The 72,089-nt window shown below is 38.3% G+C and overlaps 1 protein-coding gene across 2 annotated transcripts; it reads right to left on the bottom strand.

Annotated features, from left to right (window-relative positions):
- Window positions 1-20,704: 20,704 nt before the first annotated feature.
- LOC104429087 (protein RESTRICTED TEV MOVEMENT 3-like) lies at window positions 20,705-46,053 on the bottom strand. Of its 2 annotated transcripts, XM_010041990.3 has the most exons (5): window positions 24,511-24,974; window positions 24,301-24,403; window positions 22,939-23,057; window positions 22,651-22,808; window positions 20,705-21,766 (listed from the first exon to the last, which is right to left on the bottom strand). In XM_010041990.3, the coding sequence occupies exons 3-5, from the start codon at window positions 23,049-23,051 to the stop codon at window positions 20,898-20,900; spliced, it is 1,140 nt and encodes a 379-aa protein (XP_010040292.2). In that variant the 5' UTR covers window positions 23,052-23,057; window positions 24,301-24,403; window positions 24,511-24,974; the 3' UTR covers window positions 20,705-20,897. The 2 variants fall into 2 exon arrangements, with proteins under 2 accessions (XP_010040292.2, XP_039161494.1); XM_039305560.1 differs by lacking the exons at window positions 22,651-22,808; window positions 22,939-23,057; window positions 24,301-24,403; window positions 24,511-24,974 and adding exons at window positions 44,882-45,039; window positions 45,171-45,289; window positions 45,576-46,053.
- Between the last annotated feature and the right edge of the window lie 26,036 nt (window positions 46,054-72,089).

Here is a 72,089-nt window from a genome sequence, read left to right as displayed (position 1 = left end):
TTATCATTTTTATTATTATTTCAATCAAATTAATTTGAATCAAATTCATAAATAATTAATTAAAAAAGCCTAGAATGAATTTACACTAAAAATATTAATCCACCATTTATTAATATCATTTATTGTTTCAACGTGACAAATTCAACTCTATTTCAATACCCTTCCAACACCCTTCCAACATGGAAGGGGAGGTGAGGGGTTCAAATCCCCACCTTCTCGGGGGATGGGGTGGGGACGCGTAAATTTCAGGAGTGGGTTTCGACTCTTACGCCCCGCAAGAGGCGGGCAAAAAGTCCGAGAGTGAGCGTAGAGTAGGAATAGAATAGGACTAACAAAAAAAAACTCTATTTCAATACTTCATAATATTTGGAGAAAAAAAACAAGCAAGCTATATTCTGGACTCGCATGTTAGATATGTTGGAAGAGGAGAAAAAAAAAAACTTAAGGAGTAAATTGTGTATCACAGGAAATGGGAGTAAGAAGAGAAGAGAAGACTAGGTTTTTCTTCTTTCTCCATTTATTATTTTTATTATTATGTTTTATTTTTTTACACACACACATATACATACATACATACATATATATATATATATATATATATATATATATATATATATATATATATAGACCTCTCATTTATTGAATTTTTAAAATTAATGTCGATATCGGAATCACGTGTCAGAAACTCGTATATCAGAATTCCGACTCAAGTGTCGGAAAAATTAACTAGGTGTCGGATTTTCCGACACGTGTTGACCAAGAGTATCCAAGAGTGTCGGACAAGTGTCGAAGTGTCCGACACGACATGAAGGCTCTTGGAGAGTGTTGGTGTTTCATAGGCTACATCATAGTAATTAGACAAAGTCGGTCTTGATCATGGGTGGAAGCATGCATTGAGGAAGCAGAACGCATCAGTGTCAAAAGCAGTTAGCTTCATCCCAGCCAAAACCTGATCAACCCAATCAAAATCCCAAGAAATCACCGGATAAAGCTCAATTCAGAAGGCCACCCACCTCAAAAAACAAGAAAAACGCCAAACCCTTCAATTACAAGAAGAAGAAGAAGAAACTCGAATTCTACTAATCACAGGGCGAAGACCGGCATCAAAGAATTAGCAACCGTGAAAAGAAGCGGTAGAAACAAGAGCGACCATCAACGTGTAAATTAGTGACTAATGTTAGCACACAGAGAGAGAAAGAGAGAGAGAGAGAAAGGGAAAAGAGGCAGTGATTATATCCCAAGGTGGAGGATTCATCATAGCCATAAATGCAAATATTCGCCAATGTTATATCTATATAATATGGTTCCTCATTTTTGGACCCATGTTTTAAGGTAGCGATTATTCCACATGTAAATTTTCCATGCTTCGTACCTCTTCATGACAACCGTCCATTTGATAACCACCTTAATGGGAGACAGCATATAAAATGAACGATCGTTAATTTCTTAAGGGTAATCACAAAGTCTAACATAAACCCTTTTATTTGGAATACACCATTAGTACGTGAGAGGATTGCGTTATTAGAGTGTGCCCGATATTTCACTGAATCTCTGTGAATTTTAGACGAACGCAATTTTGAACAATGACTTGAGGTTTGTTTAGATTTGATCCTGTTGTGCTCATATGTTTTTATGTTTAACATTTGGTATCAAAGCGTGTTTAGTGCCTCTACTTTGTTTTGTCGAATCTTTGGTTTATTTTTAGGCCTTTTAAACATGAACAATAATTCTAAATTCTAAGGTCAAGAGAAAAACTCGTTGATTCCAAGCAAATTCCGGTGACCCACTACTCGACTTTAGACTGGTATGGTCGCATTGCCATGAGGAAGAATAGACGTAAGTTCTTTTGGCATATTGGTGTTTGCTAGAGGCTAATCGGGCGGCAGAAGTCATGATGGTTAAGGGTTTGCATTTTGGGAAATTTTTGTTTGATTCGAGGCCAATTACTTGGCCATTTATGCCGAAACTTGGACTTATGTGGTCGTGCCGGTGTGGTTGTCAAAACCCATAATTTATTTTGGTCTGAGATGGGTTGACGGAATGGCGAAAAATAGCGAGAGAAGGCCTTTTGTTCATGCGGAGGAGGATGCGAGTGGGGCCACGTGTGCGGAACCACATGCACATGGCACACATGCGCGCAGAATTGCCCTGCACATGCTGTCACGACCTGAACCCCGGGCACATACACATCCCTCAATGGTCGATTTTAAATTTGCAACATCCTAGGAACTGTTACCGACCAATTCATTATTTTGCACATGCAGAAACATAAAACAATCTCCATATAATAAAGCAATGGGATAGAAACGTAGTATAATATTTTTACAAGCCACACCTATAATACCGTAGTATTTATGTATATAGACCAGTTTAACACCCCAAGGTCTGATACAAAAAGGTGAAGCTATTCGATAACCCACGGGCTAAGCTTCTATTTACAAGACTGGGGTTCACTATACACTACCCTATTTCTCGATCTATTTGGGGTGAGCCGTCACCCTACATCTAGTCTTGACGGAAGACCCGTCATCACTTGGAAGGAGATAACGAGAGTGCTATTCTTCATTTACTGTAACCAACTGTACACGACCTGGCCTTTCTCCATCTAGGACTTGAAAATTTTTAGCCCAAAACGGGTGAGATCACATCTTAGTGAGTTAATTCCCTAAATCTCGAGTAGGAGAAGGGTACATCCTGCATGCAATCTAGTCACGTTTCTTACCACTCTTTTAATGCAAACAAGTTCCTGCATATTAGTATCAATCAAAACATACTTAACAGTATCGAATTCACGCATTACATGAATACTTTAACGTGAGTATATGTAAGGACGTGAATATCAATATAAGCATACATGCCACGATTAATGCAATAGATAACAGTCTTCCGGTATAACCGGGTATCACCTCGTACCGTCGAGTGCAGTAACGTCTACACTTAGATGGCATTCCGATTAGGAGCATCGGTCCAGCATCCACTGTGACTGGCATCTGTTGACTTGCGGCATTTCCGAAGGAGTATCGTCCGACCTCAAGGGCTCGTGATGGATTTTCATGTCGTGTATGCGTTCATTAAATACCACAGTTCAACACTCAATTGCACAATTCATTCACAACATCAATTAAACAATTTTACAACAAGAAACATCTCAAAACAGTTATAACTTCCACTAATCAGAATTAACAGAAACTGTCCACTTGCGCATTTTCGGATTCAAGACCAGAAATCAACTCATATGAGTTCGAAAAATTCTAAAACTTGAACACGTGCTAAAGGACATGTAAACAAAAAATTTTCATGAAGACACCAAAGCCTAGATCCCTCTAGATTCGGCCCAGTAATTCACGCAACCCAGCACAAAAATCGGGTCCGTTTCCAGCGGTTCTGTTTTCCAAAATCAGGTTGGTTCGGGGTCCGAAACAGGTTCGTTTGATTTGAAATTCAAGTATGTTAAATTAAAAGACATGAAAAACAACTTTTGTGAAGACATCGTTTGAAGATTCGAACTCTAAATGTTGGTAAAGCCCCGTAGAATCCTTACCGGTCAAAATTTTCAGTGCAGTCTAACTTTCTGTTTAAAGCAAACGATGCTAGAATCTTCTTTTTAATTTTTAAAAATCTTGAAAAAATTATATGTTATACTTGAATATTTTTAAAACATTTCTTCAGAAAGAAATTTCTTCAAAATCGTAACACACATCAATCTACAAAAATAGCAAATCGCGCACGTCCAGAAAACAGTTTTAAGAAACAACCCGTCTTTGGTCGAATTATCATCTACGGTTCTTATCTTGTCCTTTAAATCACAACTAAGCCTCACTAGGGCTAATTTAACATTTCTAACTAACACCTATCCATAAGTAATATCATCTACACCTTTTTTACTTGTATGAATTCCTAAAAAGAGGTACACAAGCCCTAATCCGGTTTTAGAAGACAACTCACCTATTTGGAACTAATGGCGGCTCTCACTTGTGGTTTGACGGCAACACCTAGACAAGCCTTGAATCTCTTGATGGTGAGTTGAAGCCGGAACAGCAGCTAGGGTTGCCGTTGGGCGACCACAACAGTAGCACAGAGAGTCACGATTTTTTTTTTTTTTTTTTTTGTAGTGGGAGGAAAACATGAAGCTTGACTGGCTGGACGTTCCTTTTAGTTGCTGATTTGTTGTCCAAGAGGGGGCAGGAACGGGAGTTGCACGTTCAAAGAAGCAGAAAACAACAGCTTGCACGGTTGAAAAAGAAAAGAGAAAAAGAATAAAATAAAAGAAAGAAAGGAAAAAGGTAGAAGTAGTCGACGTGTTGTGAAATCCAACGGACGTCCACACGCAGGTAAAGAATGGGGAAAGAGGGAGGAAAATGCTTAGAAGCTCCCATTGAAATTTCTACCAGCTTTTGTGCCTATTTTTCCATGGAATTTTGCTCACCCATCACCATCATATGTCCCACAACTTTTCTCAAAGTTATCTCTACCAAATGACATGGAAATTTAGGTGAAATTCTTGGCCAAAGGCCTTCCTACGAATTTCCTTACTTGAAGAGACTTATCCTCATTTCCTTTTTACCAATTTACCACTTGAGTTAATAGGATCAAGTCCCCTATTAGTCACTTATAAATCTTCTCTAATTGTTCCATACTAAAGGTCCTAAAATCCTATTTAAAAAGTGGCATTTCCATTACTCTTTTAAATTTGCTGCATTTGTATTTTTCTTAAATAATTCCCATCGTCCATAAATTTTGAAATGATGCAACAACATTCCTAGGGATTAATTGTGACACGTGAAAGTTCCCAATTTCTGAAATTAGAATAAATTTCACAGTTAAATTCAATCAAACGCGGTCTAAACTATTGGGTAGTTTTTGGATTTTTTTTTGGTGCAATAGGTTCGTGGTCGATTATTTCTGAGCCACAATGTACATCTTCGACTCATTGGCGACTCTCGATTTTCGTGAAAAATCTCGAGATTTCAATTATGAACACAGAGTACCAAAACAATACAAAAATCGGTTTAGTGTCGATTGATGAGGATTTTGTAATTAGATGGAATCACCCATGCCTAATTATATATCTCATTCGAATTGATCTATTTCCGGTCTTTGATAGATTTTCGACTGTGTCGAAATGATCCTTGTAGACTAAGGGCGCGTTTGGTAACGATTATGTTCCCGGGAGCTGATTCTGACTAGAAATGATTATTTTTGATTCTGTTCCCGGGAACTGATTCTGAGTAAAAAAGCGCGTTTGATAACTGTTCAAAATTTTTGATTATGGAATAGAATTGCGTTTGATACCGTGTTAATTGATTATGTTCCAAATTAATTTATTTTAATTTTTAAATAATTTTTAAATAATTTTTTACTTTTTTTCTTTTCTTTTTTTTTTTTTTTTTTTTTCCCTTTTTTCCTATTCTTCTTCTTCTTCTTCATCGGCGGTCCCCGGACCGGCGATCGGCCGACGAGGGCTGGCGACGCTCACCGGAGCGTCGCCGGCCCTCGGCGAGGTCGGCCTTCGTCGGCCGAGCCTCGGCCCGGTAGCCGGGCGAGGCTCGCCCAGCCCCCCGGTGGCCGGGCCGGCCTCGCCCGGCCTCGGTGAGGCCGGCTTGGCCACCGGCGGGGCCGGGCGAGCCTCGCCGGTGGCCGAGCAAGCTTCACCGACAAAGTGGGCGAGGCTCGACCTTGCCCGATCGGGGCGAGGTCGGTGGCTCGACCTCACCCGATCTAGCGAGGCCAAGCCTCGCCCGGCTGCTCGGCAAGGCTCGCCCAGCCACCCTGCCGGTGGCTAGGCCGGTCTCGCCGGGGGCTAGGCGAGGCCGGCCCGGCCATCGGCGAGGTTGGGCCTCGCTAGATCCGGCGAGGCCGAGCCTCGCCGGTGGCCGGGCTTGCCTCCGGCGAGCTTGCCGGACCTTGCCTTGGCTTGGCGAGCCTCCGGCGACCGGCGGCGAACGGCAGCGGTGGCGGGCAGCGGCGGTGGGTGGCGGCGGGCGGCGGGTGACGGCAGGCAGCAGTGGACGGTGGCGGACGGCAACCGAGATGACGAAAGGGAAGAGCAAGGTTTTCACCATTTTGATTCTTTTTCTGATTCTCAAACGGAGAATCAATTTTTTTTTTTTATTCTCAAATCTTGTCAAAAATTGTTCCCTGGAACAAATTTATTCCCGAGAACAAAAATTTTACCAAACGCGATTCTCGTCCCAAAGCGATTCTCGGGAACAAAAAATAAGAATCTGACACTGTTTGGCACGTTGCCAAACATGCCCTAACATGGTCGAGTAATTGATTTTTAGTCAAATTCTCAAGCTGGTTGCACTAAAATCCCTTAATTATTTCTCCAACTAGTCTAGTTATTTCATGAGTGATCAGTTTAGAGAATAACACTATAGACACGTTGATGAAAATCTCGATTTATTCCATTGAGAACAGAAGCGGAAAATCAGACTGTCACACACGCCCTTCTTAACCGCGCGGGCATGTGGCTGAGGTGCGTGCACGACAGGCTCCAGCCCCCTTTTTTCTTTACTTCTATTTTTCCATTATTACGATTCTACCCCTAGGCATTTATAATTGACGGTTCTGTCCTTGGCCGAATGTATTTTACTGTTCTGCCCCTTGGTGCATTTTTTTTAATACTATTTTGCCTTTTCATGCTTTTTTATGAATATTTTATGCATGCAATTAGCTGTCCAATGATCCATATATTTAATTAATTAGAGAGTAACCACAATATCCTTAATTAATTAAATTATATATTAAGAGCTTGCGAATCATATTTGGAAATGAACATTAATTGTACTTAATTATATTAATATGATGAATTTTGTCCCACATAAATTTTCATTACATTAATATGATTAATTAGGATGAAATATCACATTATTTTTCTTAATTTACCCATAGTGAGTAAGAAAATGTATATAATATGGTAGTTTCTTCATGATGTAATTATGAATATATTTAAATTAAAAACTTTGCCCACAAGCAGTTTTTATGTTATGTGATTCATATTTGTTATATGTTTACAGTGGGAAAACATGATTTATATATATTTTGCCTCATATTTTGTGACATAAGCATGATTGTTTGATATGTAGTTTTGCAACCTGTAAATTTCTCTAAATTTAAGTGTGATGTTCCTATACCGAATGGTGAAAACATTGACTATGCTATAAGAAAAGACAAACCATATGTTCTTACTAATTCAAGCACTGTAGCTTAAATAGCTCTTTATGATCAATGGAAGCAGTCCAACTACCTTAGTGTGATGTTCATAAGAACTAAAATATCTCATAATATCTGTGGTTCGGTTGCTCAGCATAGCAATGCTAAGGGTCTATTAGAGGCCATTGATGCATAATTTGAGACTTTTGAAAAGGCACATGCTATGACTTTAATTATGAAGTTTTCATCATTGAAGCTCACTAATGTTAGAAGTGTGTGTGAGCATATAATGAAGATTAGGGATCTTCTAGCTCAACTTAAGAACATTGAGGTCGAGATATCTGAATCCTTTCTTGTATACTATATTCTAAACACTCTCCCGCAACAATATGCACCTTTCAGGATCCCTTACAACACACATACGAATAAATGGTCAATTAATGAACCCATGACCATGTGTATTTAAGAGGAAGAAATGCTGATTATGGAATTGGGAGAAAGTGCTCATTTGGCAACATAAGGAAATGATAAAAGTCATGGCAAGCAAAAAGAAAAAGGTAAAATACCTCCCCAAACTGACATTAAGAAAGAATCCAAATGTTTCTTTTGTAAAAAGAAGGGACATATAAAGAAGAATTGCATAAGATTTAATGCCTAACTTGAGAATAAAGGTAATCCAATCTCTTGTGTTTGTTACGAATCTAATATGGCTGATGTGAGTTACAACACTTGGTGGATTGATTCATTTGGAATTTCTTGCAGGGTTTTCAAAACCATAAGAAAGCCAATGGGAAATGAACAAAACATCTATTCAGGAAATAAGATGCGTTCATATGTGGAAGCTATTTGGACATGTAGACTAGTTCTCAATAGTGGCTCTGTTTTGAATTTGGATAGGATCTTTTATGTTCCTAGTTTCTCTAGAAACTTAATTTCAGTTTCAAGACTTGTACCTTTGAGTTACTCTTTTCACTTTTCAGATTCAAATTTTGTTTATCATTTAGATATGAAATTATTGGGAGTAGTACTTTGTTTAATGGTTTTTTCCCAATTAATTTACAAAACAATGCCTATTATAATGCGATGCATGTTTATAATAACACCGGTATAAAAAGATATGTTGTGAATAAAGATTCATCTATGTTGTGGCTTCATAAATATAATTAAGCGATTGGTGAATGATGGAATACTCAGTATTTTAGATTTTACCAATTATGATACTTGTTTGGATAGTATAAAGGGAAAATAGACCAATAAGACAAAGAAATGTGCCAAGATGAGTACATAAATATTAGAAATTATAGATTTTGGGCTGACTGGCTAAGCGTCTTGTTATTAGGTCGTTTCTGGTTGTTGGTTTGCTTTTCGCTTTTTTGGCCGTTCTTGGTTGTCTCGAGTTTTTCCATTGGCTTCCTTCCACTCATAATGGGCATGTCCATTTTGAGTGTAAGTTTTTGAAGTCAATTGGTTGTATAGTTTGACCTTCCCGAATATATCTTACTTTCAACAAAAAAAAAAAATTAGAAATTATGCATACAGATATTTGTAGTCCAAATATGGACTTGTATGGCCAGAAATACTTTATCTCTTTCATAGATAATTACTCACGTTACATGTATCTCTACTTGTTTTATAATAAGTATGAAGCATTAGATGCTTTTAAAGTATTTAAGGCGGAAGTAGAGAAATAATGCGGCAAGTAAATTAAAATCGTGAGATCAGATAAATGTGGGGAATTCTATGATAGATACATTGAAGATGGATAAACACCTAGTCCATTTGCCAAGTTTTTTCAAGAGTCTAGGATAGTTGTCCAATATACTATGCATGGTTCTCCGAACCAAAATGGTATAGTGGAAAGAAGAAGCTGAACTTTATTGGACATGGTATGGAGTATGCTTAGTGGCTCCAAACTTCCTAAATCCTTGTGGACCGAAGCACTTAAAATGACAGTGTACATATTAAACCGAGTTTTGACCAAAGCTATCCTAGAGACACCTTTTGAGTTATTTAAATATTGAAAACCGAGTTTGCGACATGAACGGGTTTGGGGATGCCTGTCTAAAGTGAGAGTCTACAACCTACAAGAAAAGAAGTTGGACCTAAGGACCATAAGTGGGTATTTCATTGGATATGCCAAAAGGTCCGAGGGATATAGGTTTTATTTTTCTATCTCACACCACTAGAATTGTGGAATCAAGAAATACTAAGTTTCTTGAAAATGACTTGATTAGTAGGAGTAATCAATCGAATGATCTTGTTCCTAAGAAAGATCATTTAGATACTTAACTTTCCACATCAAGTATAATGTTGGTTGTTGTTCATAATACCCCTTCAATTCAACTGGCTATTGAACAACCAATCATTGAAGTTCAACAATCTGTTGATATTGATCTAGTATATCCAGTTATTCAACAATTACCTGAAACTATTGAACAACCGGTTTGAGCAACACGTTCCTCAAGAGAATGTTGATATAACATTAAGAAGATCTACTAGTATAAGGAAATCGACAATTCCTAGTGATTATATTGTGTCTTTACAATAATTTAACTGTAATATTGGAGCTAAGAATGATTCTGAAATGTTTTCACAAGTAATGGACAATGATAAATCCAATTTATGGTACAATGCCATGAAGGAAAAGATGAGTTTTATGGCATTTAACGAAGTCTAGGATATGGTTGAGTTGCCTGATGGTGTGAAGGCCATTGGCTGTAAATGGGTCTTCAATGGGTCTTCAAAACTAATAAGGATTCATTGTGAAACATGAAGATATTTTGTCCTGCTTCTAAGAAAGACTCTCTTCGTTTTATTTTGGCATTAGTTGCCTATTTTGATATGAAATTATATCAAATGGATGTGAAAATGAGATTCCTCAATGGGAAATTAGAGAAAAAGGTTTACATGAAATAATTTGAAGGATTCTTTTATAATAAAAGTGAACATTTGGTATGCAAACTTAAAAATTCTATATGACTTGAAACAAGCATTCTATTAATGGTACTTAAGACTTCATGAGGTCATCTTTTCATTTGGTTTTGTAGAAAATATCATGGATCAATGTATATACTAGAAAGTCAGCAGGAGCAAAATTTATTTTCTTGTACTATATGTGGATGGTATTATATTTGCAACCAATGATAAATGGATGCTACATGAGGTGAAACAATTTTTCTCTAAGAATTTAGATATAAAGGATATGGGTGAAGTATCTTATGTCATTGGAATTAAGATTCATAGAGATAGATCTCGATAAATTTTAGGATTATCTCAATAAACCTATATAAATAAGGTTCTAAAGGGATTTCGGATGAAAGATTGTTCATCAAGTATAACATCTATTTTGAAGGGTGATGGGTTCAATTTAAACTAGTGCTAGAAGAATGATCTATAAAGGGAATAAATGAATAACATTCTATATGCTTATGTTGTTGGAAGTTTGATGTATCCTCAAATTTGCACTCGATCTGACATCACCTTTACTGTGGGAATGTTAGGAAGATATCAGAATAATCCAAGTATGGACCACTAGAAAGCTGCAATGAAAGTGACGAGATACCTTCAAGATACCAAATGCTACATGCTTATGTATAGACGGATTGACAACCTGTAAGTCATTGGTTATTCAGATGTGGACTTCGTGGGTTGCGTTCATTCTCGAAAATCAATATCTGGATACATTTTTATGTTAGCTGATGGAGCTGTGTCATGGAGCTGTGTGAAGTAGACTTTCACTGCTACTTCCACTATGGAGGTTGAGTTTGTTTTTTATTTTAAGGCTACCTCACATGGTGTATGGTTGAAGAGTTTCATTTCTGAGCTTAGAATTGTTGATTTTATTTCTAGGCTATTAAGAATATATTGTGATAATTCAACTACAGTCTTTATGGCTAAAAATGCCCAAAGTGACAGTTGAAATAAGCATATCGACATTAAGTATTTAGCCATAAAGAAATGTGTTAAGGAGTATAAATTGGTCATATAACATGTTAGCACTAAATTGATAAATAAATGATTCTTTAACTAAAGGCATGCCACTAACGAAGTATAAGGATAAAAAGAAAAATGAAATATAAGAATCATGTAACTAGCATAGGAATATGTCTCATTATGTGATTTGTTGTCATATGGATGATTTTGTTGAATGAAACTCTTATTCGATTGTAATGTTAATTCTTAATTTGGGTGTACATAATCGGTTGTTTATGAGAATAACATTTATCCTTAGTTCTGGAATTAACATAGGGTTTATTCATTAAGATGTGTTGTCACATATACACTGACATTAAAGAAATAAGACGCATTATGATATATGGAAGATATTACTCACTCTTAAATGACATGTCGTCATGATCCATGTTTTTTGTTTTTTTTAAGCATAAAATTTATGGTGGCTTTGGATGAATAATCTGTATGATGAAAATGTTGGGATTAAGTGGGAGAATGTTATATATATATGATCCCTCTTGCAGACGCATGTTTTCTCTTTAAAGTAGCGGTTATTCCACATGTAGTTTTTCCTCGCTTTGTACCTCTTTGTGATAATTGCCCGTTTGGTAACCGCGTTGATAGAAGATGGTATATAAAATGAATGATCGTTAATTTCTTAAGGGTAATCACAAGGTCTAATGCAAACCCTCTCGTTTGGAATACATCATCAGTACGCAAGGAAATTGGGCTAGTAGAGTGCGCTCGATTTTTTGTTGAATCTCTGAGAATCTCAAAAGAACGCAATTTTGAGCAATGGCTGGAGGTTTGTTTAGATTTCACCCTGTTTTTCAAATACGTTTTTTTATGTCTAATAGCCAATTCATGATCATCCACTGGAAAAGCAACTTACAGAGAGAGAAAATGAAAAGGAGGAGGAATCATGGAAGAACATGGGAGAGTTGGGAGGGAAAGTGAGTGTTTATAAACGTCACCTTATGAGACAATAAGAATTTTTTTTAAAAAAAGTTGTTATCTTTTAACTTACCATAATAAAGAATAGGAGAGAGAGAGAGAGAGAGAGAGAGAGAGAGAGAGAGAGAGAGAGAGAGAGTATAAACGTCACCTTACGAGACAATAAGAATTTTTTTTTTTTTTTAAATTGTTATCTTTTAACTTACCATAATAAAGAATAGAAGAGAGAGAGAGAGAGAGAGAGAGAGAGAGTCTAATCACAAGGGTATCAGCGATTTGGGTTTTCTTTTGAACTGAACTAAACTGAACCAAGTCTAACCGTGCCCCAAAGACTCGATTCGGCTCTATTCGGATTGGATTGTATCCATTTTTCAATTTTCTTTTCTAAATTATAAAAAATAGATCTAGTGAAAAAGGAGGGAAGTTGTGTAAATTGCAATATTAAGAAGAGTGATGATTTTCAATTTGGCGAAACTATCCGAATCATAATAGATAAATAGTTACTTTTTCATTATCCGAATTGAAACCCAAACTGAACACAAAATGCACAAAAAATTGATTCGATTTGGATCGGTATCAATTTTGATTCGGTCCTGACTCCTTTAGGCTCAGTTGAGGCACCACCACCTATGCATTGATGAGGCTCTAACGCCCCTCACTAAATTCAGGCCAAGTTGACATAGATGACACTTCACCTTTGTGTTATATGAGAGAATCGTGAGCACAATTTTGTCACAATCGAACCAAGTGAGGTCTGACCTAGCCAATTGTTGGTGAAGTTTGCTATGACCCATAGCCACTTGTTAGTGATGACCACCCTAGGGGTAAGGCTCACAGTCCTCCCACAGATTTGGGCAAAAGCGACCCTCGATCATACTTATAGAGTGTTACCTCACTAAATTAGACGAAAGTTGTGGACCTCCACTAGATATTTCTTGAAGTGATGAGCCCCCCCCAACCCAAAAAAAGGCGCAGCCATTGGTGACAGTCATTGAACCCTTAGACCCTTGAATAGTGACTAGGAAAAAGAAATGGAAATAATCGTCAAGTCAATAGAACATGATGTTGTGGTGCTAACATGGAGTTCATGTATTGATGTGGCACTGATGTATGTCACATTAACATTTCTATCCATAAATTTGACGAAGGGTCCAACTTGAAGAGCAAGTTACACATTTTAGGGACAAATTATACAAAAGAAAGCTAAGGAAACTTATTAAATATTTTTGCAGCTGTAAAAGTCAAAAAGTTGTATAGTAAAAAAAAAAAAAAAGAGAAGAAAAAGGTGGATATCCAAAAGGCAAAGGAATACAATAGAGAGAGATAGAACGGTGAACAGAAAGGTAAAGAAAAGGAAAAGAAAGAGAGAGAAAGAAAGAAAAAGGGAAGAGGTGCACATCATAGGGGCCTCACTAAGCTGAATTTACTTCGTTTCACAATACCTAATAAGGATGTAAATCACGTTTGTTTGTTCGGAGTAGTTTTCGAAATTATTGTATAAATTTGACATTGTCTAAAATTTGAATGAAGTCTCATTTTTGAAATGTTAAACTGAGGAATATCATGGATATGATAGATTAAGGCATTGCGGAGCCGTGGATTTGACAAAAAATTCATTTGGAGTAATAGTTTAGTTGGAGCGAAATTTTAAAGTTTCGCCATCGAGCACCGCATTGTAGATAGTTTTAAATATCTGCTTTGGATGAGAGTTTTGTTAGCATGTATGAGTTGTTTTATTAGCAAGTAAGCTTGGTTTAGCCGATTTCTAGTTGATGTAGTGTTTTTACTCAATTTTTGATGTTATTTCTTTGTTCATTTGATATAATTGCGAGTTTGATGGTTTAAATAACCTTATTGTTTAGTTTTAGGCATTCCCAATCGAGTGTTGATACTTCTTTAAATTTATAAACTCATATTTTGAAAATGAAATGATTAGACATATAATGTGGGGAAAATTACCAAAAAAATTCCCAAACTTATGTGTCAATTTAGTCTTAATTTTTTTTTTTTTTTTTGGCCTCATAAACCTTTTACAATTGTGTCCATTCAGTCCTTTTGGCCAAATTTGACCGGTTGTGATTACGTGGACGCTAACCTAAGCACCGACGGATAATATTTTAATATTATTTTATTTTATTCGAATTTTTATTAATTTTTAATCTTTTCTTTTTTCCTTTTTTTCTCTTTTTTTTTTTTTTTTTTTGTTGCTCTCCTTCCTCCTTCCGACTACTAGGCAAAGGGGAGGGTTGGTCGTCAAATTGAGGCAAGCTAAGCCTAATTAAGGGTGAGCTTGCCCCGCCATCGCTAGGTGAGGGCCGCCTAGCCATTGGAGAGGTGAGCCCTTGCCCATATCCGACAAGGGCTCGCCTTGCCATCATTGGGCAAGAGCCACCTAGCCACTGGGGGCCCTCGCCAGATTTGACAGGGGCTCGCCAAATCTGGGTGAGGGTGATCCAACGAGGGCTTGCCTCGTTGGTGGCTGGGCGGCCCTCACTCGGCAACGGCAAGGCAAGCTCGCCCTCAGTTGGGTTTAGCCGGCCACCTTAGTCCAACGATTAGTCCTCCTCTCTGGTTGGTCGCAAGAAGAAGGAGGGAGCAGGAAAAAAAAACGAAAAGGGAGTAAAAAAGGGAAAAAAAAAAAGAATAAAAATTAACAAAAAAATCGAAAAAAATATTAAAAACTTTGTCCCCTAGAGCTGGCTGACATCCACGTTCGCCCTGGCTGGCCAAATTTGGCTGAAAAGACTAAATTGGCATAATTGTAAAAGGTTTATGACTCAATTGGTTAAAAAAAAAAATAGGATTGAATCGAGACAATTGCAATATGTTTATGATTTTTTTGGTAATTTTTCCTATAATGTACAAAGTGTAATTGGTTAAAAGGCAAAAGTGATGTTGAATGATTTAAGAAGTGCTCATGAAATGAAATGTGAAAGGTTATTCATATAGATTTGCGGATTTGATTTATGAAATAAGTTCTAAAATGATTTGAGAGATGTTTTACAAAAAAGTATTTTTGGTGATTGAGCTGAGTTGTGAAAGGGTTGTGAAATGTATTTTGGTTTATGAGATGGATTCTAGATTGGATTTTTAGTTTTGGAGGGTGATGTTTGGTGCTCATTATCATTATGAACCCAATTAGGGGTTTCTAGGTATGCATACTAATTTTAGAATATTTCTAGGCCAAGCCACTAATTGATAATAAGTGGAAACCTTGCTAAAGCAAATCTTGGTTGCCTTACCACTAGGAATTGTGTCATGACCATAATTGGATATTAAGTAATATATTGGTTAGTGGAACAAATCATTTACACGTGACTTGATAGAGAATGATCAGGGGACTTGGCATTGATGGTTGAATTATAATGATAGATTAAATGAGTATTTCTAATTTGTATAAAACTTTATCAAAATGAAACAACTCATATTTGATTTGATATGTCTATTATATATTGGATTTGGAGCAAGAGTTTGTGGTATTGCTTTATATATACATAGTCATTACTCAATATGCTTAGAAGAGATGTACAATTCACTAGGTTGTAGTTGCTCATACAATTCATCTTAAATGTTTTTCACATTTCTCGGTTAGTGACAAATAGAACATGAGTGTCTGCATTATCACAAGGGCATTTTTGATGGATTATACAAACATTGATATTGCAACCAATTTGTTGGTTGTGTTTGACATTGGGTTTTACGAGTGGAAGGATGGTCGTGCCATCCCCATTCTTCTTAGTTTTGGGATATGACAATAGTATTTTAGGGACCTCTAGTCCTTTTATGATTGATAATCCTCACGATACGAAAACATGGCTGAATTCATTGAAAAAACTATAGATTTGACACGACAAATTTTAAATAAAACAGTTTGTGATTATGTTGAAACAACTTAGAAGTGTCATAATAATCAACACAAATCCGATGAAATAATGAGACACGTATACCTTAATGTTAGATTTAGTTAAGTTGTTCTCGCACAATATTTTGTAGGTGATTTGAGAATTTGAGAGAATTTATATCCAACAATTGGTCTATGTCCATCGATAAAGCAATATAAACAAATTACTGGGGATGATTACAGCAGGAGTGTCTTAACTTTCATACGGCGTTCACTTGAGTATTATATTTTTTCCTTTTCGCTCATTCAAATGTCACATACGATCATTTGAGTGCCTGTTTTGGCAACATTTTTTTTTTTGAATTATTTTTTTGAATTATTTTTTATGTTCCTTTTTTTTTTTTTTTTCTTTTTTTTGTGCACCTGTTGCAAAGGCCTCACCCTCAACTAGTAGTTGCCAATGGGGCCGTAAAGGCCTCGGGCGAGGCCGGTGGTGGATTTTCTATCAAGGTAAATTGTCGATAGCATTTAAGTGCTTGATTTTTCAAATTTGTGATGCTTAAGTAAGAAAAAGTTTACAAAAATTGTTCACATCGGTGCCAATAATGCCACTTAGGACAATCGACATCCTAGATTTTCCTATGAAATAAGTCACCAATGACACCTGAGTGATTGATTTTTCAAATTTGTGGTACCTAAGTGAGCGAAAAAAGAGAGTTATGGATATCAAATTACCTTTTCCCTTTTGATTGCATGGGCACATAAGCATAGTGCCTTGTATCCATAGTTTTTGGCTAACTACTAATGAGATTTGATTGGGAAAATTACCTAGAAGTCCTAAACCAAGTGTACTTAAGTCAATTTAATTCTAAGCTCTTTAAATTTATCAATTTAGCCTTAAAATTTTGTGCGAATTCTACTATAGCCCTTTTGGTCAATTTTCGCCAAAAATCATTGACATGAAAATCTAGTCATCATTGGTTATCCTACGTAACAAACCGGCATGTCAGAGATTTTTGACAAATAGTGGCTGAAAGAACTATATTGAAATTTTACGCAAAAGCTGTAGAACTAAATTGACAAAATTGAATAGTTTTCACAAATGATTTGTCTAGGGCTAGCTAACTAAGCCTAGCTGAAGAGGTAAAAATTTATCATGTGAAGTTGGATTATACAAAGTGGTCCTAAGTTAATGAGTGCTATGGGGCACTAACTAAGTATACTTAATCTGAAAAGAAGTTAAATTTTCAAAGCATTGATGGCGCATAAAATGGAGATACTGGTGGCATTAAAGCCACAAAGTCTTTTTCAATTAATTACTTGAAATGTGCCTTTACAATACTCGCTAACAAAATCATACACAAGTTATGCAAACCCCTTTTCCTCACCTAAATGCACATTGCCTGTTAAGCTTAATTTTCAATTTCTACCTGATTTCTACCCGATATCACGTACTAGTCATTAGCCTTCGTCTTTGTGGTGAATATGCCGGTAAAGACACAAAATAGGAAAATCCCTAGATGATAATGGAGAATAATTGTTGGGGAACGGGACAATTGCAGATCATATTCTATCATTTTTTACAATAATATGTTTAGGTTTTAAAATTTTCATTTTGTACATTTAAGTCTAAAACTTGCGATTTTTCATACATTTGAATCTTTTTATTAACTTTGTCAATTTTTTCTTTTTATCTATCCTACTCTAACTCTCAACTTACTTTTAAACTTAGCCTATTTGTAAAGCGTAGGATTTGAACCCCGCACCCATTTTGACGATAAGAGTCATGTGTCTTTTCTTTATTTATTTATTTTTTTCACTCCTACGTGGTCATTAATCAGAAATTAATCTGTGAAGATTTTCTATTCACTAAAATCTAATGGAGTGAATGAAAAAGCTAAAGTGGATAATCTAAAAAGACTTTATGATGTAAATATAAGAAATCAAAGTTTTAGGATTTAAGTGTATTATTGTTAGATTCTCACTTTGGGAACCCTCTAGCAGAGAATTGAGAACGAAGCCAGTGGAATGTGACTTGAATTGGGTAGATACGAGTTCGCAATGGACTTTATGTATCGGGACCTTGCAAATGATGAGAGGAGTCCAATCGTCCCAACATAATGAATCTGCTAAGCTCAACTATTCGAGCCAATCCATATTAACTCCCTTATAGGGATGTTAGAACCGAACCGAAAAACCAAATCAAAACTAGAACCGATTCGAATTTTCATGCAATTTTCATTTGGTTCGAGTTTCGATTCGGATAATGAAAAAAATGATAGTTTTTTACTTTAGTTCAGATAATTTTAGTTTGGTTCAGTTAAGTGAACTGAATTGAAAATTGCCCATCTTCTTAATATTACAATTTATATAATCTCTATCATTTTTTGTAGAGCTCTTCTTAATATTTCAAAAAGGAAAACCGAAAAACTAAGCCAAAACGAACTGAGTATTTGATTCAGGGCATGGTTCGGTTCAAAGCTAATGCATACTCAAACAGTTTGGTTCGATTTGGGTTTCCTAACTAATTTATACCTAGATGGCTCGGCTTAGTTCTGGTTTTCTGAAAAATCAAATCGAGCCATTAACACCCGTAGTCTCTTATAACTTTGATTCGCTAGACATGGCCCTTGAGTCACGACTCCTTCATTCAAGTGGAAGCAGTTCAGATTCCCTCCGTGGTCACGCTTCTACGATGAGCTTCGGTTGAGATGTACTCCTTTGTAGCCTCCTATGCTAAAGGAGCAGGAAGCTGGTCCGTAAGCCAATCTGCCGAATGGAGGCTAAATTTAACGAAAAATCGGGTAGTAAGTTTGAAATATCGTTGCTAAGTGAAAAATGATTGACAGCATATAAGTTCGGTCATCTATTACTAAGTTACCCATGAAGCAGTTACTTACTATCCTTAAAATTGTACAAGTCGATGCTTTTTTTTCTACTAGTAAGCTATGAGTTGCTTAGATAATTTACCAGTGGTGGTTAGTGATTGTACCTTACGAAAAAAAAAAAAAAAAACTATTTTACTTCTAGAAATTCTTAGTGGATTGTTGACATTGTTTATGATTTTAGAGTATCAACAATTATTTGTTGACAACATACTGATGAAATAATAAACTTACCGTATTGAATTACGCACTTAAATTACAAGCACGCATGCGTGTTTTACGAGGGGATGCACTTTCTCGACAGTAGATTAATTGCTTATATACTTTACCAATAGCATTGGTTAACCGTTTTTCACTTATCGACAAAATAACAATTTAACAACTGCAAATTCCTAGTGGAAAACTAATATTAAAACTTAAGGGTCCCAATATCAATATATCTATAAAAAGGGGTGGGAAGGGCAATCAGTGTTGACAATCTCTAGGTGTTACCATCATGAATCCTTGAAGGTGGGCCTACGTCGGCAACTAATTAATTTCATCCCTAACTTACTATTTGCACTGCTAAGATATACTTTTGATGAGTAAATTTGCAAGAAGATTATTGAGTTACTATTACTTTGACGTCGCTGGTAATAAGTTAACTACTCTGGTGATAACTTCCTATTACCACCTTAAAAGTGAGCTATGTTGTTACATTTTTAATTTCACTTCCGTGGGGATTTTAACATTTTGGAAAGCGCAATTATCCTAGTGAGTTATTATTTCAGTGGTAATCTAGTATTTGTACCGCTAAGATTAAGTAAATACGTAAGTTACTAACTTTAGTAAGATTTTATTACCAATAGCAAATTTCTAAACAACTGGATAACTTATTGGGAATTAGTAATTTACTCTTGGGAAGCAACGTACCAACCAAGTGAGGAAATTACTAATGAAAATTGCTGAACAATTTGATAACTTACTATTGACTTGAAAAATCGGTAATTTGCCAGGTACCTTACTAATTTAAATGGGAAGGTTCTATTTCCAATGATTTTTTTTAAATGTTAAAATAATATACTATTGAATTTGGCATTCATGAATTCCTCAAATTGCTCGTAATTTGCTATTGAAAAATGAGCGAACTCTAGTATGTAACTTATTTGATTTGTTGATACCAAGTTCAATATTATTTCGAAATAGCAAGTTTCTTACTTTGTTGGTAAATTAACCTGTAAATGATCTTATATTGGTAAATAAATAATTTTGCTGTAAGTAACTCATTGCACCTGTAATTTTTTGTTTTCAATGGTTATTTTCTATAAAATTAAATAAGTTCAATGTTACATAAACTTTGTACCTTTTCAACTCTTTTTATAACTTACTAACTGGTAAGCGGACCTATTAGTAAGATCTTAATTTCACCAGTAAATTAGTCTTCTCACCACTAAACTTTTGTTAGGAGCAGTAATTTTATTTCATGTGATGTTTGGAAGTTATTAACATTGTTAGTAAATAAGCATCGACGTATCTGTCGAATAGGTTGCCGGTCACGCAATTTGACTGTTAAAATTTCAAATTTACTAATAATGTTACAGAATTACCATCCACGAAATTTGTTCCCTTCTGCCCTTAACGGATCATTGTTCGCTGAATCAAAGTGATATCAGTGAATTGCATGGTAAGAGAGCATGTCAATGTCCAAAATCATCCTGTTGAAATCTTTCTGCAGTACATGCACTGGGATAAAAGAACAATCCTGGGTCTCGGCTTCAAAGTGAAAGAGAATTACAACTTCTTCAGTCACAATGAAGACACGGGTTAGCATTTGTGGGAGATTAAGCGGACCGACCTGAAGCATCATCAGGCTTACAAGCAGGAATGATTCTATCTTCAAACCTCCGATATAATGACCGAAACAAAAACACAGAGAATGTGAAATTCGAACGTATAAGAGCACAGCAGATGTGGCAACTCTGTACAAAAATTATCAGAAGTTGACTGTATCTCAAAGGCACTTTTCACCACTCGAAAGTACTTACTAGCAAGAGAATCCACACAGTTCTATTCACACTCGCGATCCATTTGTACAGTATCCTCATAGCCATTTCTGATCCAAGCCAAAGATTTCAACCAAATAACATCTTCAGATTTGACCAGGCAACGGTTGATCTAGACATTCTTTCCTCGGCTATTCTCTTCTTCTCCTCAGCCTCTGCCACCTTCTTCTCTTGACCCTTGTGCCCAGATTTCGCTTCCTCTGACTCGACCATCAAAATCTCCCAGTCCGAAATGAGCTTTTCTCTTCTGGACTTCACTTCCTCAAGTTTTTTGTTGAGCTCTTCCTCCTCTTTGGTCAGGTCACCAAGCAACTGCTTATACGAGATGTGAGTCTCGTGATTCTTTTTCATTGTTGCAAACATTTGATCCTTCAGCAATTTCTGCAGCTCGAATTCAGCATTGTCCTGCTCAAAGGTCAAAAAGTCAGAAGTGAACTCATCGAAGTTGGCCCAAAAGGCCTTGACTGATTTTTGCTGGTCCAGTGATAACCCGCTTTTGGCTATGCTTAATGTCGACATTGCTTCAGCCAATCTGTCTTTTACATTTAGCTTGAAGATATCAGAAAGGCACTCCTTCAAAGACAGTTTAGCCTTCTCTACTTCATCCAAGGTTGGAGCCCCAGAAGTCAAAAGAGCACCCCTTTGATTGTTCGTGTTTGACCCTCCTCTGGCGGGAGAACTCTGAGCAGCGTTAATAATTTCCTCAAGATTTGTAAAATACCTGTCGAACGTATCTATTGGTGTTGCCTGAGGTACATTTGCTGGAGGTTCAGCCACCTGAGTATTTTCAGCCGGGCGTTGGGGGCCCAAAATCTCAGCTACAACTGTCAAAGTGTTGTTAACTAAATACCCATTACGGCTGTCATGAAGTTCACTCAATGGAATGAAGGATGTGAAGCCCCAGTCACTCTCTCTTGCAGTGAAATCATGTTCCGTCTCTGCATTTTGTTTAGACAGGACTTCAGTAAAAAGGAGTAACGGGTTAAAGATACCTCGTTTCACTGGCTTAGGTGCAATAAATGAACATATTACTTCGCTTTGGATCAGAAACATGGGACACCAGAACCACAAGAACAAAGTCAAAGCATATTTTGAGAAAGCATTGCAACAACAAGGCCTAAACATGCTTTCTCAGTTTGCTTCAGCAGAAACCCAGTCCAGTTTGCTGAAATGACAAAAAATCCAAATTACGACAACACTTCTATGTTCATGATATGGTACCTAAAATCCTGCAATTTGTCCCACAAACAGTATTGACATGGTGAATCTCCATTCCTTCGAATACTCCTAAATGTCCAAATGTTCACGCATTCCTTCTAAACTTTCTGTTGCCAAGTATTCATATCGTCACCTCAGATGCTTTAAAGTGCAAATAAGTGCACGAGCAGTTGGAATAACTTAGTGGTTCAACGAGAGAGGTCAAATAATCCTTCAATACTCTTTTTGAAAGAGACTTATTGATAGAATTGACGAAAGTACTGCATTGCTAACCCAACTATGGTCTTTGACAATGTACACCACAAAGACAATGGCTTCACATATGATGAATGATGGTGGATATATTTCACCTAAATCACAATAAGCATAAGCAAAATTTCCCAGGTTATAAATCACATTAGCCATTTCCAAATTTGTGAGCGCAGACTTTATTAGCACGGATACATTGGTTGTGAGGACTAGATGCACCTAAATTCATCCTAGACATGTTAGAGGACTGCAGTAGCAAAAAAGAAAGAAGGTTTCTCATTCCACCATATCTCAAAATCAGATTCCAACAGCAGACTGAAAAAACCAGCCATAGTCAGAGTCGCAATCAACGTACCCTTAATCCTAGAATAGTCATTATTGTTCTGATCGACCAGAATCAATCTGAAATGGGCGCTTCTGCTCCACCCATATGGTAGCCTCGCGGAATCAGCGACGTCTAAGTACATCGACAAGCATTCTACATCGTTCCCCTTTGGGAAAATGAGTATTCGCCTGATCAAATCGACCGTACCATACAAGAGAATGGATAAGTCTTAGGGAAATCAACAGGTAAAGGAAGCAAAAAGACAAACAAGGCATAATTCGATCATCACGCTTGCTGAAAATCGAATTCAACAATTACCAGGCATTGCCGCCGAGCGTGAACACCTCGGAGTAGTGCTTCTCTCGAGTCAACCTAGTGAAGTTGGTTATTCTCCATGTGTATTTCCATGAAGTGGGATTTTGATCACCCATCGCCTGCTGCTTGCCCACGATCCAATTAATCGAGACAAAAAGGAAAAAGAAAAAGGATCATCAGTCTTTAGAGTCGAGCGCGCAGTGATTCCCAAAATATTTGTTCGAGATATGCTCGCCATTCTAGAACGATTGAATGAATCCATCTAGAATTGATTCTGTATATTCTTCCTTTATTCTTTCCTCTTATTGACCATACATTGTATTATAAATTGAGTCTTGTAGATGTAAAGTAAATAGTTGATGTAATTCGAAATATAAACTTCCCCAATTTCTTCTTTTTCTTCATCATGGTATTAGAGCTTTTCGTTTCTTGCCTAGCTTCCCCAAAATTTTTCTTGATTGCCTCCCATTTCCATCATTCTATCCTTGTTGTTGCAGAGAAATACTAATCTGCGAGAGGTTCGAGTTGTTTAACATGCAATTATTTTTTATATGACACGTGAATTGATTGAACTGACATGCAAACTAATCTTAATTTAATTAACTGGCTTAACATACTATCACCAAATGACGTGCATCTATGACATGCATTGAACTATATGAATGAAGTGCATATGCTATGAGCATTAGTGCCATGACCTAAACTATATATGACATGGCATATGTCATGACACGGCATAATGATGCAACTAGACTATACGATATGGCATGTTGGGATTTTTATTAAAATTCATAAATCTAAATCAATTAAAATAAAAAAAATATATTATATAATTTAATTTAGGAAATAGATTACCCTAAATCACATCTCAACTTAGAAGTTTATCTTAACATGCAATTAATTTTTAAAAAAATGCTATCGAGCCTAGATATTATCCAAACATGTATTCAAATTAAAATAGGAAAACCTAATCTAATCCTATCATGCAATTTTATCCCTAGAGTCAAATCTAAATGATTTGATATACAATGCAATCTTTTAATTTTTTTTTTTGAATTTATTGGTAAAGATGACCCTACATAATCCACAAAGCAATCCACAAAGATTTCCATATATATATTATGATAATCTAACGGGTTAGATTAAAGATTATCGCAATCTTAGCACAACAAATATCCAATTTTAAGTTGAAACAATTTGAAAAAATCTGATATCTTTACGGATCAAATTTGTAATTAAATCAACTTATCATCTCTAATTTGGATAATGCCTAAGATTCAATTCAATTAAAGTCAATCAAATAGATAATGATCTATCTAAACTTAGCAATTATTGCAATTCGAATCAATTGGGATAGGAAGTTACCCAATTTGAATGCACGCGCAATCTTGGAGAATCGAATTGCTAGCTTGCGGATGAGGCTCAGATGGCGGTGGCGGTGCTCTCGGTGGGATGTTCCTTGGACAACCTACGAAACAGAAAAGTGTTACGACTCGGCTAGGTGGTGGCGCCTTCAGGTGCCGATGGGAGGATCACAGCAGGGTCGGGAAAGCAGTGGTGTCGTCAGGAATTTACTACTCAGCTCGCCGACAGGAGGGGGATGGCAGCGGCTTCGGACAGGTGACGTTGAGGAACAACAGCAACTCTTTGTCGTCAGGGGCCGCGACACGACACAGCAAGAGAGGATCGGACAGCGCGCAATGTTGATCTTTGTGGGAACTCGTCGGGAAGCAATAGGCGTCTTGGAGGAAGGCTGCTGGCGTCAAAGGACTTGGCTCGTCTCAAGGGACAACAGGCTTCGTCGTCGGGGCTTGGATCAGATTGGACTTCGCCGAGGGGGCTCCAAGAGGAACGTCCTGCTCGTCGCGTTGTTGATGTCGTGGGAGTTCGTTGGAGGACTGGAAACTGGACGGGCGACGAGGAGCGTCGAGTGGCAGTGTTCCACTACGTGGGAAGAAGCGACCTTGGAACAAGCGTGCGGCAGCAACTCAGGCACAGCGCCAATCGGGGAGCGAGATGGCGCAGGGGCAGGGGCAGGGGCAGGGGCAATCGTGGCCGAACTCTCCAATCTCGAGCCTTCTCTCTCACCGCTTTCGTGTCACACTTCTCTTTTCTTTCTATTTGTGGAGTCCGTGGGGGTCTTTCTTTCGTCTTTATGCGGACGGAGACCAGAGGGTTAGAGAAGGAAATAAGAATACCATGGATAAAGAGAGGCTTCCCTTTTCGTCTTTTCCTTGGCAATTCTCTCTTCCTCCTCTTTTTCTATTACGAAGCCCTCTCTATTTTTTTTCCTCTTTTCAATGCATGGCCCTCTCCTCTAGGGCCAAGTTCTCTATTTATAGAGATGGCTGCCCCTTGATAAGATAATGAATTTCAAGAATTTTGAAGAGATGGTGTATGTGTGATGACATTTGAGAGACTGATGCGCGGCCCCTTCTTTCAAACTACCACTGTGGCTATTATCCACTATCTTATATTGGATTTCTGCTTCAAATTTTCTTGCTGATCGAATTGATTACCTTGACCTTGTGAAAATCTCTCGCCAGCCGTGCACTTTATCCAGCAACAAGAGTTCAAATATCACCAATTCAGAGTTCGATTTTTCAATAGTTTCGACTTCTCATTAAAGATCAAACACTGATTTGAAGCGATTTGACAGTGGATAGGATTATTAGCTATGAATTATTAACTTCATCAGCAAGGAGTTGGGCGCAATCCCCACGCTGACTACATGTCTAAGAAGTCCCTTCAATCATGTGTACCATGGTAACATCGCGCTTGAGCTGTATGATTTTTGTGTGATGCAAATATGAATTACGTTAATGATATTCTTCTTTAGTGGTGGGACCAACATGTAATTTTCACCCACTTGTGGGCAGCGCGGTTGGTTGAGATCTCTCCTCCAGTGAATGAGGTCAAGAGTTCGAAACCTTGCATTGTTAGCGATTAAGACGGGGGCTCCGGCGGTGGGTTGTTGGGCCAGTTTCCCTCGAGATATAATTGATGTCGGGCCTCCATTGCGGAGGCCCATGAGATCCCAAATCAGCGTAAGCTGACAAGGGCAGGCTCCAGCGGATCCTCGTTCACCAAAAAAAAAAAAAAAAAACACCTAATTTTCTTATGTGATATGATAGCTAAAATTTAAGTGTCAACATCTGCAAAACAAAGTTAGTACTCTATAGTAGGAATTAGTATTTAAACAATTCAGCAAAGAAATCATTTTTTCTTACTGATATTATGCCAGAAAATCAGTCATCAACGTTTGAGAAGAACCATTCTCTAGAAGGATCGACCCCAAAGGAAGTACCTCTTTCACCTTCGCAACAAGAACCTGCCTTGGATTAGCCCGATGAAGCCATGCCAAGTCACGAGCGACTCGTTCAGCCCAATCCAATCAACGGTCCATTGTCCAGACTGAGCCCATTCAATGGCATCTTGTTCAATCCCAGCCCTTAGGCTAGGATTGATCCTTCTAGGTTAGGTACCTAAATCAGGTACATCGTGTTTGGAAACGAATACCCACTAGGGTTCATACCTTACTCAATTTCTGGCGCCAATGGTTGCCCGGATCTTGGTGATCCACTGTACAACTCTACAGTCAACTGGTCGGAGCTGCGACTCATCACTTAGCTACTGTCCGATCTTGATAATTACTTAACATGGTCCCAAGAATTTTGGCGAGCCCTAGTCACAAAGGATAGGTATGGTTTCTTTGACGGGATTGTCCCAATTCTGATTGATAAGAGTCTGGCATAGCATTAGAAGAAATGCAATCAACTTGTCTGAACATGGATCGCAGATTTCATAACCCTATAGGTCATGGTTGGACTTCCCTCGACAGATGACTCAAGGATTATGTGAGAAAATATCAGAGATATGTATGGGAAACTTGACTGTGCCAAACTTTTCTCTCTTAACCCGACACTATTGGAGTTAAAGCAAGGGAACATGTCCATTGTGGCTTGCTCTAACAATCTCTTGGCTCTCTCTAATGAAATAGAGGTGGCTGAAGAAAAACTTGAAGTACCATAATTGATACTACAACAGTATAGGGCTATGAAGGAAAGAGAAATGTGACATGTTTCCTTTTGATTTTGAATGATACTTACTTACCTTTTTGGTCTCAAATCTTGGTTATATGGATTCGGTGTTGCCACTTGACCTTTATCAACTCGCTGTCCAAGAAGAGAGCCAATAAAGGAATCCATGGCTACAATTGAGGTGCTGCCGCCCATGCACTTCTGAGGTTCTGACGTCTTTTGCTAATTTCAGGCCAAACCGATACAAATAACACCCTCACCTTTGTGTTATGTAGGAAAATCATGAGCACGTGTATGTCGTGATTGAACCAGGCGAGGTTGGGGCTACTGGTAGCCTGCAAGGTCTGCCACCAATTGTTAGTGATAACCACTCTAGGGGTAAGGGTTACAGCCCTCCCACAAATTTGGGCAAAAGGAGCCCTCGTTCATATTTGTAGTGAGCGTGTTAGTTGACTCAAATCAAACGAAAGTTGCGGCCCTCAATTAAAAATGTTTTGGAGTGATGAGGGCCGCGATCCCCCAAGTGTAGCCATCAATGAGGGTTGTTGGATCCTTGAATAGTGGCTAGGGAAAAGAAATGAGGATGATTTTCAAGTTAGAAGAATATGATTTTTGTAGTGCTAACATGGATGTTCATTTACTGATGTGGCTTTGACGTTTGTCACCTTAATATTTCTATCTATAAATTTGATGGACGGTCCAACTTGAAGAACAAAGTTTAGCAAAAGAAAGTTAAGGACGCCTAAAAAATATTTTTGCAGTAGTAATATTTGTGCTTTTCGACCTTTTTGCTAGTCAAAAAGTCAAAAAGCTGTTTAATTAAAAAGAGAAAAGAAAAAGGTTGGCATCCAAAAGGAAAAGAAAAACAATAGAGAGAGAAAGGCGAATAGAAAAAGAAGGAAAAGGAAAGAAAGAAGAAACGAAGAAAGAAAAGGAAAAAAGGGGAAGGGGTATATGTCATAGAGGCCTCGCCAAGCCGGATTTACTTCGTTTTGTAATGCCCAATAAGGGTTAAACCTTGTTTGTCTAATTTAAGTAGTTTTTGAAATTATGGCACAAATTTAACGTTATGTGAAATTTGAACAGGTAGATTTGATATTTTAGATGTTAAGCTAAGGAATTTCATGTAAATGATAGATTACGGCCTTGTCAAGCTGTGGGGTTTGACGAAAATCGATTTGGAGTAATGGTTTAGCTAGAGCGAAATTTTAAAGTTTTGTTCTTGAGTTCCATGTTGTGGATAGTTTTGAATATCCGCTTTGGACGAGATTTTTGTTAGGGCAAGTTTTGCCTTCAAGCTCAGATAGTTTTGAATATCCGCTTCAGACGAGAATTTTATTAGTGTGTGGAATTGTTCTGTTAGCAAGCAAGCTTAGTTTAGTCTATTCTTAGTTGAGATAGAGTAAGCATAGTTTAGTCGATTTTTAGTTTTTTTTTTTGGTCGAGTTTCGTTTCTCAGTTGAGATAGCATTTTTTTTTTCTCAATTTTAATATTATTTTTCATTTATTTGATAAGTTTGCGAGTTCGGCAGTTCGAGTAACCTTTATTGTTTAATCTTAGGCATTCCCAGGTGACAGTTGCTATTTATTTATTTTTTAATTTGTAAACTCCTGTTTGAAAATAAAAATGATTAGACATATTATGTGCAAAGTGCAATTTGGTTAAAAGGCAAAAGTGATGTTTATAGCACATTTGATGCATAACTTTTGATTAGCCATTAGCTACCCTATTTGTTATTTGAAATGATTTACGAAGTGCTTATGAAATGAATTGTGAAAAATTATTCATATAGATTCACGAATTTAGTTTATGAAATACATTCTGAAATGATTTGAGAAATGTTTTATGAAAAGTATTTCTAGTGGTTGAGCTGATTTGCAAAAGATTATTTGTTTGGTTGTAAAATGCATTATGGATTCTAACATAAGTTATGGATTGGATTTTTAATTTTGAGGATAATGTTTCGTGCTTAGTATCACTATGAACCCGATTACGGGTTTCTAGGTATGCATACTAGTTTTAGAATATTTCTAGCCTAGCCACTAGCGAATGATAAGTGAAGACTTGGTCAGGGGAAATTTTGGTCATCTTACCATTAAGAGCTATGTCGTGATCATATTTGGATATTGAGTAATAGATTGGTTAGTGGAACAAATTACTGACATGTGATTTGATGGAAAATGATCGTTGAACTTAATCATTGGTGGTTGAATTAGTATTTATGAACTTTGTTGAAATAAAACAACTTATATTTGATCGGACAAGTATATTATATATTGAGTTTGGAGCATGAGTTTCTATTATTGCTTTACACACACACACACATATGCATAGTGGTTGCTTGATATGCTTACAAGAGTTGTATTATTCACTAGGCTATGGTTGCTTATACCATTTGTCTTAAATGTTTTTCGAGTTTTCAGTTAGTGATAATTAGAACGAGAGCATTCATATTATCATAGGGCATTTTTGATAAATGGACTTTTATGTATGAGTGTAGTTAGTTGTTTATTTTCTGAGCTATGTATGATTGAGATGAGTTTGCTAAGCTTAGTTGTTATTTGGAGATGTAGATATTCTTTTTAATGAATTATAGAAATTTTGATGTTTTAACCAACCAACTTGTTTGTCATATATATATATATATATATATATGTAATATATGAGATATATTTTAATAATAGGTTGTTAGTTGTATTTGACACTACATCCTAAGAGTGAAAAGACAGTTGTGTCATCCCCATTCTTCTTAGTTTTAGGGTGTGACGACAGTAGTTTAGGGACTTCCAGTCCTTTTATCTTATTTTTTTTCTTTTGGTAAAAACCTTTTATCTTTTTTTAAACCTCAATATGATGGATAATTCTCACTACATGAAAGAATGGCTAGATTCATTGAAAATAATATAGATTTGACACAACAAATTTTAAATAAAATAGTTTGTGACTATGTTGAAACAACTTAGAAGTGACATAATAATCAACACAAATTTGATGTAATAATGAGAATCATATACCTTAATGTTATATAGAGTTAAATTGTTCTCTCACAATATTATGTAGGTGGTTGAGAATCTAAGAAAATTTATACCCAACCATTAGTCTATGCCCATTGATAAAGCCAGTTAAACAATCTACCATATCAAATTATCATTTCCCTTTTGACTGCATGAGCAAATATACATGGTGTGTCATGTCCATAGTTTGGCTATGATCACAAATGAGATTTGATTGGGAAAATTATTGAGCAGTCCTAAACCACACACACATGGTGCGTCATGTACATAAGTAATTTAGTTCTAAACTTTTTGAATTTGTCAATTTAGTCGTAAATATTTGTGTGAATACCACTATAGCTCTCCTAGTCAATTTTCGTTGAAAATCATTGACATGATAATTTAGTCATCCCCGAGTGTCCTATTTAGCACACCGGCGCGTCAGTGGTTCTTGGCGAAGAGTGCTTGAAGGACTATATTGGAATTTCACGCAAAGGTGTAGAATTAAATTGTTAAAAATTTAAAAGTTTAGGATTTAATTGATATCCATACAATAAGTTTAGGACTTATTGGACCATCTCCCCACATATGATCTGTCTAGGGCTAGCTAATTAAGTCTAATTTAGGAAGAAAATATTTATCACGTCAAGTTCGATGATACATAGTTGTCCTATGTTAATGAGTGCCATAGGGCACTAATTAAGAATACTTAATTTGAAAAAAAAAACGGTTAAATTTTCAAAGCATTGTTTGCATATAAAACGGGTATACTTGTCACATTAAAGTCACAAAGTCTCTTTGGTTAATTACTTAAAAAAGTGCATTTCCAACACTCGCTAACAAAATCATACACAGTTATGTAAATATCGTTTCCACACTCAAACACATACAGACTGTTAACTTTCAAAAGGCTTATTTATTTATTTATTTATTTTTATTTCTACCAATCTTTCATACTAGTATCAAGGGCCGATTGTTTGGGATCGAGACTGTGTGGCGACTTAGGCTTCCTTCGATTGGAGGAGCACCAAAACTAGGTCTTTTCCTAAGAGTCAATCACTCACTTGCTCACTCGAATCATAGAGAGAAAAAGTTTAGAGAGAGAAGCTTTGAGAGAGAATGTTTTGTATTATTGAAATGTTGAATAGATACAAATAAGGGAGAGAGCACCTTTATTTATTTATTTATATATATATAAGAGTCTTTCGAATTACGATCATTAATGGCTTTTTGATCTAGTGGTAGAGATCTCATCTTCCCATCTATAGCTACTGACATTTATAGTGAGAATACTCTAGAATTTGGTACATTTACCATATCGCCGGCCCTTGGAAATGTTACAGAAACCTTAGGCAACTTGGTTGGTCTTCTTGGATTGAATACTTCTAGCCCTTTATCCATGAGTCAAATCATGGAGATGCTCTTATTCTCCATCAACCCATGGATCATGGGTACTATCGAGGGGCATTGCGATTCGATGATGATGATGGACTTGGTCGTCAATCATGGCCCTCATGCTATTGAAGAATTCCAAACCAAGATGAGATCATTGTAGTCGAGTGAAATTACCTTGAAGGAGAGCTCACCCTTCCATCCATCAATTTGTTGTTCCATGTCCTGGGCAACATATATGGCCATTACGTAATTTGTGTCGACGGCCTTGTATTGATTCTTGGTTGGTTCTATGTGAAGTCCCAAACTCTTCGCCACTTCGCTTGACATGAACATATTTGATGCACTAGTGTCAACCAAGGTGTAGAGAGTTGTGTCGCATACCTTGACTTCCACGGATGACAAATATTTACTTGTGGGCTCCTCCGTGGGTAGTGCTTGGGTCTTCACAGAGTTGACGGAGTTGAGAATCTTCATGGTTCCGAGTCACACTTCCCTTTTCTCTTGCTTCGGTTTTCCTCCTCTACTAAGGTGGGCCGTGTGTTGATCTTTCTCTTCTTGGGGCATTTTTGGGTCCAACAGGGACTGCTGCAAATGAAGCACGGGACTGGCGGTGGCTTCTCAAACTTCTCCTTGCTGAAGTCTCCTCGGGGTTGAATCCTTTTAGAAGGATGGCTTGGATGACTTTTCCCCCTAATTTTCTCTCGTTCACCATGGTCTCTTCAGCCACAAATAGTTTCTCCTTTCTCGTCCTCATGGTGGCAATCCATTATCTACCAATTTCCTTTGGACTTGGAAGACTCGACTTTGGTGAAGTCGGTGAGAGACTTGGCCAAGGGAGTGCTCTAATGACCTTTTGGATGTCCCTTTCATTTGAGCTTTGATTTAGGCTTGTCACGACCTAAATTTCGGGTGCACCACCTAAAATTAGGCTAATGGACTACTAAGTCTAAATTATCTCGGGCTCTCCCAAGCCCATACCAATTCACGACTTAGGTTCAAATATTTAGCATGCAAAAGAGAGTCGCCACTAATCGGTTTACGGTAGGTCGATTAGACACCTAAATAAAATAACGGGATAATTATTTTACTTCTACGAACTAGAGACTTTGGGTACGGGGACTTGGTTACATTAGACTTTCCTAGATTCCTTTCGGTACCTTCCTCTTTTTATTTCGAAAAAAATGTTTTGCAAGCAGCTTGAATTAATTTTAATCCACTTCCCTAACATGTGAGGTGATCATGTGAGTGTGCAAACCACCAATTTAACACCCAGATAAAATAGTGAATAAATTGCAAGACTTACCTTGTAGCAACGAAATCATCTGTGTCGTTAGATCAGAATTTACATCATCAACCCTAGATATGATTTCTAATTAACACACAATCACTCAATTTTTGTTTTCACTTTTTTAACGTGAATATAATCCATATGCAATGCAATGCTTCTAATCTAACATGCAATGACATAACAATATAACCTATCCTATATGCCCTAAGCAATATGACATAAATAAGCATGTGGTCTATCCTAAAGCATGAGATAAATTTATTCTAAAAAAATGATTTTTTGTATTTTCCATGAGATTTGAAATTAAAGAAATGCAACACTTAAATATGCAATCTAAATTAACCAAATGACCTAATTCTAATAATGAGCAATTTCTAACTAAATGAACCTAGCAACAACCACTAGATGACGGCCATTTCATGAACCTAATCCTACATGACATGTGCCTGATTTTTTTTGTGTATTTTTTTTAATGAAAATTCGTAATTAAAATCACTAAAAAATAAAAATCTAACTAAAGAGAAGTGAAATGTTATCTATTCTAAATACCTTCTAAACATGCATTTTAAAATAACTAACCTATCATGCAATCAATTCTACTCTACATGGAATGCAAATGCAATTTTTTCATTGCTTTTCTTGGATGTTAAATTGATGGTTTGTACACCTGCATGATCACCTCAGATGTTAGAGAAGTAAATTAAAATCAATTCAAGCTACCTGCAAAACATTTCTTTCAAAATAAAAGAGAAAGGTATCAAAAGGATGTTAGAGAAATCTAGCGTAATCAAGTCATCGAACTCATAAATCTCTAGTTCGTAGGAGTAAAGTAAGGGTGCATTTGGGAAGGCTTTTGGGGAAAGTCTTTAGGAAAATGCAAAGACCTTTAAGTTAAAGGTGTTTTCCAAAATGCAAACTGTGTTTGGTAAGTTGTAGTTTGAAAGTCCTTTGTGAAGTACCTTTGAGCAAAATGGTGTTTGAGGAAATTACATTTACAAAGTGATAAAAAAAATTATCAAAAGAAAAATATAAAAAAAGATTGACCAGCAAGGGCAAGCGACCGTCGGCGATCGAAATTTGCCGCCAGTGGTCAACATCTGACTCAAATAGCCCTGGAGACTACTGGGAAGGGCTGCCCGAGGTCGAGTGACCCCCGAAGACCACCGGCAAAGGCCACTTTGGGTCGGGTGACCTTCAACGACCCTGCTGACCTTTGAAGACAACTGGCAAAGGCCATCCAAGGTCGCATGACGCCGCCGCGACCTCCGGCGACCCCGAATCTAGGGTGGCGAGGTTGCACGACGCCGTCACGACCTCGGCGACCTTGAATCTAGGGTGGCGAGGTCATGCGATGCTGCCTCGACCTCCAGCAACCCCGGATCTGGGGTGGCAAGGTCGCGCGACGCCGCCTCGACCTTCGGTGACCTCGCCGTGACCTAGATCCGGGGCGTTGAGGTCGCAGGAGGACCTCGTCGCCCTGAATTTGGGTCGTGGCCGGGTCGCGCGACCTTGCTGCCCTTGGATCTGGGGCGGCGAGGTCGAGGGAGGTCAGGCGACGCCGCCGCGACCCAGATCCTGGGGCGGCGAGGTCGTGCGACTCATATTGGGGGCGGCAAGGTCCTCCCGCGACCTTGCTGCCCCAGATCTGGGTCACGGCGACCTAGACCTTATTGTGACCTAAATGGCGCGGCGGTCGTGCCACCCCCGGCATCGGTCGCGCCACCCCCCGACAACAGTTGTTCGTGTGATGATCGCCGACAACTGCCTGCCCTTCGCGACCGCTCGCGGAAGAATAAGAAGAAGATAATGTCGGCTACTGCTCGCAGAAGAAGAAGAAAAAGACGATGAATAGTGAGGGCAAAACCGGAAAAACGAAAAACTAACTAGGACAATTTGGGAAGAAATTTTTTTTTAGCCCCTCAGCTCAGCATTCTCGGCATGTTGAAAGCCTAAGGCAGCCCCTAACTTGCCTTGGGCTTTCAGCCTTATGAAGGTTGACATTTTGCAAAGGGGCTTTGAATTTTTTTTTGCCAAACACCCTATCCTTGGCCCAAAGATCTTTAGGGCTTCAAAGTAGCCTTGAGAAGCTACTTCCAAATGCATCCTAAATCTCTCGTTACTTTACTTAGGTTTCTAATCGACCCACTGAAAAAATAGATTAGTGGCGACTCCTAACTGAAAATCATTTGCATGTTAAGAATTTGAACCTAAGTCACGAATTAGTATGGGCTTGGGAGAGCCTGAGCTAAGTCTAGGTATAGCAATCAATTAGCCAAACTTTAGGTGGTACATCTGAAACTTTGGTCGTGACAAGGCTCATGGCTTCAATCCATCCATGAACGCCCCTATAGAGGTGAGCATGATTCCAAGGTAAAACTGGGAACCAGATCGATAGGAATGCGTCCAATTCTAGGTTCTAAGGAGAGATGGTTCGATTCTTGATTCTTATAGGAACCGAATTGAAGCTGGGAACTAGTTACTGGATCAACGACTTGATTACTTTTTAGGGTTTAGGAACTTTACCCTTGGGGAAGCAACGGGCCAACCAAGTGAGGAAATTACAAATGGAAAGAAACTTCGACAAAAAGAGAAGTAACTTGGACAATTGTTAAATAGTTTGATAATTTACTATTGATTTGAAAAATAGGTAATTTTCTAGGTACCTTACTAATTTAAATGGTTAGGTTCTATTTTCAATAATTGCTTTTTTTAAACATTTGATAGTTTACTATTGAATATGGCATTGGTAAATTCCTCAAATTGTTTGTAACTTGCTACAATAAAATGAGCGTACTTTAGTGAGTGACTTGTAACTTGCCGTTGAAGGGCCAGTGAGAGAAGTCATGCAACCCAGGCAACTGCTGCTTGGGCCTTGTGACCTCGATGATAGTTGGCAAAGGTTTGCTTAAGGTCAGAATACTCAGCCGACAATTGTTGATATAAGATCTGGCCCATTGACGGCTTAAGTCCTTTGCCAACTCTATTGAAGGGTTTTAGTTTTAGTTTTCTTTTTATAAAAAATATATAAATGCAGCCAAAGTCCAATCCAAAAGTTTTTTTTGCAAAGCCCTACTTAAAACTAAAGTCATTTTGCAAAAAAAAAAAAAAAAAAAAAATACCAAATGCAATATAGATTTCCCCAAAGGGCTTTGACTTTCAATATTTGCATTATACCTAAAACTTGTTAGGAAAATCCCTTATGATGTTTTGAAGATGACAAAAATAAATCAAAGGCTACTAACGCGTTTATAGGTTAAGTAATAGACTATGCAGATGATAGAACATGTAAATGATATTATCAAAGTATATTCTAAAGATTTCCAAACTTCTGTGTCAAAGTCTGAAGACTGCTAGCCTTTAATATTAAAGTCTGTTCTACATCAGAAGTCTGCCAACTCTGACAAATTCCAGACTAAACATGAATGAAGAACTAGAAGATAGATTCTCTGCTGAAATTGAACTAGAAAACAGACTCTATGCTGAAGTTGAACTTATTCAGACTGTATTCAAACCTTAAAACTAAATCTGTTCAGAAGCAGAATATGTTTAAACCCAGATTGTAAAGTCTATTGCACTCAGACTTTACATCTAGATTCGACAGAACGTAATACAAGCCCCAATCATATAACGGCTAGTAATCTGGTTTGGATTCTACATCAAGATAGATTTGATTGACTCAATCTAATTGATTGACGATTGGATATTGAAGACAAGAAATTTCTATACAAAGAAGCTCTACTTATGGAAACTAAGATTCTGTTTGTATGGGCGATCGGAATCAATTTGGGATTCTACTATTATCACTCAACGGCTACCAAATCTTCTAGATACAGAGCTGTCTAATGGGTAAATTGGAAGACGATCCTCGAGATACTGTCTAACGACTAGTTTGGAAGTGGAGGAGTATTTAAAGAGATGAAGGACCGATGAGCAAGTAAGAGACGGAGCGTAGAATTTATAATTCCAAAGTCTAAGCGACCTTCGATCATACACTTGTCTTTGGTGAGCTTAAACGTTTGTGATCGTGAGAGAAATACCAAAAGAGTGACTTAGTGAGATAGTGTGATCTACCTCTAAGTGTTTGCACTCAAAGTTGTAATCTCTTGTTGATTGCATAATAGAATCTAGCCAAGAAGGTTGTTAGCATGGGAGAGTGGGTGGGCGTAGGCTTGGATTAAGCCGAATTCTCTTCCCTCAACTCCTTTATTTTGTTTGTAATTTTATTTAACTGCTAAAGTTTGATCTCGCTCAAAGTCCGTTGCTCTTCAGACTCAGTTTCAAAAGTCTGTTATTCAGACTTAGGTTAAAAGTAAAGGTTTTCATTGCATTTTATAGAAACTGTTTTTACACCTATTCACCCCCCTCTAGGTGTTCATACTAGCACTTTCAATTGGTATCAGAGTCAAGTGCTCGTTTTATAAAATTGTTTTTACTTTTGAGCTAAAGATCTTCTATGGCTAGTATCTTGGCACCAGAACTTATGGAAGGGCAAAGTAACAGCAAGCTATCATATTTTGATGGAAATGAATATAACGTGTGGAAGAACAAAATAAAAGCATTCCTAAGATCTAGAGATCCCCTGCAATGGGATGTTGTGGAAAAATGAATCAATTCCACTGCTGCGTCTACATCAAATAAGAATGGCAAAGACAAAGAAAGCAAACTCCCTGCTCCTATGTCTAGGATGGAGATGTCTAAAAGAGAAGCGCTTGATGCAAAAGCCATTTATTCTTTATATTGCGCTTTGTCTCCTTTTGAATATAACAGAATTTTTTCATGTGAAATAGCTAAGGAAGTCTGGGATAGACTTCATGTCACTTATGAAGGAACTGATCATATGAAAGAGACAAAAATAAACTCCATGCTTGGCAAATATGAATCCTTCAAGATGAAGCAAGGAGAGTCGATTGGAGATATGTTCAACCGTTTTATAGAAATTGTAAATGGTTTAGCATATCAAGGTCATCCAATTTTTTCCCCAATGAAGGTCAACAAACTCTTGTGAGGTCTCTCAAAAAATTGAAATCACGTAAAGACCTTAATAAGAGAAACACAAAGGATCATGTCACTCTCCGTTGACGAATTGGTTGGCACTATTTAGTCTTATGAAGTGGAGCAAATCAACGATGAAGATCCCGAAGGTAAGAAGTCCATTGCTTTAGTATCTAACGTTGTTTTTGATGAAACAGACTCAGAAAATGACATGGACGATGAAGAACTTGCTTTTATGATTAAGAAATTAAAAAATCTGAGTAGAAAAGGAAGGAAATTCGATGGAAGAAAACAATACAAGTAGAATGAGCAGAAAAAGAACAATGAAAGAAGATTATGAGCAAGAAAATATATGCTTGATGGCACATTCAGACTCAGACTCAAATTCGGAATCAGAGTCTGACTCAAATACAGACTCAGAATCAAAGTCTGACTCAGACATAGACTTAGAATCCTATAAGGAAATCAAGGTAAGCCATTCAAAAATTCCTCTCAAAGTTTCAAAGTATATAAATGAGCTTTGCTTAAATCTCAAATCTTCTCTTAAAAGGATCTCTAAACTTAAAAAGGAGAATTCTCGGCTTAGGCAACAGGAACTTTTCTTAGAAAGAAAATTTTGAAATTTTGCATAAAGATTTTCTACAAACAAAAGAAAGTCAAGATTTACTTGTCAAAGAAAATGATTTTTTAAAAAAGAAATTTTCAAATATTTCAACAAGATTTTCAAATGGATCAAAAACATTAGAGCATATCTTTTCCATACAACTATAATAAGTCGGGACTTGGTTTTAATAAGGAAAGTGATTCTCTAATTGATTTTCCTAAGGTTAAGGAGAGAATTAGACAAAAACCTCCTTGACTTGCGTACAAGAAGCATTTTCAAAAGATCTTTACAAAACTTGTTGGTCAAAATGCCATCAAGTGTTCAAATTGTGGAGATTTGGAACACTTTGAGAAAGAATGTCCTAAAGTCTGGAGACCTCTTAAGAAAAATTGGGTAAAAACAGCATACTCTACTAAATCTCATGGACCTAAGAAAAAATGGGTATCAAATCAAAGATGAGTTGTTTTTGCAGGATATATAAAGGAAAAGAAGAAAAAGAATTTTGTAAGGAAGGTATATATTTCTCAATTTGGTTTAAGTACATAATTTTAAAAATTCTCATTATATTCTTTTCTTGCCTTGATTGATTTAGATTTTATAATGATCATATCCTATGATTTGTTTTATCGAAGGAAGAATCGTGTGATTTGTTTTTGTGATTAGTTAAGTTGAGATTTGATTTAATACGTGTGATTATTTTTGATATCTTGCTTAGAGACAATTTAGTTTATTTGATTTGATTTTATACTCTCAAATTTTATATATTTTGCATAATAGAAATCTGTTTTACGTGATAATAATTTATTATGCAAAATATTCCTTCTTAGATACTCAAGGATTTTATTCTCTATGTTTTTATTGTACTATGACTAAGTGAGAATTTATTTTTCAAAATATCATTATGCATAATATTCTTTCTTTGAATACTTTGTTATGAATTAAGAAAGAATATTTGATTATGGAGATTTTATATTTTACTCTAACGAAATGGAAGGATCCAAATTGATGGATACCAAAAGGAAATGAGTTGATTGCAGGAAATTCTATAAGGGAAGAACGATCGTGAATCTACGCAGATTTTGGTACAATCTGAAAAATATCTCTTGTAAAGATTGGTAATGATTTTATTTTTTCAGTGGTATATTTCAAACATATACCATGGGTAAGAGAATTTTTTTTATCATCTTGCCTTGCAAATCTCTACGTGCATTTATCATAATTTTGGATGATTGTTTATTATATTGCAAATATATTTTGTCATAAGTATAAGGCATTGCAATATTTTTTACTTGATTTGGCACGTGATAGCAATATCATCTTTCTTTTTGCCAAATGCATCAATAATATATATCTGAGATTTATGGTCAAGGAAATCCTTTTGATTTCGAAAGATATTATTGCATATTCTTCTTAGAAGATATATTATATCTAGCAAGTTTGATCTGCAAATCAAAGGAAGATATTACGTGACACTTTTGCAAAGATTATTATCTATTTTACAAAAATTTGTAGGTGGAAGATGAATTTTGGAAAGCTTGATAAGAAATTTGTGAAGATTCTATACTATCTTCTGGAGGTTCAAAAATTATATTCCTTGTGCAAAATTTTTGCTTATTGAGGAAATCCCTTATGTGTCGTATGAAAGGTTGAGTAATTCTGAATTTTAATTTTATGTATTCAATTTATTTATTTGAAGAAAGTGGATTATATATTATATGGATATTATTACAGCTTATTTGTGCAAAAAGTTTGTTAAGTTGATGCAGGTTGAATTCGAGACAAGCTTGATTGAAGAAAATAAAATTTTGCCTCGAATTTCAAAATGCAAGTGATCGTTGCGGATGTTGTCGCTACAAAGGAAATACTGAAAAATATTATGTTCAACTTGCACAAACAATTATTTCTATTTGCAAATATTGTCATGATCACATGGGGAGAACATGAATCTAAAAGAAAGGAAATAATCGTGATCATCTCAAAAAGGCAATAAATTGAGGGGGAGCTTTGATCAATTATGGAAAAATATTTTTGGATTGATCGTGATCTTGTTATGGAAAGAAGGAAAAGGTAAATGCGTCAGAATTTAAGTTCTACAAAATCCGGTTAGTGCATCTTTTATTACCTTTTATCATTAACAAATCTCTTATTATCATTTTATTATGACAAAAGCGGTAAAGTGAATTTTATAATGCGTTCGTAATTTTTATTGGATATTTCCAGATATATATGATCGAAGTGAGCTATATTGCATATCTTTAATATTCGATTTACTTTATAAAAGCTGATTTTTGGAAATTATGCAAGACACATTTGTTATCGTTTTATATTCTCTACGTGATACTACTTCTACTATTATCACTTTTTGATTATGACAAAAAGGGGGAGAGAATATAAATATGCATATGTGTTGATTGGTTAATAATATAATATTGAGCTACGTTTATTTTTCTATATATTGTTATGCTCAATCTATTTGCTGTCTTTTGATTCAAATCACATTATTTGAAAATCTAAGATGATTGATTTATCATTATTTTAGAAAGTGTGATTACACATCTGCATATTCAGAGATTGTTTTGTCATCATCAAAAAGATGGAGATTGTTAGGGAAATCTCTTATGATGTTTTGAAGATGACAAAATAAATCAAAGGCTACTAACGTGTTTATTGGTTAAGTAATTGACTATGCAGATAATAGAACATGTAAATGATATTATCAAAGTATATTCTGAAGATTTCTAGACTTCTGTGTCAAGGTCTGAAGACTGCCAGACTTTTAGTATCAAAGTCTGTTCTACATTAGAAGTCGGCCAACTCTGACAAATTCCAGACTGAACGTGAATGAAGAACCACAAGATAGATTCTATGTTGAAGCTGAACTAGAAAACAGACTCTATGCTGAAGCTGAACTTATTCAGACTGTGTTTAGACCTTAAAGCTAAATCTATTCAGAAGCAGAATATGTTTAGACCCAGATTGTAAAGTCTATTGTACTTAGACTCAGATTGTAAAGTCTATTGCACTCAGACTTTATATCCATATTCGACAGAACGTAACACAAGCCCCAATTATATAACGGCTAGTGATTTGGTTCGGATTTTACATCAAAATAGATTTGATTGACTCAATCTAATTGATTGACGATTGGATATTGAAGACAAGAACTTTCTATACGAAAAAGCTCTACTTATGGAAACCAAGATTCTATTTGTATGGGCAATCGGAATCAATTTGGGATCTACCTTTGTCACTCAACGGCTACCAAATATTCTAGATACAGAGCTGTCCAATGGGTAGATTGGAAGACGATCCTCGAGATACTGTCCAACGGCTAGTTGGAAGTGGAGGAGTATTTGAGGAAATGGAGGACTGATAAGCAAGTAAGAGACGGAGCGTAGAATTTATAATTCCAAAGTCTGAGCGACCTTCGATCATACACTTGTCTTTGGTGAGCTTAAACGTTTGTGATCGTGAGAGAAATATCAAAAGAGTGATTTAATGAGATAGTGTGATCTACTTTAGGTGTTTGCACTCAAAATTGTAATCTCTTGTTGATTGCATAATGGAATTCAACCAAGAAGGTTGTTAGCGTGAAAGAGTGGACTTAGGCTATAAACCTTGTGTTCTTATTCTATTCCCTCAACTCCTTTGTTTTGTTCATAATTTTATTTAACTGCTAAAGTCTGATCTCGCTCAAAGTCCGCTGTTCTTCAAACTCAGTTTCAAAAGTCTATTATTCAAACTCAGGTTAAAAGTAAAGGTTTTCATTGCATTTTACAAAATCTGTTTTTACACTTATTCACCTCTCTCTAGGTATTCATACTAGCACTTTCAAAACTTACTTCCAAAGTTGAACTAAACTCACTATTATAGACACTAACTTCGATGTTGTTTCGAATTAGCAGGTTTCTTATGTTGTTGGTAACTTACTAACCTGTTGCTGTAAGCAACTCATGGCACCAGTAAGTTTTTGTTTTCAACGGTTATTTTCTATTATAGATAAGTTCAATGTTACTTAAACTTTGTATCTTTTCAACTCTTACTAACTTGTAAGTGGACCTATTATAGTAAGATCTTAATTTCACCGGTAAATTACTATTCTCGATGCTAAACTTTTGTTTCGAGCGGTAAGTTTATAAAAATAAATTGATAAATAATTTTATTTCGTGTGATGTTCGGAAGCTATTGACATTGTTGGTAAATAACCATTAACTGCCGAGGAGGTTGCTAGTCACACAATTTGACTGCTAGGATTTCAAATTTACTAACAATGCTACAGAATTACCATCCCCGAAAGTTGTTTCCCTTTTGCCCCCAACGGAACATTGTTCTCTGAATCAAAGTGACATCAGAGAACTGCATGATAAGGACATACGCAAAACGATTATGGTAAGAGAGAGCATATTAATGTCCAAAATCATCCTCTTGAAATCTTTCTGCAGTACATGCAATGGAATAAAAGAACATCCTCGGTCTCAACTTCAAAGTGAAAACGAAATACAACTTCTTCAGTCACAACGAAGCCACAGGTCATCATTTTTGGGCGATTAAGTGGACCGACACGAAGCATCGTCAGGCTTACGAGCAGGAACGATTCTATCTTCAAACCTCTAATGAAATGACCAAATGAAAAAAACAGAGAATCGGAAATTCGAAGTGTATATGAGCACAGCAGATGTGGCAACTCTTTACAAAAATTATCAGAAGTTGACTGTATCTCAAAGGCACAGGTTTTCACCGCTCAAAAGTACTTATTAGCAAGAGAATCCACACAGTTCTATTCACACTCGCGATCCATTTGTATGGTATCCTCAGCCATTTCTGATCCAAGCCAAAGATTTCAACCAAATAGCATCTTCAGATTTGACCAGGCAGTGGTTGATCTAGACATTCTTTCCTCGGCTATTCTCTTCTTCTCCTCAGCCTCTGCCACCTTCTTCTCTTGACCCTTGTGCCCAGATTTCGCTTCCTCTGACTCGACCATCAAAATCTCCCAGTCCGAAATGAGCTTTTCTCTTCTGGACTTCACTTCCTCAAGTTTTTTGTTGAGCTCCTCCTCCTCTTTGGTCAGCTCACCAAGCAACTGCTTATACGAGATGTGAGTCTCGTGATTCTTTTTCATTGTTGCAAACATTTGATCCTTCAGCAATTTCTGCAGCTCGAATTCAGCATTGTCCTGCTCAAAGGTCAAAAAGTCAGAAGTGAACTCATCGAAGTTGGCCCAAAAGGCCTTGACTGATTTTTGCTGGTCCAGTGATAACCCTCTTTTGGCTATGCTTAATGTCGACATTGCTTCAGCCAATCTGTCTTTTACATTTAGCTTGAAGATATCAGAAAGGCACTCCTTCAAAGACAGTTTAGCCTTCTCTACTTCTTCCAAGGTTGGAGCCTCATAAGTCAAAAGAGCACTTCTTTGATTGTTTGTGTTTGACCCTCCTCTGGCGGGAGAACTCTGAGCAGCATTAATAATTTCCTCAAGATTTGTAAAATATGTGTCGAACGTATCTATTGGTGTTGCCTGAGGTACATTTGCTGGAGGTTCAGCCACCTGAGTATTTTCAGCCGGGCGTTGGGGGCCCAAAATCTCAGCTACAACTGTCAAAGTGTTGTTAACTAAATACCCATTACGGCTGTCATGAAGTTCACTCAATGGAATGAAGGATGTGAAGCCCCAGTCACTCTCTTGCAGTGAAATCATGTTCCGTCTCTGCATTTTGTTCAGACAGGACTTCAGTAAAAAGGAGTAACGGGTTAAAGATACCTCGTTTCACTGGCTTAGGTGCAATAAATGAACAGATTACTTCGCTTTGGATCAGAAACATGGGACACCAGAACCACAAGAACAAAGTCAAAGCATATTTTGAGAAAGCATTGCAACAACAAGGCCTAAACATGCTCTCTCAGTTTGCTTCAGCAGAAACCCAGTCCAGTTTGCTGAAATGACAAAAAATCCAAATTACGACAACACTTCTATGTTCATTAGATAAAAGTCCCTAAAATCCTGCAATTTGTCCCACAAACAGTATTGACATGATGAATCTTTATTCCTTCCAATACTTCTAAATGTCCAAATGTTGATCCATTCCTTCCAAGCTTTCTGTTGCCAAGTGCTTTTAAAGTGCATATAAGTGCATGTGCGATTGAAATTGGCACAAAATTATGTACACGGAAGAAACTTCAGAGTAATTTCTCTCACTCTGATTCCCTAAAGTCATACTTAGTTCAACAAGAGAAGTCAAATAATCCTTCAATATTCTTTTTGATAGAATTGATGAAAGTACTGCATTGCCAACCCAACTGTGGTCTTTGACGATGTACACCACAAAGACAATGACATGCTTTCACTTATAAGGAATAATGGTGGATGTATTTCACCTGAATCACAATAAGCATAAGCCAGATTTCTCAGGTTATGAATCTCATTAGCCATTACTCTGAATTTGTGAGTGCAAACTTTATTAACACAAATACCATTGATTGCGAGGACATATTTGTGCCTAAATTCATCCTAGACATGTTAGAGGACTGCAGTAGCAAAAAAGAAAGAAGTTTTCTCATTCCAACATATCTCAAAATCAGATTCCAACAGCAGACTGAAAAAACCAGCCATAGTCAGAGTCGCAATCAACGTACCCTTAATCCTAGAATAGTCATTATTGTTCTGATCGACCAGAATCAATCTGAAATGGGCGCTTCTGCTCCATCCATATGGTAGCCTCACGGAATCAGCGGTGTCTAAGTATATTGACAAGCACTCTACGCTGTTCCCTTTGGGGAAAATGAGTATTCGCCTGCTCAAATCAACCGTACCATAAAAGAGAATGGATAAGTCTTGGGGAATTTCAACAAGTAAAGGAAACATAAAGACAAACAAGGCATCATTCGATCATTACGCTCGCCAGAAATTAAATTCAAGGATTACCAGGCATTATCCCCGGGCGTGAACACTTCAGAGTAGTACTTCTTTTGAGTCAAGCTAGTGAAGTTGGTAATCTTCCATGTGTATTTCCATGAAGTGGGATTTCGCTCGCCCATCGCCTGCTGCTTCCCCGCGATCCAATCAATCGAAACAACAAGAAGGAGTCACCATCAGTCTTCAGAGTCAAGAGCACACGATGATTCCCAGAAAATTCAAACGAAAAAATCGCAGACATCATCGTTCTGTAACATCGAAACCAAACAAACACTCGCCCCATTTCTGATGGGTCAAGAAAAGGAGCCCAGAAAGAGCACGATCTCGAACGTTAAAGAATCGAGTGAAATTGCATCAGACAGCCCAAGATTCAAGACCATGAACTCGAAAGAAGAATAAGATTCGAACGCCAACCTCTCCCTCGAAACAGGGAACGAGCTCCGACTCGTAGGAGAGCGGGACAGCAACAGGTTGAACTCGGGTCGAGTTTCGGGAACGACGAGGAGAGAAGCCGCAAGGAGAGAAGCAACCCCTTCTTCCACTCATCGAGTCGTGGGCATCTCAAGGAAACGAAAGATCGGCCCTCGCCAACTCGTAAAAATCACTACTTCCGGAAATCCACCGATGTACGCGGCTGACACGCCAGTTTTTTGCAGTTTGACCTGGAATGCGAGGACTTTAAATTGGACGAAGCCAACCCTTCAAGTTCGATCACGACCCAGAGAAGAAAAACCTTAAATCTCGATTACTATTGGGTGGTTGCTTGTTTGCTGCTCCATCTCTCCAATTTCTTCAGCCGTGTCGAATTGACGTTAGAAATGTCTCCTTTTCGTGCGTTCTTCTTGTCGATTTCCTCCGTTTTAAATTCAGGGCCTTTTTCGTTGACATCGACATCGAATTTGTTCGGTTCGCACCTGGTTTCGTTCCCTAGTGTTAGAGACGGCGATTTCGGTTCCCGGCCCCATTTCCAAAGTCATGTCTAATAGGCCCCATGCGGGGGTGGATATGGACGACACGTGGAGCAGTCGAGTAGAGCAAAATAGATCGACGAATAAACGAGACCTAGTAAAATGGATCGTGATGGGTTGCATTATGTTTCAATCCGATTTCACATTTTGTATTCGAATTACACCTGAAAAATGGTGCCTTTAATTAGTAACCACCATATGAATGTTTTGACAATATTCGCATTTTGCAATAGCAATGTTGTAATATTGAAAAGATGTGTGGGATGCTAATTTGTCCAGTGTGTAATCAATCTCCATATCCAAGATTTTCTAGATTTGTGTTCGACAAGTTCATGCACAAATGTACTTAGGTAGTTTGATTTCCCTGACACTACCCCTAACCTAATATCACCTTCTTTGAAATATATGCAATCATGCGATAATCCTTCTAAAGTATATTTATCTTTCCTTTTGTTAGCCTTTTGTAAAGATGTTTGTTCCTACGTTATTAATCTCTTCTAAAATATATGCAATCATGTGATAACCCTTCTAAAGTATATTTATCTTTCCTTTTATTAGCCTTTTATAAAGATGTTTGTTCCTACGTTATTAATCTCTTTTAAAAACTCTACGATGACCTTGAAAACTAAGTTATCATGTAAAGCTCATTCTAAAGTATATTTATCTTTCTTTTTATTAGCCTTTTATAAAGATGTTTGTTCCTACGTTATTAATCTCTTTTAAAAACTCTATGATGACCTTGAAAACTAAGTTATCGTGTAAAGCTCACATGTGTGGCACAACCTCTGTACACGTGTGAGCTTACACGAATCCACCAAACCCAAGGATCTAGTTTTGCCAATCGACTCAAAAAGTTTTTAAAAATTGAAAAAACTTCGATGCTGATGTAGCTTTGATCTGCGTATAAATTATTCAATTGATATTGCCTTTGCCAAATTAATAAATCATGGTTGAAACCCTAACCAATAGAGACAAGGGCCGGCAAAAGTGAAAATGTGATTGGCCATAGCACTGAGTTTCAGACCTGACTAGAGCTCATCATTAATCGCCAAAATAAAATAAAACACAAGCAACGGATTTCTTGTTGCTTTTGTCAAATTAGTAATGGAATAAGTCTACTTATGGATTTTTTTTTTCTAATTCCATAGAAAATGTCCAATCAAAGGCGGTATTCAGTGTCTTAAACATTAGAATATTAGGTAATGCATTATTATTATTTTTTTTGGTAGGAATTTGTAAACCCATTATTAAAAACATTCTCACAGCTTCTTTCCAATCCCTTATCAATTGGCCTCTTCTGAATCCCTAATTCCTAATATGAAAGCAATGCCTTACCTTGTCATAATCACTCTAGGTATAAGTCATGCAAACTCTCTAGAAATTGCACTAAATGATATTTTGTCCATCGTCAACGGCAAGCCACGCTCTTATTATTTCTAAGCAATTGCTAGCATCGTTGACCTTGACATTCCGTGAATACTTTTCGCATACCAAGTTGGCTTGCGAAATGGACAGTTTCACACCTTGACGTGGTTGTAATTCACCCAGCAAATTCATTTCATCTTCGGTTAAATTGTAAAGTCTCTCTCCTCATGATAGTTGACTGACGGAAATATTTTCATACGCTTTCCAGATTGACTTCGAGGCGGTTTTGCCACTTCGGCGAGTTCAGATTTGAAGTCGTTTCTGCATGATCAAGTCTCTTGCAGGGCAGGTTTTTAAGTGTTTTATGGGGATTAGTCCTCTTGAGGATCTTCTGCTTGTATAGGGAATGAGAATTCGGAACCAGAAGAAGAAGGAATTTCGATTCTGTAGATCAGTCCTTTGCAGCAATGCGAGCAAAGTGAATATCAGGAGAAGAAAGGGAAGAGCTCTTGTTCCAAAAACAGCAAATAGTTTGAGACAGATGAACCTGCAGTACACGCTTACGGATTCAAGATTGCACATTCCCACTTCTCACAGCCGAAACAGAAATCGCATTTTTTTGTCCGGAGACATGTAAAGTACACACCGGGAATAGTTTTGCAAGACGGAACTACTCAATCCTCGTGCATCGACGGAACAACGGAGAGGAAAGCACATTTATCAGAGCGAACTTCTCAGTTCCAAGAGCAAAAAACATAATGACCGCGCAGTTCGCATGGAAGATCATCGCAAACTGACTCTTTCCCTATTTCTGTTTGTGGCCAAAATAAGCTGACCGCAAGCATATACTCTAGGATACAAGAAACAGCCCGTTTCAAAAATAGTTTTGCCTAGACACTTGTAAAAGTTAGCCAAATTGCCACAGTTACCAGCTAAAAGATTTTAGCAAAATTGAGCCTTCAGGTTCGACCAAGGAGCGGTCGATCTCGACAATTTTTTCTCGGCTATTCTCTTCTTCGCTACTACTTCTAATGAGCTCTGTTAATAGATTTCCCTCCCTCCGACTCGACCATCAAATTTCCCTGCCCAAAATGAGCTTTTCTCTCCTTGATGCGGGTCTATTGAAGACAATTAACTCACAAGCCCAACTCTAGCATCATCAATCAACCAAACTTATGCAACCAAAGAGAGATTTTGGCCATCACATGATTCAATGGGCCCAATGAGGTAAAGCGACCAAGATAGAGTTTCTAGAATTGAAGAATAAAGGCAAATTTGGCTAGGGTAAAAGCTGGAGGGTTGTTTTATAATTCCTATATTTTTAATGTTTCCTTTTGTAATCTTTCCTAATTCATATGTCTTGTTTTCTTTTTATAAGGTCTCCCAATTCCTATGTTTCAGTTTCCACATCTTGGTCCATCTATACAAGAGGTGCATTCTCAATTATAAGATTCAAAATTGAGTTGATAATATTTGAGAATTTCTTTCAAATGAGTGAATCATTCAATTGTTTATCAAATTCCTTGGTGGTGAACCAAAAAAGTTCAATGATCTTGGCCAGTGGAATACTCCTTTTTTCCTTGGTGGCAAACTCATATATCCCAAAGTTATTTTCCCTCAAACTCAATCACCTTCATTTATTCCATCAAAACACGTCAGTAGGGAAAATTGTTCAAAATATCTTAAATTTATTGCAATTTTGCAAATTCAGTACTAAATCTTTCAATTGTACTTAGTGAGTTCTAAATCTTTTTACCTTTTTACCAATTAAATCCATCTAACCAATTTTGACCAGAAATCACTAACTTGGAGCCAGTCATCTTACATGGCAAGATTGGCATTTATATGAATATTTTTAAATAATTTTTGAATTTTTTAATAATTTTTCTTATTTTTCCCCCTATTCTTCTTGTCGGTGGATGGCAAAGGCAAGGGATGGCGAGGACTAGCTCACCAGGTGTGGCAGGGTTGACCCTCACTCAAGCCACTGATGATCTCGTCAAGTGTCGCCTTGGCCCAAGTGATGTTGGGTAGAAGGGGTAGGGAGGGGCCAAGGAGGAGGGGAAGGGTGAGTATGGGCTGTTGGGTGGGGTGGAGTAGAAGTGGGAGAGGGCAAGACGAGGATGAGGATGAGGATGGCCATGACGAGATGGAGAGGAAGTGGAGGCATGGTGGTGGAGGTTGAGGGGAGAGAGCGAGAGTGAGAGGGGGGTGTTACAAAAGGATCAAAATCAGGTATATAACGAGAGGGCAAAGAAGGTGGAGAAAAGATCTACATGGGTGTTACGAAAGGATCAAAATCAGGTATATAACGAGAGGGCAAAGAAGGTGGAGAAAAGATCTACATCTCTCTAGAGAGAGAGAGAGAGAGAGAGTTTGGGGAGTGTGACAGTTTGCGGGGAAGACAAGAAAATATTAGGTGGGCCGGCTCCTCGCGTCACCGTGGGGCTGACCACTCAACAATCAACACATAACTTTGGGACCCTCTCTCTCTCGCATCCTCACTATCTTCAACTAATGCGGCACTCTCTTCTCTCTTTTGCGTCTTTAAAAAAAAACGAAGGAGACTATTTTTTTCAATTTACTCTCCCTCTCTCTTGGTCCTAAGAACTTCGTCGGTTGCATCCCAATTCTTCGGCAGGTCACCTCTATCTCCGCCTCCACATCCTCTGTTGGATCCATCTTTGCAGAATAAGAGAGCATGTGATGGTGTGATGTGGAGGAAGCACATTAGTTCAAGGTGACTCGCTCCATCGAGGCTCGTTTATCTGTGAAAAATAATGGATGCAAATATTATATTTAGAAATCAAGAACGGATAATAGAAAATGATGATAAACCTTTTCTTTGAAGGTTTTTCAAACCCAACTTAGCGAGAGTGAAGAAACCGCCTTGAACATAGCTCTGTTTAGAGATGGTAGTTGGTTGCGCGATAGGTTGAGGACTGTGTCACGCCCCGATCCTCGGGCATTCGCCCATCCCTCACTGGCCGATTAAATAACAACATCCCAGGACGCATTGCCGACCCATTCTTTTTAATGCACATGCGGAAACGATTAATGACTCCCCAGACAACAAAACAATGAGATGGAAAAGTAGGGTCAATTTTTCAAAAATGTCTTTTTATAAATATACAATAGCCTACAGAAAGGAATCGGCTATCAACCAAAAGAGAATTGTCCTATGATTAACTAGTTAGACAAGATCGCCGATTTTTCGGGCTTCACCTTCTAAACTTCGGGCCTCGAGTCCTCCATCGCTGTCAACTAGGGACCTGAAAATGATATCCCATAATAGGGTGAGACTACGTCTTAGCAAGTTCAACCCACTAAGACCCGATTAGGAAGGAAATATGCCATAAGGGCTGCCTAAGCACAAACACGAGCCAGATGACTTACCTTGGCCTTAATTCATTCCTACAAGTCAATTCAATAAACAATCGTTGAATCACACCATTACATCAATCAAGAATTCAGATCGAATCATTAATCAATTGACTCGATCGATTACATGTTAACGAGACATTTCTCCAGTTATCTCACTTACTCAATCCCATTGCTAAATCACGGCTTAGCGAGCACGGCCTACTAAATCTTGGCGGTAATATTAAATTACAGCTCATCGGCACAACCGATTTCAAATTTGATGGTAGATTATGGTCCAATGGATACAACCATACTTTGGTGGTAATGCCGAATTATGGCTCAACGAGCAAAACCTATATTAGGTGATAATGCTGAATTACGGCTCAGCCATCACGACCTAGTAAATTTTCGGTGGTGGATTACGGCCCAATGGGCACAACCGATTCCAAGTTCGGTGGTTTCCATGCCTTATTCCACATCGTCACACACCCAACATACATCATTTCATCTTTCAATAGTCTTTTCAATGCGACTCATAACCTCACATGATTAATTACTCTCGGCCAAGGACTATGTGCTTCACACTTAGAATCCTCAATCAAAGTAATAATTGGCCTCTTTCCCTCGTATTAAAGATACCCGATAGAAATTATCGTATGTGGGTACACGGTCAGCCTTAGCCAAAATACAGTATTTTGACCCTTGAAAATCCTACCATTTATATGGTCCACCAAAATATTTTTGGCGTTGTAAACCGATGCTCGGTTATTTTCCAATCAATTATCGAAATTAAATAAATTTAAGAATAAATTCCAAAAATGTAATTCATGCACAATCAACACCAATTAACGCTCAATTAAATAAACAGGTTGCACCACTGCAATCAGTATAAAATTCCGATCACCAACTATCCCGGTCTAATTTCTGAAAAACAAATAAATAATTAAATAATCATAGAAAATATTAAATAAATGCCAATAAATCCAACTTAGGCCCATAATGCCTAATTGAACTCTGAAACGGACTCAGAAAATTTTCGAGTTACTCTAGATAAATACTAGAGCTCGTCTAGGCCCTAATTGCATTAACTATCCATCTAACGTGTATCGGGAAATAATTAAATTTCACTAATCTAATCTAACTATCCACCTAAGCCATGCTTAACCTAAACTAATCAACCATTAATCATTATTAACTTACTAAATAAGGATTAGTGAGTTAAACTCACTTGTTTAGCGATCTGGCGAGTCTACGGCGACAGTGACGCGGAGGTGAGCGAAAATCCTCCTAGCGGCGACACCAAGTGAGATCGGCTAGGACTAGAAAACGGGCTATGAAGTCTGAAAATCCTTGCTAGTTTCTGCTTTTGTTCTGGGTTGAACTTCAAAGAAGAAACCAATAGCTTCAACGGCGAAAACAGGCTAATCGGAGCTCAACGAGCGGGTGGTTGGCAACTGGAGGCTCTCGGTAGGGGTGTGCAACTAGACTAGGTCAACCCGGAAAACAGGGTCGAGAATCGGTTCCGGTTGAAACCGGTTGCCAAAATGCAGAACCGGTTTGAATCGATTCGGGAACGGGTTCCGAGAGATTACCCACTAGGGAACCGGATCGACCGGACCGGTTTGGGAACCGGTTTGGGAACCGGTTTGAGAACCAACCCGAAAAGACCAAAACCCTAAATTGTTTCTATCAGCTCTCACACCCACAAACTTCCCCGAGCTTGCGACCTCCACCGATTCCCTACATTGCCAGTCCCTTGCAAGACCAACCTTTGAGTAGCAACGCCGCACCACTCGCGCTATCGCCTCACCGGCGAGCCCGCACCTACCTCTCCGCCCGAGTGCCAATGCTTGCTCGTCCTTGCGTTTGCTGTCACTGCACCACAGAAGAGCCCGACGCCAATAGATCTAAGCCGATCGTTGTGACGCTCGCACCTTCGATCTCCTGAGCATCGTTGCGCTTTGCCTCACTCACGAGCCCACCGCCTTTGCTCGAGCCTCCATCCGCGACGCTCCTACTCCGACGTCCATCAGATCTGCCCCAAACCCACAAAGTTGTTGCTATCCCATCTCGCCGGAACTCTCGCCTGTGAGCCCGCATCCTTGCACCTCGCCGCACCACCGTGCTCACCTTGCTCCACTCTTGTAGCTAGATCCAACCACCGCGACCTCCGATCGGTGACCCAACGCCACAGATCTAGCGATCTGATGACTCGGCGTTGCCCTTTACTCTGTTCGTTTGTGCCAATGACTAAATGCCAGCAAACCCTAATTTGTTCCATCCAAGCGCTGACGCTGCTTCCGCTCACCCACTGTCGCCTTTCTCTCATGACACCCGCAGCTCGTGAGATCCCGATGTCACCACTCCACCTCTCCCTGCTCCGCGCCCCGAAATCGTGACGCCGCCTCTATCAACCCGGTTCTTGGCTGCTCACCAGCCTTGCAAAATATGTTCCAATATAAAATAGGTTTAACCCTGTTCCCAAATGGGAAAAACAGGGTGGGTCGGGAATAGGGTCAAATACAAATAGGGTCGGAAACATGGTCCAAAAAAAGAGAACCGATTATAACAAGGTCGAGTACAAGGTCTAGGTCTAGACCCTATCCACCCTGGACTCGATCACTCCTAGCTCCTAAGGGTCTAGGGGAACTTCTTGGTGGTTGGGATGGGCAAAGGAAGGGTCGGATTGGGAGAAAAATGAAGAAAAACACAAAATAGTGCAGGCGGGGCAGCAAACCGGCGGACCGGCGACTAGCAGCTTGCGGCGGCCGGATGGGACAGACGGCGGCTCTATTCGGGGCGGGGTCGGGCTCGTTCGGACGGGCTCTCTGTTTTGGTCATAGTGGTGGGTGGAGTGTAAGCTAATTCATCTGGGAAGGAAACTTTTAACTCAGATCTTTGATGAAAGGTCAACTGGAGTAGAAACTAGAACAAGAAGAAAATGGAGGGAAAAAGAGGTCGACGGGCAAGGGGGAAGGGCTAGCTCGGTTTTTTTATTCTCTTGAGCTTTCCAAGGACCTTAGCAATGGAGAAATGAGGAGGATAGAGGAAGAAGATGGTTGATGGAGAGGGAGACAAGTTTGGATAGGAGGGGCCACCACTTGGTTTCACTTATCCTCTTTGGGGACCACTCCCCTCTACCAGCTGGGTTCCATGGCTGAAAATCAGCCACCCATGCCGTTCTAGAAGTTCATTTGCAGTGGTCCATAAGTCATGGATGGGGGGGACATACGAATTTCACAAGTTTTCTCTTCAATTGGACCTTAATTCCTCTTTGAATTCCATCCAATTTGGCTTCTCAAAATTCAACCAACACCTCATTAATCCAATTAATATTTTATTTCACCAATTGATCTCACTTGCATCTCAATTGCACGATCAAAAACGATCATCGACATTTTCTGGACAAAAACGGCCCTACCTCGACTTTTTTCCAAAAAGTCTCGGTTTGCAAAAAAAAATCTTTGGAGATTAAGTCGATGTTCCTAAAATGATTTATGACATGACAGAATCTTCAATTTCTGAAAATCATATTCAAATTCGCAGTTAATTTCGATCTAGCGTGATTTTAGTGTGACCTAGGTGACCTAGTAGCTTTCAGGAATTTTTAGTGCAAATGATCCATAGTCGATTTTCTTTGAGCCACAATGAACCCCTTCGACACATGAATGACCTTAGTGGTCGTGAAAATCTCAATGCTTCAAATACGGACACAGGGTACTAAAATAACATAAAAATCAGTTTAGTGCCGATCGATGAGAATTTTGCAATTTAGTGTAATCACCCACGTTTAACCATATATCTAGTCGAACTGGCTCATCTTTGATTTCCAATCAATCTTACCGTGTTGTTATGATCTCGGTAGATGAACATGGTTGATGAGTTGGTTCTTGATTGAATTCTCAAATTTATTGCATTAAAATCCCTTAATGGCTTACTTAGATCGTCTAGTTATCTTGTGAGTGGCCATCTTAGAGAAAAACACTATAGTCGCGTCGATGAAAAGCCCCACTTATCTGGTCAAAATCAAAACTTGAAAATTAGGATGTCACAAACTAACTGGACAATTTTCCACGGGTGATTAAGCCTATCTTAGGAGGAGAAGAGTCACGTGCAAAGTGGTCCTATGTTAATGAGTGCCCCTGGGCACTAATTAAGTATACTTAATTTGAAAAAGTTAAGACTCTCAAAGGTATTCATTATACATAAAACGGGAATACTTGGCACATTAAAGCTGCAAAGCCCTTTTCAGTCAATTGCCTAAAAAGTACCTCCACAGCAATCGCAAACAAAATGGTATACAAGTTATGCAAACACTATCCACACCTAAAATCAAAGGACACATAGTCTGTTATTTTGCTAGAAAGGCTTAATTTCCGATCCTACCGATCTCTCATACTAGTCATTAGCCTTCATCTTTGTGGGGAATATGCTAGTGAAGACACAAAATAGGGAAATCCCTAAATGATAATGAAGAATTATTGTTAGGGTAATGGGAGAATCATAGAGCATATTCTAAAATTTGTGGCGATAATGTATTTATATCTTTAGACTTTCATTTCATACATTTCACTCCAAACTTTGTAACTTTTAAGCACTTGAGTCTTTCCATTAATTCCATAAGTTTTAAGTGGATAATAAGAGCCATGATAAGAGCCGCGTATCTTTTCTTGTTAATATTGTATCCACTCTTACATGGCTGTTTATAAGAAATAATGTCATAATTTTTTCTTTTATTAAAATCTAACTCCAAAATGACTCAAAGTGGACAACTATAAATAACTTTAGGACGTAAATATGAATTCCTCGATAATATTAAAACATGATTCAAACTTCTCTATTGGTCCGGCTGACTCGATATTCAAAGGAATAATGACGTTTAGGACCTAAACCTTGGCTTTGATACCAAAATGTCTTGCTAGAAACCCTACACTGCGAGCATGAAGCTCGGTCAATGGAAAGAATGAGTTAAAACCAGAGTCACTCTCTCTCACAGTAAACTCAAGCCGTAGATGTGCGCATTTTTTATACAAGAATCGTGAAGACAGGGCGATGGGTTATAAAACTCTCTATATATTGCATGGCAAGTGCAACATTCTGCAGCATGAATCAGTCTGACCACTGAAGTCCAAGGTGCTTAAAATTGTCTATTCCAGGTGTAGACCTCTTTACTGTCCAACGACAGTTTAATTAGTCTCCACTCTTGAGTTTCTGGATATGACTACACTGCACACGAGGTTAAAAAACTGTAGGAAGCAATCTGTAAGTTCTAGACAAGATAAGGTGTCTTAAGGCAGGAACTCAGAAGGTGAAAAAAGTAACAAACACAGACCCTGAACCTGCATTAAACATGCCATGAGGCCAATTTCAGGAACACATTCCACGGCATATACACAACCATCAAGTGTCATGAACACCAACCCATTCAAGTTCGCAATGTAACACGTGCCAAAAAGAATCTTTCAATTCAACACAAGTCCCACCTCTCAAAGCTCAGAAGCCAAATCAACCAGAGAGACATATATTCATATAAAAAGGAGATTCCAAGAGAATAAAGAATGACACCAAACTTTCACAGCGCAATGGTTTCAGCTGAGCAGGGCAACAGCGTGGAATCTGCATCGACCAGGTACAGCGACAATCCATCCCTATTACTCCCCTTGTAGTAAATCACGAATCTCCCACTCACCACAAAACGAAAGAAGAAAAGAAGAAAAGAATCTCTCAGACAACATGATCGGAACATGGTGATATCCAAAGGAGTAGTGGAATGTGTAATCGACAACTCTTTTTCTGCTATTTTTATTGCTTACTTTTGTTTTGAGTGGTAAATTTCTAAAATATTTTGAAAACTTATAACTTCATGTGATGTTCGTAAGTTATTATATTGTTAGTAAATAAACCATCGACATATCTGTCGAACACATCGTCAAAATTTTAGGGAGTGGAAAAAAGAGCGTCCTCTATCTCAACTTCAAAGTGAAGAGGAAATACCACTTCAGTCACAATGAGACATAGGTTATCATTTAAGGACAATTAAGCAGACCAAAGCGAAGCATCAATAGGCTTACGAACGGGAATGATTCTAATTTCAAACCTCTGATGAGAAAACCGAAAGAAAAAACAGAGAATTTGAAGTTTGAAGTGTATAAAAGCACAGCAGAAGTGGCAACTCGTACAAAAATTATCAGAAGGTGACTGTATCTCAAAGGCACAGGATTTCACCCCCTCATAAGCACTTATGAGAAAGAGATTTGACTTTGACATAAACACGGTTATATTCACAAATGCGACCCATTTGTTCAGTGTCCTCATAGCCAGTTCTGATCAAAGCCAAAAGGCTTCAACCAAATTGCGTCTTCGGATTTGACCAAGCAGTGGTTGATCTAGACATTCTTTCCTCGGCTATCCTCTTCTTTTCCTCGGCCTGCACTACTTTCTTCTCTTGGTCCATGTATCCAGATTGCGCTTCTTCCGATTGGACCATCAAAATCTCCCACTCCGAAATGAGCTTCTCTCTTCTGGACTTCACTTCCTCGAGTTTTTTAATGAGCTCTTCATCCTCTTTGGTCAGGTCACCCAAAAATTGCTTATACAGGATGTGAGTCTCGTGATTCCTCTTCATTGTCGCCAACATTTGATCCTTCAGCAATTTCAGCAGCTTGAATTCGGCATTGTCCTGCTTGAAGGTCAAAAAGTCAGAAGTGAATTCATTGAAAAAGGCCGTCACTGATTTTGCTGGTCCAGTGTTAACCCACTTTTGGCTATGCTTAACGTCGACACTGCTTCAGCCAATCTGTCTTTCACATTTAGCTTGAAGATATTGGAAAGGTACTCCTTCAAAGACAGCTTAGCCTTCTCTACTTCTTCCACTGTTGGAGCCTCAGAAGTCAAAAGAGCACCTTTTTGATTGCTTGTCTTCAACACTCCTCTGGCAGGAGAACTCTGAGCAGTGTTAATAATTTCCTCAAGATTTGTGAAATACACGTCAAATGTGGCTGTTGGTGTCGCCTGAGGAATATTTGCAGGAGGTTCAACCAAGTAATTTCAGCCGAGGTTTGGGGGGCCAAAATCTCAGCTACAACCATCAAAGTGTTGTTCACTAAATACCCATTATATCCATGATGGACTTGGTGCAATGGATGAAAGGATGCGATGCCCCAGTCACTCTCTCTTGCAGTGAAAATATGTTCTGTCTCTGCATTTTTCCATATGGGACTTCAGTAAAAAGGGATAACAGGTTAAAAATAAACCCTGTTTCACTGCATTAGGTTCAATGAATGAAAAGATTCCTGTGTTTTTGGGTCTGAAACATGGGACACCTGTCGCGACCTAATTTTTTCGGGGGTGAACCACCTATAGTTTGGCTAATGGATTGTTAAGTAAAAACTTAACTCGGCCTCCCAAGCCCATACCAATTCGCGACTTAAGTTTGAATTATTACCATGCAAATTGATTTTATTTAGGAGTCGCCACTAATCAGTTTATGGTAGGTCGATTAGACACCTAAGTAAAATAATGGGAGAATTACTTTACTCCTACGAACCGAGAGACTAAGTACGGGGACTTGATTACATTAGATTTCTCTAATGCCCTTTCGGTACCATTCTTTTTATTTTAAAAAATGTTTGGCAATTGAATTGATTTTAAACTAACTTCCTAACATGTGAGGTGATGATCATACATGCGCATACCACCAATTTAACACTCAAGAAAATAATTAAATATTGCAAAACATACATAGGAGCAACGAAAGCATCTGCATTGTTAAATCAGATTCATATCAACAGCCCTAGATATGGTTTCTAATTAACAAGCAATTACTCAATTTTTGTTTTCACTTTATTTAATGAGAATCATGCGATGCACGCTAATAATCTAATATGACATGGCAACATGACCTAACTATATGACATGAAGAAATGCAATAATTAAATGCAATCTAAATGACCTAATTCTAATGGCATGCAATGCGATGCAATGACATACAAAATTATTTAACCTAAAATGACATGCGAGCTATATGTCAAGCGACATTTATTAAATGACATAATCTAATGACGGGCAATTTCTAATTAGAAATGAACCTAACAATAATCACTAAAATGACGTGCATTTCATGGACTTAATTCTATATAACGTGCACGTGATTTTTCTATTCTAAAAATGCAATCTATTCCTGGAAATTGCAACTAATTTATCCTAAGACAAATTTTATGAAATTCGAAATTTAAAAATGCAAAAGTGATCTAGCTAGATTAGGATTCTATCTAATTTAAACTAGGGATTAAGTCATATTAAATCCTAATTTAAACTAAGACATTATCTAAATCTAAGATGCAATTTATCTAAAAAGATGATCTAAATTTAAAATGAAACATGCAATTCAAATAAAAAAACTAACAACCTAAATGAATCACTTCCTTTTTTTTTATTTTTTTTTTTTTAAACTCGGAATAAAATCCATATTCTAGATATGCAAGATAACAAGAAGTATTCCAAAACAAATTGAATCCTAATTCAAATATTTTTTAGATTTTTTAGTGGTTTTCAAAAAAACAATCAATTAACTAAATCTAAACAATCAAGATATTCAATCAAATAAAAGATCAAAATAATCGAAAAAATAACATGTTGTCTCACAGGTCAAATTAACGATTATCCTAACCCTAATTATCACGACAAAGAGTTCAAAATAACCAAAAATCTGATCCGAATTATTACGGATCAAATTAATAATTACATTGATCCAGACTTAAAACATATCAACAAACCCCAAAAATTAATATAATTAAAAAAATGATCCGACATCTTACGGATCAAAATAGTAATTACAATAATTTTGGGGAAGGCCTGTGGATAATGCCTACAAAATCCATAAAATAAAGATCACTCCTGAACTTAAAAGAAATAAATAAAATAAAGTAAATAGAAAAAGAATAAAACTACCTAATTTCCCTTTCCTTTTCTTTTTTGTTTTTCTTTTCCTGCTTGTAACCGTGGGTCTCCAAGGGTAGCGGGTCAATCGGTCCGGCGAAGGGGAACTCCGGCAAGGGTGGCAGCAGGAACAGCTGGTCACGGGTCAGGCGAGACAGGGGCGGCACGGGCGAAGGAGACAGCCGGCGTCGGAGTATTGGCGCAGACTGGGCGGCAGCAACAACAGGGAGGCGCGGCGTCGGTGGCCGGCGAACAGCGAGGTTGCGGGTCGCAGTGGTGTTGTCCCACGGGTGTGTAGCGGCTCGGCGTTCAGTTCCGGCGTCGTGGGTCAGCAAGCAGAGCAGCAACGGCGACGGGGCACGGGCTGAGGCGCGGCGGCGGAGCTGCGGACGTCGTAGGCGCAGGCGAGGCGCGGCGTGGCAGAGGCGAGCGAACCAGTGGCGGTGCGAAGGCGCGGCGGAGCTCGGAGATCGACAGGCGGCGTCGCGGGCGGAGCGGGGGGTGTTGCAGCGGCGCGGCGTCGGCGAGGGCGAGAGCGCGGTCGTCAGGGGGCGCGGTGCTAGGTCAAAAGCGGCGGTGGTGCAGTGACAGGTGGCGATCGGCAAGGTCAGGAGCGGCGGGCTTCGTCGGAGCTCCAGCGTCGGGGTACGTTGGAGCAGCAACGTGGGCAGCAGGTTGGGAAGACGATGAACAGTAGGGGTCAAATCACCCCTTTTCCTTCTGCCTTTACCTCTCTCCCCTGCTTCTTTTCCTTATCAGACCCTTTTTCTGCTTCTTTTTTTTTTCACCAAAGGAAAAGAGCCCCTAGACTGAAATTCTCTTCCCTTTCTTTTGATTTTTTTTTCGAGAAAAGAACCCCCCTTCTCATGCCGTACACTGCCCTTTTATAAGCAAGTATAATGCGATCTTCTTAGAATATTTCGAAAATTGCCTATAACCTCCGAATCACAAAATCCTTTTATCTATAATATTCTCCCCCGATTTCATCATCTATTGATAAAAATAAGATTACAATGCGATTTTTTTAATTTTCAAAAAACCATAATATCGCATCAAATCTTAATTTTTTCGCAAGATAATCAATTAAAAATAACGACGGGCTTGGGTTGATTTTATCCTTTCATGGGCCTAGCCCGGCCTATTAATTTAAAATTCAAAACCACCCATTCGACCCATCCGCCACCGGTCCAATAAATAAAATGCCAATTAAAAATAAAATGCACCTAAATCTATATGCTATGTAATTAATATATATTTTTTATAAAATTAAACCCTAATTTTTAATGACTAAATGGGCCGTTAAAATTTAGGTGTCGGCAGCTGCCCCTCTTTGAAGGTGAGCTCGAAGAGGTTGCTTTCAAAGACAAATTGAAACCTAAATTTTGACTATGCAAATACACTGAATGATTTTTTTTTTTTGTCGGAAAATGAATTCCATTTTTAATGCAATTTATATGATGCATGGAAATGCTAATGCAAGTGCATGATGTCAAAGGAAAGAACGTACCTACAATTACTTACCAATTAGTGCGGTAAAGCATTTTGAGGTACATGATAAATCCCTATTTACTCCACAAGTACCCAACTCTCACTCAGGTTCCTTGAAAAGCGTAATAGGTAAGAACATTCACATCCAAAGTGAAATGTTCAACGGAAAAAATTGAGACATCTAGATCCAGACTGAGATGTCACGATTTTAGAAGTTCGAAATACCTAGATCCAGACTAAGTATAACGAGAAAGGTCGAAAAACATTCACATCCAGAGTGAAACATTCAACGAAGAGAATTGAGACATCCAGATCCAGACTGAGACGTCAAAATTTTGGAATGGAATTTGTATGCAAATGGTAAAGGAACTTACGGAATAACTTACCTTCAAAGAGGGTAGAGTGATTCAAGATAGTTGGTGTTACATGTCAGGACCCGTACCATTTTACGGTCACCGGAATAGTAACATGGCTTTGTAAAGAGACTGCTTTCCCAGGACTCGTACCATTCTACGGTCGCCCAGTATGACAGTGTTTGGTTGTGTCTAGGACTCGTACTATTCTACGGTCGCCTAAACGGGGATTTACCTTCCAGGACCCGTACCATTCTACGGTCGCCTGAATAGGGAAATAAGTTTTGTCTAGGACCCGTACCATTCTACGGTCGCCTAAATGGGGATTTACCTTCCAAGACCCGTACCATTCTACGGTCGCCTGAATAGGGAAATAGGTTTTGTCTAGGACCCGTACCATTCTACGGTCGCCTAAACGGGGATTCACTTTCTAGGACCCGTACCATTCTACGATCGCCTAAAATAGGGAATAGGTATTGTCGAGGACCCGTACCATTCTACGGTCGCCTGAATGGGGAAATTGCTTTTCCAGGACCCGTACCATTCTACGGTCGCCTAAACGAGGTTTTGCTTGGCTAGGACCCGAACTATTCTTCGGTCGCCCAGCCTTTAACGAGAGGTCAGCGACCGGGACCCGAACCATTCTTTGGTCGCCTTAATCGGATTGAATCTGGAGGAAAATCTTTGGGGGACAACTCGGTCGAGTGTCGGTGTTTTCAAAAGGGACTCACAGGCTATGAAAGCACGCGGAGTCAATATAAAGGGACATTGGGCTACAAAAGCACGCCGAGTCGATAAAGAGACTACAGGCTACGAAAGCACGCCAGTCAATATAAAGGGACATCGGGCTGCAAAAGCACGCCGAGTCGATAAAGAGGGACTCTGGGCTATGAAAGTACGCCAAGTCAATATAAATGGACTCTGAGCTACGAAAGCACGCCAGGTCAATATAAATGGACATCTTGACCGAGTCAAGTGTGAAGAATGGGTAGAGATATACTTACCTGATGATATCTCTGATTCTTTGGGATATGTCTTCTGGAACTTAGATATCCTGTGGAGGCCTCTCACCTCCTGAATATCAGGTGCTCTTGGGTCTTTGAGAAAACATTATCTGTCAGACATGATTTAGAGCAAAAACTAATATGCATTCATCAAAGACATAGACAATCTAAGCTACTCTAGAATGCACATTTCAGAATTCAGTGAGGTTTTCATCAACTCAATCGGGGTTTATGCATAATGACCTTTGCATCACCCAAATTTCCACTGGAGAGAATTATCGTTCAAGACAATTTTCACTCATGACATGGATTTCTTAAGAATACTAAATGAGAGACTTTCGGTTAAAAAGGACTTTCGCTCACTCTCATTTAGAATGGCTATTTTATGAGAATCACTTAATTTTATCATATCGACATGGGTCCGAGTATTCTCGCAAGCGGTACAATCTTACCAATCTGAGAGGTCTTTAACAGGGATCATAATTGGGGCTTGGCCAACGGCTTAACAAATGGACTCTTTGAGTCAAAGCTATTGAATGAACTGTCTTGTAATCATCTCCGGGTTTACAAGTCAAGAACCCTGCAAAATGAAAAAGAAATAATCTTGCTCGCACTTCTTCAAGTGATGCTTATAAACATATGAACTCCTACGTTAATTCAAGTGCCCTAATCTGAAGAGACTTTGTAAGGGACGTAACGTAGGTTGGGTTCATGGGTTGAGAAATGAAAGGATCATTAGGCTCAAAATGTGTGTAAAATGTGAGAGTTAATGATCATCTTGGCATTGCCACCAGTTTTCTTTTTCACCATTGGGGATTGCCTTCATGAAGTCCCCCATTGATTGTAGAAACTTGGCATTTGAGTTCTTTGACTATTGCTCCATTGGGATTCAATTCTTGTAATTGTCAGTCACCTATCTTGACTCTTTTTTCATCTATGGGCATTGGCCTTGCTTTTACCAGGCACACCACTTTTTCACGCCCCCTAGTTTTCATTCACTTTTTTTCACTTCTTTTCATGGGCATTGGCCTTGCTTTTACCAGGCACACTGCTTTTTCATGCCCCTTTGTTCTATTTTGAATTCAATTCTTGCGCATAATGCATGCGTCAAGCAAACTACACTTTGAATGACACTTGAACTTTTCAAGAGTCTTCATTTGCCTTTTGTCTTGCCCTAGTGTGAGGGATGATCATCAACTGGGTTTTAAAGAAATGAAATTGTAGGCTCAAGTGGGCTATGCAAATGATATAAGTGTATATGATAGAGAAAGAAATGCTCTTTATCATCCTAAGGCACTTAGATTAACACATGAATTCAATGTAATAGCACGACTTGAAGATTGATGCAAGTGAGAGCAAGAAAATTTCAATTCATTTTACTCACCTCATGATGCAATTTTATCTCTTAGTTGCCCCGATGTGGGGTGATTCTTGACAGGGGTGATTTGAAAAGAATATTCATAAGTGTATGGGCTCAAAAGGGTTAAGCAACGGATCACCTATAGTGTTTGGGATAGAGATATGAATTGCCTCTCATCATTTTGGTTGCCGTACCTTTTGCGAGAGAACTCTTTACCTTATGGATATGAACCTTCCTACACTCATCTCACAAGTGTATGAATATGGAACTGTGTATATGATAAGGTTTGCCTTTCATCATCCCGACTCGTCTCATTTAGTAGGCTCAATCAATTTCACATCATTCATTAAATTAGTCCATCTTGATATTCTTTAGTGGAATTGATGGATAAAACATGTAAGAGTCATCATGCAAAAAAGAATTCAACAACTTTAAGCATGTCAACTTCAAACAGTTTTCTATACTGCAAAATGGTTTTAAGCATTTATTCAAGGATTCCTCTACAATGGGAATTGCCTTAGCAGTTGATGTATTTGGATTGTCCCTATCATTCAAGATTGAAAATCCACTTTTGCCCCTGCACAAGAGAACGTGCATCAGTATGATATTATGCAACATCAAAGTAAATTCAAACTGCACATCCATTTTGGCACGGGTCGAGACTTTATCCCAGTTGGGTCACTACCAAAATCTGTCATGTCCCAAATTGGTCATCTTTTCCACCAGGGAATGATGGTCCTCTTTTACTTGCCCCAAATCTTTTCATTACAAGTGCGCGCTAAACCTGTTGATCACAAGTCAAGTTTATGATCATTGAAACTTGATACGCCATTCTCAGATGTCCCTTGTCATAACAAGTTATAGAATCATGTTCTGAGACAAGAAGCAAATGAGTCAGACAAACAAACAGGTTTAATCTGCTACAAGCTTTGGGAAAATGTTTTTTTGTTCTTTTTTTTTTTAGCAGTGAAACGCTTTTGTTTTTCAAAAAAGTTTTTGGGAGGAAGCATGAGAAAGTCCAGCCCTCAGGATTTCTCCGTGGATGATATTTTTCTTTTTCATGGTTGGATATTGTCATTGGACTGGTTTGGTATACTCCATCATGTCCTCAAAATTGGAAATAAAATTGTAATTTCATTGAATAGAATCAAATGAATTACATTATTGGAATGGAAAATGCAAACAAGAACATGGATTTGAAACAGGGCAAGATTCAAGAACATGGATTTGAAACAGAGAAAAAAGATATGAACATCCACTTCTCCTCGAAACGAGGAATGAGCTCCGGCTCAGGAGAGAGCGGCACATCAACGTGTTGATTTTGGGCTGTGTTTCGGGGAGGACGAGAAGAGAAGCCCCAGCGAGAAAAGCGACCTCTTCTTGCACTCATTGCGTCAGGGGCATCTCAGAATAAGAAAGATTGCCTCACAAAACCATTAATCACCAATTTGACCAGAGCTCATACATAATCGCCAAAATAAACAAATAAATCAGATAAACACAAGCTCCAGATTTCTTGTTGCTTTTGTCATATTGGTGATGGAATAAATCTACATACGGATTTTTTTTCTTCGTTAAAATGGCCACTCAATGGCAGTATCCAGTGTCTTAAACATTAGAATATTAGTTAACGCATTATTTCTTCGGTAGGAACTCACGATCACGAACCCATTATTAAAACATTCCCAAAGCTTCTTTCCGAACCTTTTTCTATTGGCCTCTTCTGGTTTCCTAATTCCTGACGAGAAAGCAATGCCTTACATTGTCATTGACGCTCTAGATAGATGTGATGCAAACTCCCTAGAAATTGCAGTAAATTATGTTTTATTCATCCTCAATTGCGACCCACATTCTTGTTTTTCCTAAGCATTCGGTAGCATCGTTGACATTTATACTCCATGAATACTTTTGATGAACCAAATTGTCTGGTGAAATGTTTCATACCTCGACATATTTGTATAGCTTGGTGACTGTCTTTGTAATTCACCCAACAAATTCATTCCACGTTTTATCTTCATAATCTGTCTCTCGTGATGACAGTCAGCCAGCAGGAACATTTTCGTACACTTTCCAGATTGGCTTCGAGGCAGTTTAGCTGCTTCGATGAGTTCAAATTTGAAGTCATTTTCGCATGATCAAGTCTCTTTCATGGCAATTCCTTACTTTAATTATTGGGATAAGTCATCTTGAGGATCTTCTGCTTCTAAACGAAATGAAAATTCAGAACTTTTAAGGAGAAGCAATTCTGTTTCTATTTATCAGTCCTCCCCAGAAATGCGAGCAAAAACATTAGCAACAGAAGAAGACTTCTTGCTCTGAAGACAGCAACTAGTTTGAGAAGATGAATGTGCATTTCATAGATACGGATTGGAGGTTGCACATCCCCACTACTCACGACCAACACATAAATTGCATAGGGTTGTTTGGAAACATGAAAAGTACAGACCTGTGATAGGTCTTCCAAGACAGAACTACTCGATCCTCATGCATCCATGGAACAACACCACGGAAAGCACATTTATCAGAGCAAATGTCTAAGTTCCAAGAGCGAAAAACATAATGACCACACAGTTCGCATAAAAGATCATCACCAGCCGACGTTTTGGCCAAAAATGAGCTGACCACGTTTGGATAACATGGGATAAAAGAAACAAGACCATTTCAACAATGGTTTCGCCTAAGCGCGTATATAAATGAGCCTAACAAGCACTTGCCTCAGTTACCAGCTACATGGTTTTAGCAAAACTGAGCCTTCAGATTCGACCAAGCAGTGGTTGATCTCAACATTCTTTCCTCGGCATTCTCTTCTTCGCTTCTTTTTCCTCATGAGCTTTGTTCACGGATTTCGCTTCCTCCGACTCGACCACCAAAATCTTCCATTACGGGATGAGCTTTTCTCTCCTAAACTTCACTTCCTCCAATTTCGCGTTGCGCACCTCCTCTTCCTCGGCGAGGTCATCCAACATTCACTCATGTGAGATATGAGTCTCGAGGCTCTTCCTAATTGCAGAGAAGGTCGTCCTTCCTCAGTCGCTCCAGCTCGGGTTCGGCATTGGCCTGCTCGAAGGCTAAAAAGTCAGAAGTGAAATGGTCAATGTTGACCTGAAATTTATCGATGGCTCTACTAAGGTATCTTTTAACCTGAATCATACTTACCATTACACATTATAGGAGAGGGACACTTGAAAGTTTCACTAAAGGGTTTTCTTAACTAGTGTCTAGGAAATAATTTGATTTTCAATATACTAATTACACATGAGAGAGGATATACACTACATCTGGTCAAAAGGTTAATTAATTAATAGATAAGCCCATAAAATCTGAGCAAACAAAACGAAACTTGGTTTAGTTGATACTAGCAATGAAAAACATTCAATAACTTAGAAATTCTATTCATCCTAGATATTATAAATTTTTGTTCGTTAAAAGTAGTTTCTAATTAAGCGCATTTGATCAATTGATTGGTATAGGATTTCTGCCCTTTAGCTCATACTAAATAATTAAATACAATGTATGGAAAAAAGGGGGAAAAATCACCAACAGGCTTCTAAACATACCGCATGCTCTCCAAAAGGTTAATTTCGACATCACGACGTAAGTCCTCAATCATTTCGCGTCTGCCTTCAGATATTGCATACGAACAATCCTGTATCAATTTAGGGAGAATTACCAAAAAAGTCTTAAACATATTGCAATTGTGCCAATTCAGTCATAAACCATTTTTTTTTTGTCCAATTTAGTCATAAACCTTTTATAATTGTGTCAATTCAATCCATCCGGCCAAAATTGACCGGCCCGACGTGGACGCCGGTGGGGGACAAATGGGCATTTGGCGAGGTAATTTTTAAATATTTTTTTATTTTTTTCGAATTTTTAAATATTTTTAAATATATATATATTTTTGGCTTTCTTCTCCTTCCCTCGGCCGGACACCGGCCAGAGGTGAGGGCCGGCGAGTCGCCAGCCACCGGCGAGGCTCGCCCCACCGGCCACTGGCGGAGGCGAGCCTCGCCCAGCGACGGCGAGGTGGCCGTCGCCAGATCTGGCCGGCAAGGGTTGACCTCGCCCGGTGGCCGGCGAGGCTACCGTCGCCATCGCCGCCTCCCCCATCCCCCTAATCGTCGGCACGATCTCCCCCTCCGAGCTCAAGCGGCCCTCCCGGCCCGTGACCGTCGCAAAACCCTGTTCCGGCGCCTCGGACGGACGAGGACGAGATCGAGCTCCTCCGCGGGTTCCTCGACTACACTACGTAGCACGGCGGGGGCCTCGCCCTCGCCGGTGGTGGTTGACGAGGGTGAGCTCGTCCCGGACGACGGCGGAGGCCGCCGTCGCCGAGTGCGGTGAGGCTCGGTCTCGCCTAGCCATGGCGAGGTCGAGCCTCGCTAGATCTAGCGACGGCCGCCTCGCCATCGCGGGCGAGCTGACCTCGCCGGCCCTCACCTCGGCCGGCGTCCAGCCGGAGGAAGGAGAATAAGGCCAAAAAAAAAAAAAAATTTTAAAAATTCGAAAAAATTAAAAAAAAAATTATTAAAAAATTACGTCGCCTAATTACATGTGCATGGCCGGAAAATAATAATATAAAAGGTTTCTAAATTGGACAAAAAAAAAGTTTTGGGAGTTCTCTAAAAGTCCATCATGAGGTTACTCAGTTTGCCTCCTCGATTTCCCTCCACTATCCCAAAAAAATCCTTCCATCATAAATAAATCGATTGACAATTTTTGGTAACTATAATTACATGTGCATTGAAAATAACATATATTCTTCATTTGGGAGTTTCAAAATAAAATTGTTTACAAAATCCTTCACAATATGCAAATATTGAATAATTTATAAAATTTTTCGAATAATAAATTATATTTTTTTCTAAAAAGAGTACTTTTTTTATATTAAATCAAAACAAATGGGGAAACTTAATATTTCTCCATTGATCCTAATTAGTGAAAAAGCAATCTTTTGATGTGGAAAGTTTTCATTAAAAAAGCAATCTAAAGTGAACTGTTTTGTTTACCTTTATGGTATTAAAGCTGATGGGCTTGACAAATGAATCTCTAGGCAAATGGGCACGCACCCTAAATGTCATGGACACCATTTGATTTATTTCACAAAAACGAAATGAGGGCTGGATTGCATTTGATTATGCAATCCCAAACTCCAAAGTTCCCTACTTGACGGCTGTTGGTGTAAATTTATTTGTATACTTTTTTGTTGCAAGACTTAAATATGACTAACACAGATATCTATTTAGTAGAAAGAACTGCATCTAGGTTCAAATCTTGTTGAGAGGTCGATCCGAGATCAAAAATTCTTTTAAGAAAAAATAAAATGTTTATCCATGATTTGGAATGGAACAATGGCCCCACTAGTACTATCCAGGCTGAATCATCTGCTTCTAGAAGAGATCGAAGGTTGTTGATATAGACCGAGTTGGAGGGACAAGGGTCTTGCTGGCTTAAAGAGCACGGACATAACATTATGTTCTAGTTCTCACTATTAAAACCTAAAACGTCTTTCATTGCTATTTGTTTGGACAAGTTGAAAGCATCGATTGTTTTTCTTCTGTACTTACCAATAACCTCCTCAACACTAGAGCCACCAAAAAAAAAAAAACACTCTTAATTATTAGGGGGTACTCTTGCCTTTTTTTTTTTTTTTTTTTAATTCCAAACTCTATTCCTGTTGGGATATAATACGTGGAAATGACAAGATCTTGCAATTTACGTCAACGCGAAATTACTAGAGAAATTAATGAGAAAAATAAGAACACCGGAAATTTACGTAGTTCGGTTTGAGTATCGGTACTTATGTCCACGGGGAGAGTAAGCAGCAAACAATCCACTGTAATCGGAATATCGGAGTTTACAATCGGTTAAACGCTTAAATATTTCTCATACCTAGATTTAACTCCAAATTCAAAGTATTTTTAAATAATAACTCATTTGGACATAAACTCACAGTATAAAATTATTACTTATTCAAGCTAAAAACAATATGCTCTACATACGGCTTCGCGTATCTCTTCAAAGCTTCACGTGGCTTGCGGCTTCAAAGATCGTGTGTGACTTAGTAGGGTTTTTTCGGCAGTCCAACGAGCGCGCAAAAAAGAACGATTAACAATTATGTTCTTATATATGTGTGCCCAGGTCAAGGGCCCACCACGTCAAGGGCCCACCAATGCTTGCTTCACGTACAGACACTTCTTTCCTTCGGCGGCATCTTCCTTTTACGTTCAGAGGACTTCACGCTGAACCTGTGTGTGAGTCAAAGTGTTGACTCTGGGCCCCACAAACAGATTCTCTTATTTGGCCTCCTCGTGCAGACGCGTGAAGAAAACTTTGCTACCCCTTTTTTTTATATTTTCCTTTTGTAAATCTTCACGGAGTCTTATGAACTTCTATTTGTCCAAGCGAATCGTATTTTACAAATACTCAAACTCGAGACATAATTTAATAATTTTCCACATTGATTTGATGTTTAAAGTCAAGTTATAGTGTTCATCATTCATACTGCTCTCCAACGCCCCGACGGGCGCTCACACTCCACAAACGCCCGATAGAGCTGAATAAGAGCTTAAGCTTCGCCAAAGAACAGACTAAGTCATCATGTTTGCCGGGTTATCTGCTATAGTAATATTTTTAATAATAACATTACCCTTAACTAAGACATATTGGATGAAGTGGTATTTGATGTTAATATGCTTCGTTCACTCGTGATAAACTGGATTATACGCCAAATATATCACACATTGGTTATCGCAATGTATATCCATACTTTTCTGTTTTAACCCAAAGTTCAAGAGCAAAATTTGTAACCATATCGTCTCCTTCACTACAAAGGTTAGTGCCATGTACTTTGCCTCAGTCGAAGACAATGCAATGTGATCCTATAAGGACGTTTTCCAACTAATTGTACCACCCGCTAGCGTAAACATGTACCCTGTTAAAGACCTGCGATCATCCAAGTCACCAGCGTGATCTAAATCCATAAAACCAATGGTCTCATTGTCATTGTTGTCCCTTTGGTATACTATACCCACGTTTGTTGTCTCCTTCAAATATCTAAGGATCCACTTCACAGCTTCTCAATAAGCTTTACCAGGATGCTTCATATAACGATTAACCACGCTTACAGCTTGTGAAATATCAGGCTTAGTGCACATTATAGAATACATAATACTACCCACGGCACTAGAATAGGGAACATGGAACATATGCTCCTCCTCCTCCTCCTCCTCAGTTTGCGGTGATAATTTATCTGAAAGTTTAAAGTGCCTCACTAAAGGTGTACTTACATATTTTGCCGACTGCATATTAAAATGTGTCACGATCTTCTCAATATATTTCTTTTGAGATAAACATGAAACTCTTGCAGTCCTGTCACGCAAAATCTCTATACCCAAAATTTTCTTTGCAACACCTAAATCTTTTGTCTCAAATTCAGCATTTAACTACCTCTTCAGCACATCGATATCAGATATATTCTTAGCTGCTATCAGCATATCATCAACATATAAGAGTAGATAAATCAAAGAACTATTCTCCAATCTCCTAAAATAAACGTAGCTATTCATCTAATCAAAATGTTTATACCACTAAGATTGCTTCAGCCCATACAAAGATTTTTTTAACAAGCAAACATAATCTTCCTTACCTGAAATAGCAAATCCCTTTGGTTGCCTCATGTAAATTTGCTCCTTCAACTTACTGTGAAGAAACACAATTTTCACATCTAGTTGCTCTAACTCAAGATCCTGCGAAACAACTAAGGCAAGTAAAACACGAATAGAAGTATGTCTTACCACATGAGAGAATACCTCATTGTAGTCAATGTCTCACGTTGTGTATATCATTTTGCCACAAGTCTCGCCTTATACCTTACTGCCTCGACACCGGGAATGCCCTATTTCCGTTTGAAGACCCATTTACTTCTGACAATCTTTTGACTCTTGGGTACTTTGATCAGCTCCCATGTCTGATTTCGATAGAGTGATTCAATCTCTTCACTCATAACCCCTAGCCACTGTGATGATTCCAAACTAGCCATCGCCTCAGAGTAAGACGAAGGCTCATCTATCTCCACCTCATGACCTACA

Source organism: Eucalyptus grandis, chromosome 11 (genome assembly GCF_016545825.1).
Source record: "Eucalyptus grandis isolate ANBG69807.140 chromosome 11, ASM1654582v1, whole genome shotgun sequence".
Lineage (NCBI taxonomy): Eukaryota > Viridiplantae > Streptophyta > Magnoliopsida > Myrtales > Myrtaceae > Eucalyptus > Eucalyptus grandis.
This window is presented reverse-complemented; position numbering and strand designations above follow the sequence as displayed.

Coding starts and splice junctions, on each gene's coding strand:
- LOC104429087 (XM_039305560.1), bottom strand. CDS start 45,707: ATGAGTGGAAGAAGGGGTTGCTTCTCTCCTTGCGGCTTCTCTCCTCGT. Junction 45,290..45,575: donor TTCCCTGTTTCGAGGGAGAG/GTTGGCGTTCGA, acceptor GCGGGGAAGCAG/CAGGCGATGGGCGAGCGAAA. Junction 21,767..44,881: donor TGACTATTCTAGGATTAAGG/GTACGTTGATTG, acceptor AACAAAATGCAG/AGACGGAACATGATTTCACT.